Genomic DNA, 72,089 nt, shown 5'->3' with positions numbered 1-72,089 from the left:
GAAGCGCATTATCCTCCCATTTATGGGTTGAGGAGGGGTATGAGTAGTTCTAGGCTTTGTGTGAAAAAGAACAGATATGATCAGAACCTATAATATATTATTTTTAAGATCCGTACATTTTTTTTTACTTTTATTGTACCTTAATTGGTATGTCTCGATATCAAATTTAAAAGAAAATTTTGATACTAATTAAAAAAAAAAAAGAAGAAGAAAAAGAAGACTTGTTTCGATTTACTTTTCTAGAATGAAGCCCAAATAATATAAAAGTGAAGTTGTCATTAAACCTTAATCGTATAGTGAGGGGTTAGTCCACATTTCACAACTCAACTAACCTTAATTTGATGTCTTCTAAGAGTCTACAAATTTTGATTATTGGAGTTGACTTGAAATATAGACCCTTTACCATCTATAAATACAATTTGCATTTCAATATTTCCCCCTAAATCCGAGCCCTCCTTTTGCGACAGGAACCAACCAGAAGCCGACCGACGCTGATCTAATCAAAGATGGGGAAAGTCTGCTGCTCGAAAGTAAAAGAAGGGGACATTTTGGGCTCCCTTTTGGACTCCCTCGAGTTCCTCGTGATGCTGGTTATTGCTTTCATCCTCATAGTCATCTTCTTACCACCACCACCACCGCGGCGAGCTGTACGCATGGAGCGGCGTCTTGGCTGAGAAGTAATCAGGATCCTTCATCTTCCATTGTCACTTGCTTGAGTTAGTTCGATGATGTTTGTTTTTGTATTGTAATCGTATCACAGTCGTTTGTTTAACGTACTCTATATTTATTATAAATTTTGGCATGCTATACTTTATATTATATATCAATTTTGACATATTCATGATTTTGGTGAATTATTTGGGTAATGCTTTAATAAATTTTCATATTATATTCATTTTGCTCAATCGTATTATGTTAAAAATTATTGTGTAAGTTTTAGTAATGAAAGGCTATATAATCTTGACTTTTAATAATGGACATTGATTATTTAAGTTGAGCTCGAGCTGAATGGACTTAGCAAAGAGTGATAAAATCTTTGAGGCCACTGTTTCTACTCTGGGATGGAGTATTAGATTTTGATTCCTAATCTTTGCTTAATAATTTTTAAGCCCCTTTCTTTAAAATGAAATTTTTGTAATTTCGTTACAATTTTTAGAGCGTTTTTATTTTGAGTCACCTAAGCGTTAAATCTCTAACGACTGTTAACTATGCATGTCACGTCATGTTTATGTTTTTATTTTAGTCACCTAAAAAATATTTTTTTAAGCAATGATTGGTGTAAAAAAGGATAAAGGATCAAAGTGAAAAGGCGGTAGAAGTTAAAATAATACACAAAAATTATCAAATTGTATTTGTTTATCCCATTGTCAAAAATTTTAAATTTTTTAATATTTCAATTTTAAAATTCAAAAATAAAATAAATTAAATAAGTTATTGAAAATTGTTTATCCATTGATAATGTCAACCGATTTATTACTATAATATTGAAATTAATTAAATTAATCTCCGAAGTTTAAATTTTTATTTTTCGTTTTAAATTATCCTTAACGGAATTAACTCAAATAATTAATTATAAAGATTTTTCTTTGTTTTTAGCTTAGCATAGAAGATTTAAGTTCATATAATCAAAAGAAATTTGTGTTTCATCGACAATTATTAAGGATGAGTTATTTGAGTTTATTTTAATTTGGAAACATAAAATAAAATTTAAAATTTTAGAAAGAGATTATTTTAATTAATTTTAATATTATAGTAACAAATCAACTGACACTATCAAGGGATACAATTTTTCAATAATTTATTTTTCAATGATAGTAGTAGTAGTAGTAGTAGTAGTAGTAGTAGTAGTAGTAGGGTTTAAGGATTTAAGCTTTAATTTGGTAAGTCAATCAAGCCCTTTTCTTTTAATTTTGATGTTTTAAAAGCTTTAGAACAAAATTTTGTTGAAATTAAGTTGAGGTTTTGGAGATTTTAGGTTTTTGAATATAGTTTATGTTGAACAAAAGATGAATTAGGGATTTAATTGAATGAATTTCAATTTAGAATTGATAAAAGGATTAAATTGTGAACTAAGCTATAAGTTTTATGTTTTAGGGACTAAAATTGAGGAAAATTCGAAATTAGGAAAATATGCTGAAAATTTATTAGTTAAATATGAATTTGGATGAAATTTGAATAGAAATAGAGTGTGAATTGAATTAGAAAAGTAAGTAAACTTAGTTAGGATTAAATTGAGAATAAGGTAGGAATCGATTAGAAATTCAATTATTTATTATAATTAATGCTATAATTAATAGTGTAAATTATTATTATTTTCGTAACTAACAAAGAATCAGAGGCATCGGCATCGGCATCGGCATCGGCATCGAAAGGAAAGGAGAAAACTATCGAGGACTAAAACGGGAGATTTACAGTTTGTATTACTATAATTCAAATAACTTATTATTAAATGCTATATTTAAATTTATATGTATGGTAAGTGAAATATAAGGTAAATATTATTATTAAGTTGAAAGAAATTCAATTGAATGATGAATATATGTGTGGAATTGAATTGAATATATTGACTTGAAAAATGGAAAAGTGAATTTTGAATTGAATTGTGATTGAAAGTGAAAGGGTGGAATTGAATTGAAATGTGAATTTAGAGACCCTATTAGCTAGTCGGGCTGAGTCGGATATAGTTGGCATGCCATAGGATTAGAAGAGTTCAGGGATACTTCGACCTCGAGTCGATGAGACACTAGGTGTCACTATATTTCTTCGAATAGATTCGATGAGGTACTGGGTACCAACTTTCTTCGGCTTTGCCGATGAGACACTGGGTGTCAACTATTGCTTCGAACTATACGATGAGGCACTGGGTGCCATACTGGAGTGTTTGGTTGGATCCGTGTATCCGCCAAAGTCTGAGTTTTGTTAATAGGGTAAATAATGAAATGATAAACCGAATGAGTTGATCAATCAGCTACTGAAATGAGATGAAAAAGTTAAATTGTGAATTGAAATGTCATACGAAATTGGGGAATGAACCTAATGTTCATGATGTGTCCAAGTTTAAATTGTGGATATATGATATTAATTAATGAATTGTTATTGTTAAAATATGAAATTTGAATTTAAATTTGTATGTATGATTTATGCTTTACATGTTTATTACTGTTATAATTTGAATTATGGTAATACCACTGAGTATGAAATACTCAGTGTACGGTTGTTTCCGTGCGCAGGTCGATAGAAGTCAAAAGTCCCGGTTCAGTATCCAGATCAATCCCAACTTCAGCATAACTTTGGTGATGTATTTTTCCTTTGGTAAATGTGGCATGTACTTCAGTTTTATTAAAGAGTCTTGTAAGTTTTGGTTGTAAAGAATTGGCCTATAATATATGAATGATAAATGAAACGTTAAGTTATAAAATGGTATGTTTGGTACTAAAACTGAAATAGAATGAATGAAGTTTATTTATTTAAACAATATATGCGAATATTTATTTAGTAAATTACTAAGTTAATGTTTAAGATATGTTTAGGTTATTTGAATATGAAATTGTATGAATTGTGAATTGGTTGCGCTTTGAAATTGCAGGAAGGTTAACTAATTATAAAAGGGTTATATTGAGTTTTTTTTATAAAAAAAATCACATAAAATAAAATAATGAAGTCAATTAGTAAAATAAATATTTTTATGAATTTAAGATTATATTATAATATGTTTGTTATTTATTTAAGAAATTATTTGTAGATTGTCTGATATGTCCGGTAATGTCTCATAACCCTGTTTCGGCGATGGATTAGGGTTAGGGGGTGTTACAGGTTTAGTCCTTAAAATTATCTTTAAATAATTAATTAAATTATTAAAATAGTATAATCAAGTTTTTTTAATTAATTAATCTAAAACGAAACTTGATTACGAGATTTAATTTGAAAATAGTGTGTTTTAGTTGAGTTAGGACCTAATTGGAAAATGGGCAAAATAAATTAAAATATTAATAATGAGACTTGTTTATGAGTATTAATTGTTGACACCATTTTTTTGTATAAAAACGGGGTCAACTTGAATTTTGAAAACGAAAGCGAAAAAACGGGAGTCACCACCAATCTTTTTGATAATGTGTGATTGGATCACCTTGAAAAATGATTGTTTTTAATAAACAGTTTAATTTTATTAAAACAAAGGGTTTGCTCCACGAAATTCAAAAAAATAGGTTCGGGAGTCGGTTACGTACGAGGAAGGATTAGCACCCTCGTAACACCCAAAATTGGTACCTAGTTGATTAGCTAATGTCTTGATGTCGAAAATTGAAAACTTTGAAAAATTTTAAAAATACGATCCTTGTATTAAAATATTGAAAATTTTTTAGAAAAGAAACATATTTCACGTTATTCGAGAAAGAGAATCATATCCAGTAAGTTAGGGCACAATGTCTCGAATTTCCGATACGTAAAAATGCTCATTTAAAAGATATTTAGTTATCTCGGATTTAAAAAAGGGATCACGACCAGTAAGTTAGGATACGATCTTTTTAATTCCCGAGATCGTTTAAAACTTGAGTTTGAAAGGATTCACGTATTTAGATTTATTGTGAAAATCGAAACCCAGTAAGTTAGGGCACGACTCCCTCAAAAATCTAAACATTGAATATTGCATTTATTATTTTAGAAAAATTTTCGTCCCGGGAAAACAACATGTCATATCCAATGCGTTAGGACACGACGTATTGAATTCCCGATAACGATTTTATTTTTTGAAAGAATAATCTCGATTGTTTGGATTCAACGAAGAAAATCGGAACCCAATACGTTGTGACTCGATTCTTTCGAAGATCCCAAATACCGATTATTACTTATATTTTTTTTAAAAATTCTTTTTTGAAATCTAAATAATGAAAATGTAAATGAAGAAATAAACAAAGAAAATGTATAAAACTATAAAATATAAAAGATATATATATATGTGTGTTATAAAATATGAAAATATAAGTATTTACATATATATGAGTAGATTATAAAATATAAGTATCTACATTATAAGAACGTGTATATGTACATAAATATAAAAATTCTAAGATAAAACAATGTGCATATATATATATACTTATACAAATTAAAAAAGTATGTACGTACATATATTATAAAACTTATTCACATATACATACATACTTGAAATTGTAAAATAATAACAAGAATATGTATATATAAGCATATGTGAAACAGGAGATGTACGCATGTATGTATATAGATACGGATGGTAGAAACATAGGCATATAAATATAAATACTTAAAATGTGTATATAAATACATACATATATAAATTATAAAATAGATAATATAATCATGTATATATATTATTAGATATTAGACATATATACGTGTATATATATATAGTAATATTTGAAGTAAAAAAGGCAATAAAAAAAACAATATCACATTCAAATGACAAAATAACCAAAAATAAAGAAAAAGGATTAAAATGCAATTTAAACTAAATTGACAGGATAAATTAAAGAAAAAATAAACCAAACGTAGGGACTAATTTCAAATGCGCGAAAGAAGTGAAGGATTAATTGGGGAAATATCCCGCACCAACCAGTCGGCGCCGTTCCAAGGAAGTGCATGTACATGGTCTGGGGATTAAATTAAAACAAAAGGAAATTTTGCGGCCGAAATTGCAAATAATAAAGGAATCGCATTGAAAATGCCATAAAGGTAGAGGGGCTTATTGCGCAAATATCCCCTCAAGCCTAAACACGCGGATCCCTGTGCTGGAGCAGGTCGAATTTTCGGGCCAGGAGCTAAACGACGTCGTTTTGGCGTTTTAAAGGGCTGAGCAAAACGACGCCGTTTTGCTTCCCTATTTAAACCAATTTTTTTTCAAAAACTTCCCTTTTTCTTTCGTCAAAAAAAAATCCCCAAAAATCCTCTCAACTCTCCCCTTTTCTCTCCGAGCGCCGGCCAAGGGTCCGGCCGAGAGCCACCGCACCGGCACGGGTTGCTTGCCGCCGCCATGCACAGTGGTAGGAGACCAAAGTTTCCTTTTCTCTCGATGACTCTCCTCGGCCTCTGGCGCTCGGTGATGACAAAAAAAAGGTAAAAGGCTTCTCATTTTTTTTTGTTTTTTATATGTTTGTGTTAAAAAAGAAAAAAATAAACTTGTAAAAAAATGATAATAGTAACAGTAAGTAAAAAAGAAAAAAGAAAACTGAGCAGAAACGGTGATGCTCAACCTTTTTTTTTTATTTCTGATCTTTGTAAAAATAGGGCTCCTCCCCTCTACAATGGCTTTTTTCAATCGGTTTTATACCGAAAATAATACCCCCTCCCTCCTTTACTTGTTTGTTTTCTGTTTATTGTTTGCAGGTAAGTGATGTTGATGGAGCAAGTGGGCGACGGTGACAAGCGGCGGCAGTGTCAGAGGGCAGGTAGCTGCGGCACTAGGGTTTCAGAAAAGCTGAAACCCTAGTTTGACTTTGGGTTTGCTGGGCTAGGATATTGGGCTTCGGGTTTGGGCCATTGGGTAGGTTTTTAGGTTAAAATTTGTAATTCGGCCCTGGGTCAAAAATTGGGTCCTACATTAATTATTATATATAAACTAAAGTGGAATGTGTTAAAAACTATAAAATTAAATAAGTTAATAAAAAATGAGTAAATGTGTAAGCTAATAAAGAATATGTAAGTTGAGCCCGAAATAAATATATTTAATTGACTAAAATAAACAAGAAATAAGACATAGGTTGCATGGTTAAGTAATAGTGCATCCATCTTAGAAGTCATAAGTTTAAACCTCAATCTTTCCATTTTTCTTCCTTTTTTTTTCAACAACCTTTAGGATAAAAACCATACTCGAGTATCCTTTTAAATTCGGCCAAAAATAGGGGTATTTGCAAATTGTCACCCTTTGCTTCCAATTCTTTCTTAACTAGAATTCATATATTGTCTTTCTTTAGAATTATAATCACTGTTAAATATCAATAGCCTAAACATCATAGTTGATCTTAAGTCTCAAAAAGTAACAGTAACCACAACCTAATACAATTAATTGTATTACTATATGCAATTTCTGTATCAAATTTTAATATTTTAAATCTGATTATAGAAGTTATACTTTATTCCAAGATACAATAATTTTACTTTTTTAAAAAATTAATAATTTACCATTTCTAATAATTTTATAACTTTTCAAGTTTTTAAATATATTTTACACTTTTTAAACAATTATATATATAATTTTATTCATATTCCTTTTGTAATTTTTTTATATTTTAAAAGATCTATTAGTTTTTTTCGAATGATGGTGTCATTATGACATCAATGTATGCCACATGGAAATTTATGATTAGCTAGATATTCCTACCGGTTTTTTTAACATCCAAAAGATTGAATGAGGAAGGTCTGATAACATTTTGGGATTGAATTGTGAATGTTGAATAATGTTAAGGACTGACGTAAGCCAGAAAAAAACTTTAAAGATCAAAGCGAGAAAAGCAATATACTTTATGGCTAAAGTGTACATTAAACTTAATAAAAATAATTCATAACATCAAATGGAGTGTGGTAAAACAGGATGATTATGAATATATCCAACGGAGTAAGCGCTAATAATGAATGTGGCAATATGTTTATCGAGACTGTAATAAAATCGCGATGCTCTAGCTAAGCATGCGTTAGCAATTCCTATTGGACTCTACTGTATTTATCCACTTGATGAGGTGTTGCCCTTACTTGCTTCTTCTTCTTTTTTTTTTTAATTAAGATATTTTTTATATCCGTTTTACTATATATAAAAATTTATAGCTGCCATTTTCAATAATATACTTCTATGATTTAAACTCGAGTTCTGTTATTAAGAATGTAATGCATTTACTAGTAAAATTCTATTTAATTTTACCACTTCATAATAATCTTCAATAGAAATAAAAAGTCATAAAAGAACTTTCATTTGATCTTACCGCTACATATTAATCTCTCGATGAAAAGCCATATAGGAACCAAGTTACGGCACATGGTGTTGACAATGTAATCCACACTCTTTCTTCTTATAGCCAACCTCTGAAATTCAAACATAAAATGGAAATGATTAGATGATTAAAAATAAACAATTATACTAAGTGGAGCAGCATAGACACAAAGTGAGAAGACGGCACAAATCCATCCCACCATCTTTAAAATTAAATGGGAGGATAAACACGTTTCAATGCACTTGAACTTACATTTTCTAACACTGACAACCGTACCGATGTCAATTGAACTAAAACTCAGTCGATAAAAAATAACATTTATATTATTATTTCTTTAATCTATAAAAAAATAGAAATTATTAAAAGTGTGCTTGGATTAAAATTTGTCTAAGTTATTATGTACGTGATTACTAAAATAAATTCTTATATATATTTTTAAAATTTAAACATGTTTTATTATTTTAGAACACGTGTCATTATTCTATTGGTTGTTAGTTCAAAATCTAATAATTTAGTCAAGTACCAAGAAAAAGGGCTTAATTCATGATTTGGTCCCTAAAGTAATTACATAATAATCATAATTAGCAAGTTTTGTACTTTTTTTTTAATTTAGTCCTTTTTAACCAATTAGACATGTAATCAGTAAAATTTCTTAACGAAATTTTCATGCGAAATTCCTATTATACCATAGACCACAAAATAATATTAATAAATTTTCTTTGTGGTCCCGAAATCACTGTTCTAATTTCACTGAAAACGATCTGTTACATTAACACCATGTTTGGTTGGGTGTATTGGCATAGCCAATACACCCCTAATCAGTGGGCCCCACTTAAGCCCCCTTTATTTCATTGTTTGGTTCATGGTAATGCTATTACGGGTGTAATCCATTACTGCCCTAATCGGTGAAATTCACTGATTTCTAATCCGTCCCTTTTGCTCAGTTTAGGTGCTGCTTCACTTTACCCTCCCTGTTTTACCCTCTGCCTATTCTTTTCCCCTTTACCGTCAGGAAGGAGATTCAAGATGAGACGGATAGAGAAACTGGCCGAACCAAGCAAATCTTCAGTGTTCCAATTCATCTTAGGCGTTATCATGTTCTGATTCATGTTTCCTTTGACTTAGATATTGAAAGGCAAATCTTATCAGCTGAAATTCCCTTGGGTTGGTGTCGTGAATCGCTCACAAGCAGATATTAACAAGAATGTTGATATGATTGCTACTCGACGTAGAGAGCGTGAGTATTTTTCTACTACGCCTGAATATAGGCATCTTGCTCATAGAATGGGTTCTGAGCATCTTACTAAGATGCTTTCAAAGGTAGTCTATAAGGCATTTATTTCTTTTTTCCTTTTTTTTGTACTTTTTATCCTATACTTTCTTGTAAAGGACAAGATGATACTGGGTTTAGTGCTATCTTTTCTTAAGTTGTATTAACTTTGTCATCTTGGTTAATGTCTCAAAGATTTGGAAACCTGTTATCAAGTCTAGAATCCACGGCATTCAGTCCCTTATTAATAAAACAATTCTTGAACTTGAAACCTAATTGAGTCACCTTGGAAAGCCTATTGCGGTGATGTGGGTGTAAGTGTGCTCTTGTGTGTGGATTTTGGAATTCTTTGGCTATTCCACTTGCAGTTGATTATTAGTTATAAGCTCTTTAGGAATTCTTGATGATCGAGATGCTTATCTGAGGAAGTTGTACACAATTATGGAGATTTGCCGTCTTTTTATCAAAATTTCGAGAACATTTGGATGGGGTGTATGTATCACGTCTTGTTTTACCTTCCTTAATACACTGTCTTTAACATCATTCAATTTTGCTAAATTTGTTAGAGATTTTGTCTTGACTTTCAATGTTGTTCACAGCGTCTTGGTGGTGATAAGGTTTACAATGTTTTCGACAACCAACTTTCTGCTGCTTTGAAAAGGTTGCAATTTGACAGCAACTATCAATGGAGAATATTAGGAAGCTCATTCTCAAGTCGATGGAAGTGATGGCTATCAACCACATTTAATAGCTCTGAACAAGGATACCGTCGTTTGATTGAATCTACTTTAGTTACTATCGAGGTCCAACCGAGGTTCTTTGTTGATGCGGTATGAAAGTAAATTTTAGAAAAATGCTATATCTGTCATATTCAATTTGGCATGCCAAGATCATCTGGTTTTCTTTTTCTTTCAAAGATCGATTCGGTTTTGATTCTTAAAAACATTTTTTTCTTTCAAGTATCAAGATTCTTGATATCCTCTACTATTTAGTTGTCTTACATGAAAAATGTTGATAATTTTAAGCGATATTAAGGTCTCGGTTTACTAGGGATCATGTTGGTCATAGTCGATGCTTCAAATTGGATTGATTTCATTTGTTACATTTTTCGAGTCATTCAATTCAAGGATCTGGTTCACAAGGCTATGAGTGAAACTCCGGTATGTTCCCATCTTTGCTTATATTGTTCATGTACCAAAGAGATTTTGCCTGCTATTTTCTATCTTTTGACATTGAGTTTAGTATTCTTCAAGGTTTATAAGAGTCAACATGGTTTGGTTTTCGGAGTTAAAGCAATATCCCGCACTTTCGAGTAGAGGTGGGAAATGCTACGATCGAGTCTCTTGAAAGAATGAGGATCGAGCAAAAAGCAACACTTCAATTGGTTGATATGGAATGTTGTTACCTTACAGTTGAGTTCTTCCAAAGCTTCCTCAAGATGTGGATAAGGGTGGCGATGCTACGCAATCAATATTTGACCGATACAATGACTCCTACCGAGGAGAATTGGTAGGTTCATATACACAAAAGTTGAGGATGGATCTCAATTGTTTGAAACTTAATCGAAGGATACTATTATTCAATGTATTTTATTTCGATAATGGGTTTCTAACAATGTATGAGCAGGAAGTACAGTTTTGTCTTACGTAAATATGGTCTGCGCTACTTTGCGCCATTCGATTCAAAAGTCCATTGTTTATTGTCAAGTCCGTGAAGCTAAAAGAAGCACGCTTGACTTTTCTACACGAATTGGGTAAACCGGAGGTGAGAAATGTCCTCTCTTAACCAACTTCATCGTGTTTACTTATTTTGGTGAAACAGATGATCGATGAATGATTTCGGAAATTTCTTTTGTAGCAAAAACGATTATCGGCATTAATGAATGAGGATCCAGCAATCATGGAATGCCGATCCGCTCTTGCGAAGAGACTGGAATTATATAGGAGTGCACAAGCTAAAATCGATACGGTCGCTTGGTCGAAGTAAGAGTGGGTAAATTTAGATCCATGGGGCATGGTATTGGGATCTGTTTTGTTGCATTTTCGTTAAAGCAATATATTTTTTACCATATTTTAGAATGCAAACATCATTTGTTGTGTATTCGAGTTTCTTTAAAGTCAGATATTATGCAAATGTTTTGCCACTTTATCGCTTATGTGATTTTTCATTCATTAATTTAAGCATCCAAACACATTTTGAAAATAGCTTGAGTCGACCCAAATACCTCTCGATTTTTTCTTTTTTCTTTTGCAATTTATTAATTTAAGCATTTTTAGATAAATTTTAAAATTACTAGATAAATCCTCTTCCCATGCTTCGGAAAATTAGTCGTATTTTGACTAAGATATTTATATTGGAATATAATGATTTGATTCTAAATTAGTCATATTTTGAATAAGATATATAAATATATAATAATTTGACTCAAGAAAATTAACTTGGAAGGTTTTTCGATATAATGTTCGAATCACTCAACTTCTAAATACAATAATACAAACATGCAATAAATTAATACATGATATAAAAATAATATCAAAAATAATATGAAAAATAAATTAATACATGCAATAAATTAAAGCATATAAGCGATGCATAATTCAATTTTAACCAATTCAAACAATGTATTCATGATTCATATGCTAATTTCATTCACTATCTCATTTAGCAATTCAATAAAAACATGACATTTCTTTATCGAATCTACTGATTCGCTAAGTTTCCATATCGACCCTCCAAGCTTTTATAAACTGATTCGCATGGTCTTTTACATGCTACTGATAATCACATATCACATACATGCATTAGTAGCACTATTTCATATTATCAAATCAATTCAAATATCATTTAATCGATTCAAATTTTATTATTTTAAATTATATTTTATAGTATTATATATTATGATTTTAGTAAATTCATATAATAATATTTAATATTAATAATTTTATTAAATTATTTATTTTATTAAATTATATTTAAAAATAATTAATTTAATTTATATTTTATAGTATCATATATTATGATTTGAGTAAATTCATATAAGAATATTAATTATTTAGAATTTTATTAAATTATATATTTTAATTATAATCTATTTAACAATAATTATGTTAATTTATATTTTATAGTATCATATATTATGATTTGAGTAAATTCATATAAGAATATTAATTATTAAGAATTTTATTAAATTATATATTTTAATTATAATATATTTAATAATAATTATGTTAATTTATATTTTATAGTATCATATATTATGATTTCAAGAATTCATATAAGAATATAATTTATTAAGAATTTTAATAAATTATATATTTTAATTATAATATATTTAATAATTATTATGTTTAAATATGATTAAATTATTTATTATTGATATTAATAATCTTATTAAAATTTAAATAACAATAACAATAATCATTTACCAAAACAAATTTATGCTAAGGGTATTCTAGTCATTTTAGTTTTTTCCATTATGCTATTACACCTCTATTCCATTCAACCAAACACAATAATACTATTACGCCTCTATTCCATTACATTCAACCAAACCATTGATTTGCTATTACACCTCTAATCCATTACACCTCTATTCTATTACGCCTCTATTCCAATACAGCGAACCAAACGTGCCGTAATAATCTACAAACACTAGTGGTTCATCCAAAACTAACTAGCAGTTTATTTGCAAACTTTTTATTTGAAAATATTGGTGGTTACCCACAATTTTTACTAGCAGTTCATTTGCAATTACTAGTGGTTTGTCCATAATATAGACTATAGGAATGGATGAGTATTGTGGAACTCTTGCTGTGAAGTGTAGCAAAGTATGAGTAGAAACTTGTTCTATTAAATATGAATTACATTGACATACATAAGCATACTCAAATAAACTGTTAAATTATGTTTTGTTACACAATTGTGATTGATCTGAGAATTGTTATTTTGTATGCTTGGTCTACTATTTTGCATTGGTTTTCTTGTAATTGGACTCAAATTGAGCTTCTTAACCCTCTTAATTTTCATCTTTTCAGATAACCCACAATTTTAAGACACAAATTCGACATTCAAAGGGCTCGTCTCGGTTTGTTTTTTTATAAAAGTATTTTAGGCTTATTATTTAGGAACTGTAATGTTTTATTTAAATAGTGGCATGAGATTTTTAATTTAGGGTTTATTTGGTATGCATGTCATTTAAATTGATTTTAGGATGTCGAAACATGGAATTTGAGTTAATTTTGAATGCAAACCAGATTTTTAATTAAAACTATGTTGAATTTCACTTTTCCGTTGCATTATTATGTAAATGAGATTTGAAAAACATATAAAATTAGAAATCAACTTTTACAAAGTAATCATTAAAATTAACCAGTTTTTGAAAGAAATTATACATTTTGGAAACACACTTAAGTTTTTCTACTAAGGTAAGCAAATGCTTTAAAAAGATTGTTCTATAAACTCCAATAGTTTTACTAGGCCATTTCGGTGGCTTATGTAACCTTCAGAATCTGACCGTAACGTCTAGGTCGGGTTAGAGAGGTTACAAATAATATGTCATGAATCCTGAACTTAATAAAAGAACTTTTAGCATTAAGGTGTATGCAATTTTATTTACATGAATTTTAGGAAGAATGAAAAAGAGGGATGTATTTATAATGGGTGTAAACAAAAATGACCATTTAACTCAATAAAACCTACATATACACAGAAAATACTAGCCCCTAATGACCATTTAATGAGGCATTTATTTATATTAACAGATAATATTTATACATAACAATTAAATATGTGTTATTATAAACCTTTTAAAACATAAGAAATATTTTAATGTGAGGTTGATAATGTTTTTATATTTAATTTTAAATAATGTATAATTATCGCATGGGTTTCATTAATAAATCCTTAACATTATTAAATATTAATAATGTGCATATAAAATAATTTTAATATATTAAAATATTAGATAATTGATGTGAGGAGATCATTCTTATTTTAAAATTATTTCAGTTTTGTTTATTTTATATTACAAAAGTTGTTTTAAAAGATAAAAGAATTATTTTATTTTAAAATTATTTTTGTTGGGATAATTATTAAGATAACTTATTATATTTTATTTAAAAATATGTGCAATAAGTGAAATGAAATAATGTTTTTTCATTTTACTTATTAATAATATGTGGTAAGCCCATTGAAAAGAAATATTAAAATGATTTTATTTATCTTATAGAAAATATTTTTTCCATTTTAATCTAATATTTTTTCATTATTTTCAATATAATGTTTTAATTTATTGAATGAAGAAATAATTATAATCAACCGAATAAACAACGATTTATGGATAAAATTAAAATTAAAAATAAATATTTACAATTTTAATATAACAAATATATAAGAAATAACCTATGGGAAATTATTGATAATATTATTTAAATGATAATATATTAATATTCGATGAATTTTTATATTATTTTAATACTAATATTTTAAAATTAATTAACATTAATATAATTATTCTAAATCAAATTAAATATCTTTAAAAATATTTTATAATTATATTAAAATTTGAATATACACAATTAACCTGTACGTCACATTCAAATATAAATTAGTTTCACAGTATACAACTTAAAAGGTTTGGAGGAAAAATCCAAGCCGCCACTATGCCTAATATGAAATATAACAGATAAAGTAGATAAATTTTAATGAAATGTCGTTATTACTTATTAGAGGACAAAGAAAATACTCTCTTAATTCCAATAAGTGATGGATATGATAATATAAAAATAAATAGTTAGAAAATTTTAATTTATGTTAAATTTGTCATGCATAATTTATTCAATAAGATATAAAAAAATAACGGTTAAATTACTAAAATCTTAACCGTATAAAAACATGAAATAATATAAAATTACCTTAATTTAATATAAAGGAGGGTGGAGAAAGTTACTCTAGCCATATGTTTGTACCAAACTTATCTTTTAATAATTCCAAAGATGCTAATTCAAGTTGTAAAATTAGAGTTAGACTTAATCTCTGCCCCGTTATTAGTTTTTTTGGGCCCCAGATAAAACAATAACATAGAGTTTTAGGCTCTTTAAATGTTAAAGAAAAAAATTTTAGGTCCCTTAAAAGTTAGTAAAAGAAAATTTTTGAATCCTTAAAAGCCAAAAAGAAAAATTTTTGGGCCCTTTAAAAGTTGGTAAAAACTTTTTTTCTTTTACCTTTAAAAGTTCCAAAAAAAAAGTTTAGGCCCCTTAAAAAAACTAGAAAACAATATTTTGAACCCCTTAAACCCTGAGTGGCCGCACCTCCAAACGACCTACAGGGCCGAGTCGTCTTAGTCTTAATCTTAATCTTAATTTATTTAGATTCATGCCAATTGAATTTTAATTTTATTGATATGAGCATTATTGTCAATACAGGAGAACATGAGTTCGAGTGTGCTGAAGCGCATTATCCTCCTATTTATGGGTTGAGGAGGGATATGAGTAGTTCTAGGTTTTGTATAAAAAAGAACAGATGTGATCAGAATTTATAATATATTATTTTTAAGATCCGTACATTTTTTTTACTTTTATTGTACATTAATTGGTAATTTGGTATGCCTCAGATATCAAATTTAAAAGAAATTTTTGATAGTAATTAAAAAAGAAGAAGAAGAAAAAGAAGACTTGTTTTGTCTTACTTTCCTGGAATGAAGCCCAAATAATATAAAAGTGAAGTTGTCATTAAACCTTAATCGTATGGTGGGGGTTAGTCCACATTTCACAGCTCACCTAACCTTAATTTGAAAGAGTCTACAAATTTTGATTATCGGAGTTGACTTGAAATATAGACCCATTACCATCTATAAATACAATATGCATTTCAATATTTCCCCCTAACTCCGAGCCCTCCTTTTGATACAGGAACCAACCAGAAGCCGACCGACGCTGATCTAATCGAAGATGGGGAAAGTAAATGAATGGGGCATTTTGGACTTCCTCGTGTTCCTCATGTTGCTGGTTATTATTTTCACCGTCCTGGCCATCGTCTTAACAAACACGAAGCGGCCACCACCACCGCAGCGACCTGCGGGCGTGGAGCGGCCACCACCACGGCAGCGAGCTGCACGCGCGGCGCAGTGAGCTGGCTGAGAAGTAATCAAGGTCCTTCATCTTCCCTTGTCACTTGCTTGATGATATTTGTTTTTGTATTGTAATCGTACCACTCTATATTTATTACAAACTATTGTGTAAGTTTTAGTAATGAAAGACCATATAATCTTGACTTTAAATAATGGACATGGATTATTTAAGAGTGATAAAATCTTTGAGGCGACTGTTTCTACTCAGGGATGGAGTATTAGATTTTGATTCCTAATCTTTGCTTAATAATTTTTAAGCCCCTTTCTTCAAAATGAAAATTTTGTAATTTTGTTACAATTTTTAGATTGTTTTTATTTTGAGTCACCTAAGCGTTAAATCTCTAATGACTGTTAACCATGCACGTCACATCATGTTTATATTTTTATTTTAGTCACCCAAAAAATATTTTTTAAAACAATGATTGGGGTAAAAAAAAGATAAAGGATCAAAGTGAAAAAGCAGTAAAAGTTAAAATAATACACAAAATTTTCAAATTGTATTTGCTTATCCCATTGTCAAAATTTTTTTTTAATATTTCAATTGTATTTGCTTATCCATTGGTAATGTCAACTGATTTGTTGCTATAATATTGAAATTAATTAAATTAATCTCTTGAAGTTTAAATTTTTATTTTTGTTTTAAATTATCCTTAAAATTAACTCAAATAATTAATTAAATTAATTAATTATAAAGATTTTTCTTTGTTTTTAGCTTAGCATAGAAGATTTAAGTTCATATAATCAAAAGAAATTTGTGTTTCATCAACAATTATTAAGGATGAGTTATTTGAGTTTATTTTAATTTGGAAACATAAAATAAAATTTAAAATTTTAGAAAGAGATTATTTTAATTAATTTTAATATTATAGTAACAAATCAAACAATTTTCAATAATTTATTTTGATATTTTGAAATTTAAAATTCTAGTATTGAAAAAAAAGAAAGAAATTTAGAATTTTTCGTAATGGGGTAAACAAATACAATTTAACAATTTCTGTCACATCCTAAAAATTGGGTTAGAAGAATTGGGTTTGTGATTGATGGATTGAATTTAACCCTGAATACGCGTGATTGTTAAAATGTGTTAATATATGTTTTAATATAACTAAGCATGATTTGAATGATCTATGTATGATGTACGACATGTTAGAATAGGAAAATTGGCATGAAAACACGAAATAGTATGTATAGGTGTCAATATGTCATATGTAAGTTGGGCATGTTTTATTATCTTTGCAATTGAGTCCTAATTTTTATGCTATGCAATTGAAGCCCTTAAATGCTATGAAATGACTTGAAAATTTGCATGATTAAGTCTTATTTGGATAATTCCATAATTTTACTCTTGATTTTACCAAAAAGGTTTTACTAAAATATTTTACTAAAATTATGATTTAGCCCTTAAACTTTGCTTTAAATAATTAATTAAAATATTAAAATAATATAATCAAGTTTTGTTTTATTAATTAATCTAAAACGAAACTTGATTACGAGATTTAATTTGAAAATAGTGTGTTTTAGTTGAGTTAGGACCTAATTGGAAAATGGGTAAAATAAATTAAAATATTAATAATAAGACCTGATTATGAGTATTAATTATTATATATAAACTAAAGTGAAATGTGTTAAAAACTATAAAATTAAATAAGTTAATAAAAATTGAGTAAATGTATAAGCTAATAAAGAATATGTAAGTTGAGCCCGAAATAAATATATATAATTAAGTGACTAAAATAAATAAGAAATAAGACATAGGTTGAATGGTTAAGTAATAGTGTATCCATCTTAGAAGTCATAGGTTTAAACCGTTTTAGTTCAATTGACATCGGTACTGTTGTCAGTGTTAAAAAATGTGAGTTCAAGCGCATTGAAACGAGTTTATTCTCCTATTTAAAGGTCGGGGAAGGATTATATTTAATTTTAAACATATATAAAAAAGATTATTTTCTAAAATTAAATCCACGTATTTTAGGGAAAAAAGTATAAAACAAAGGTAATGCCTATGCAGTAATATCGAAACCACCTTAACAAACATTAATAAAAGCAAAATAAATTAATTTGTGGTAAAGTAATTAATAAATTCAAAAATAAAATAGATTAGATTATCAAATAATTTCAAGAAAAATTTAATAATAATTCTTTTTATATTTTACTTTAATATTCACTAATATAATATTAAAATAAATAAAATGATTATTTTATAAAAGTAAACTTATCTTTTCTTTTATGATATATGTATTTTTATTTTTCAAGATTATTTCATTAACTAGAAATTGTAATTTAATTTATTAATTTTAATATTTATAAGTTAAATTATTGTTAACTATTCTAATAAAATATTTGATATAATTTTTTATTAATTGTTTTTACAAATCATTAAAATTAATATGTTTTAAAGTGATAAAATTTAATTTAAAAATAAAATTGTTTCAAAATTTAATAAAATTTAAAGCTTAGTAATAAAATTAAATCACATTAGAGTTTGAATAAAAATTTACTCATGTTTTTAAAATATAATGGTAAATATCCACGAAAGTAAAGTATAGCGACAAATTTTAATATTCATCACCTATGATGGTAAATTTACACTTTAACCATAAAAATTTATATATGAAATATAAAATTAATAAATAAATAACTAAAACTTGCAATTTAAAACTAAAGTAATATCATTTTTTCCTTTAAAATTTTCAGTCAATTGAAACATGATAATTTAAATACAAAGTAATTTAATATCAAATTTATTATTTATTATATAAATTCATTTAATAAAATTAATCATAATTTTTATTTATAAGTACATAAATCTTTTTATCAAGTAATCTTTTAACCAATTATTTTAGTAAAAATAAAATTATTATTTATAAATGTGATAAATCTTAGAAAAACAAAAAAAAAGTATATTTAAAAATGATATTTACTAGTCAATTGATTTTTAGCTGGATTGGCATCAATATTGTTACCAATGTAGGAGGACGTGGGTTCAACTACGTAGAACCACATTATCCTCCTATCTAAGAGTTGACGAGGGACTATGAATAATTCTAGGTATTATATAAAAAAAAGAGATATGATCGAATCTAATATGAGAAAAGGTATTTACTAATATAACGAGGAATAAAAGCTATATTGATATGTACAAAAATTCTCAAAACTACTTTTATACAGATTATAGACATTTAAAACTTTTTTTATCAAACAAAATATTATTTAAAATTATTAAATTACATTATTATTTAAAATCTTATTTTAAAAATATCATTATTAAATATTTTTTATACTTAAATATCAAAACATATATTTATGTGATATTTATATGTTATAAAAAATTTATATTAAAATTTATATTCAAATAATCATACTCTTTCATATTCATCCTCCAAATATATATATAAATTTGTAACACCCCAAATTTTGAATGTTTATTTGTAAGATTTTACAATAATTAAGTTTCTGTATCTATGGTTAAATGTTTTGCTTATGTGTTCGTGGTCAGGAATTCAAGTCGTATTTTAGAAGTTTTGCTAGTTAACTATCAATCATTGCTCTTAAATCGTTAACTTAAATTTAACTCTGTGTAACTCTATGACAAGAATGACCATGTTGGTTCAATGGTTAAGCTTCTGTATTCTGTTTAGCTCTGTGTTCGGGTTTTAGCGTATACATTAAGAAATATTTTTGCTAACTGTCGGAAAACTTATTGGAGGTTAAAACAAATTTTAAAACGTTCTTCTTCTTTACTACTCTAAGTTCTTTCTTTTTCTTTATCTTCTTCATTTTTTTTATATCTCTTGGGCGTTTCTGTTATCGATTGCTGGACTTCTTCTTCTGATCTGATGTTCGGGTCGAGTAAGTACGTTTCTGTGATATCAACTGAAAGTTAACTGTGTAATTCTGTTAGAAGTTCTAAGAAACGACGAGTTCGTGTCGTTGAGATAGTTTTGCGCTAATAGATCAATTCTCTTAGTTAAATTTTTTTGGTTTCCTTATTTTAGAAGTAGGTGTTGGAAGTAGCGAATCTCGGCAAGTCAATTCGAGTAATTGTTGTTGATCTTTCGGTAAGTGTTGAATTCGTTGAAGGTTGTGTCAAAACTTTCGACATAAGTGTTCTACATCTAATTGTGCATTATTGTCAATAAATTTGGTTGATTGAGTTATTGGATGATCGTTTTAGGCTTCGGAGATCCTTTACGTTGTTCCTACTACAAAACCACTTCAAGTGCGTACCAAAAACCTAAGTTTTTGTGAATTTCAAATGTCAAAAAATATGAATGTCGATGCCACACGGCGTGTGACAGGCCGTGTGTTCGGTCATGTAACACACTGTTCACCAAATATGAGCCACACGGGCAAGGGACACGGGTGTGTGTCCAGGCCATGTGTAGTCATGTTAGTGCAGAGTTCACACGAGCCAAAGACATGGGCGTGTGTCTAGGCCATGTTACTCACTGAGTACAACATAATGAACACACGAGTTAGGGACAAAGGCGTGTGCCCAGGTCGTGTAACCTACTATCGTTTTTGGATACCACATGAACTAGAGACACAGGCGTGTTCAAGTAGTGTGACTCATTATTTACGACTTAGGACCACATGAGAAGATGACACAGGCATGTACCGAGCCGTGTGAGACACACGAGTGGGCACACTGGCGTGTGTCGATTCGTGTAAGACGCACGAGTGGGCACACGAGCAAGTGTCAGGCTGTGTGGTCTGTGGAGAAAACTCTAAATCTTGTCTCTGAGGCCGTAAGCGCTGTCTAACACGAACATTGGCCTTCCACAATGTATTTATGATCTGAATTAGATTGTATGAGTGTTATTTGATGTTTTGAGACAGAGGTGTTGATTATATATGTATGCGTATTGTGAAGATTGTCAATGATATTGATCTGTATCACTTAATTATGAATTGAGTCTGAATAACTGAGCATATGTTCTTGATATCTGTAACTTGCATTGCATGGGATGGGAATTTTGTAAAGGAGGAAGTGATCTGTTCTGATTCGATGGCTAAAGCCACGATTATACGTGAATTTGGTATTTTATCACATTTTGATCTGACAGCTAGTCTGCACCTCATTAAACGTGTCAGATTGACACTTCCGATATGTAGAGTTTGATGGGTATTAAATGCCTTTAATGGTGTGTTTGGACGATCGAAAATGGTGTGTAGCTGTGGGGGTAGGAATAATTGCATCTGTTCCTAATTTGTATCGTATATGAACCGGAATTGTTCTAATGCATAACTGATACATTGAATTTGCACTGACTATCCTCTGATTCTAATTGACATATGAGATTCAACAATTTACTATTGTGATTGTGCTTTTAGATGAACCTATTACGATTATATGCTAAGTTTTCAACTCATTTTGTTATTGACTGAATTTCAGGTAACTCGCAGTCTTGATCTGGTCAGAATGGCGGGAGCTCAATCAACTCGCTTTATCACCCTTTATTATTATTATCAGTAATTATAGCATTCTCTAGTAATATGACTTTAAGGTTATTGGGCTATTGGCTAACCTTTACAGCCATTATAATTTGTCGAATGGTTTCTTTGATTGTGTTATAAAAATGGGTTTCTCTAGTAATGTCAATATAACTCTTCGGACTTGGTCTGAATGTTCAGGTTGAGTTTGGGGTGTTACAAAGCTTATACTGTCATTCAAGAATATTTATAACAAATAAAAAGTAGGGTAAACTACTTAGTTGATCACCAACTTTTTGAGCACTTTCATTTTGGTTATTCAAATAAAAATACTTGCAAGTTGATCATTGTCATTAGAGAATTTTTTCCATTTGTCACTCAAACGTTAAATCCCTAAAGGTGCCCAACTATACACACATCATTTTTTACCATTTTTTTAACCCCACTTCCACTCTTCATCATCTTCTTCCCCTCCACACCACCCATGCTGCTGCCATTCTTCTTCTTTCTTTGCTCTTTGCTTCCAGCCACCGCACCATCTATTTTTTTTTTTTTTAAATCTATCTTTTATGGTTCTTGTTACGTTGTGTCGAAATTCAGAGACTGCCCTGTGTTGTCATTGTTGACCTTGATCCTCTCTTTTGAAGTTCAGTTGTAATATCATACTTTTTTTCCATATATCCAATGGGAAAAAGAAGTCATTGGTTTTTGGTGTTTGTGATCTGAATTTTTCTAGGTCTGTTTATTTTTCTTTTTTTAACATATAGTTTGATTTTGGATCAATTGTTGGTTTTCTTCATATTAATGGATAAACAACAGCTGAGCTCTTTTTTAGCAATTAAAGTGAAGTCTTGGTTTTTTGGATAAAGAACGTTCATTAGTATTGTTGTTGAATATTTTTGCTGATTTGGGTTGCCTTGTTTTTGATACTGGGTTTTTTATTTAATTTCCATATCTTACTACAATCCTTAGAAATTGGATTTTTTTTTCTCTTTATTGAACAAGTTGGAAACTTTAAAGCAAAGGAAAAATAAGAAGGGTGAAAGTAGGGGTAGTGTGGTGTGGAGGGAAAGAAGATAAACAGTATTATGGGATAAAAAAATGGTCAAAAATGATGTGACGCGATGCAATTATAGATTTAACAATTAAGTGACTAAAATAAAAGCTTTTCTAACGATAATGATCAAATTGCAAATATTTTTATTTGGGTGACCATAATAAAAGGGCCCAAAAATTTGGGTCACCAACTAAAAAAGTACAATGACAAAAAGAATCTTTGCTGTTTAGTATCATCTCCTTAGCATGCAAGGATATATATACATGTATCCAACAAAGGTGTGCTCATTTCTTTTCAAATTTTCCCATTATTTTGAAAGGTCCTTTAAGAATCATGCCCCATAATTATGTCCGGATATACATCAGATACCATCGTTAGACATGAGCATCTGATATGAATGCTGGACATGAGCAATGCAAAAAAACAGAAACTAAGAGTCTAAAAAACATAGAAAAAATGCTTTATTAACGTATCAAATTTTATATAAAACATATAATACCAAAAACTCGATTGTAACACAGGAAAGTGACACAAGGACGACACACGGCACAAATGCATAAATTGCTAATTCTGCCTAAACAGAAATAAGCAGCAGGGAAATCTGTAATATCAAGTGATAAAAAGGCATGGAGAAGATTTAAGACATACAGGGAAGTGGAAATCATTCTTCAATTCCTCATTGCAAATGAACAAAGTATATAAAACATCAAGTTGAAAGTACAGTCAGAGGCTAACCTGATATAACGGCTCTCTGCTTCGATTTATTTGGAAGAGAGCGGTAGATAGGAGTTCATACACTGTTTGCTACAAAAGCTTATTCCAGATTATATTTGACAGTAAATAAAGACAAGAGAGGCATAAAATAGTGGTCCGATTGTGTGGTAAGGCAGATTTGTTGACAACCCTTGCTTCTGAGAAATATAACTTTGCACAATTGACTATAATATACTGAGATCTATCAACAGAAAATATATCAAGGATGGTGAAATCACATCGGCAAGAAAATGAAAAATGGCTCTAGCATTTTGCATCGATTTGAGTGACAAACCTCACAATCCTGTCTCGTGCTTGAAAGCTGAAAATCTGAAAGGGGAACAGGATAGGCCAATGTAGCCAGTAAAGACCCAATAGAACACGGAGCAACTGGTGTATCAATGAGAAACGCCGCTATGGACTAAATCTCATTGTTCCCACCGGATGATCAAATTTGCATGTGGACCCAAACTTGCAGTGCCCGTTCTGCAAGTAGAAAGCACAAGGCTGCACCCCCTGTTTACAGGAAATAAAAAAAATCAAATTAAAATATTTTCTAAAAAAATGAGAAAAGTTGCAAGGGACAAAAACCTGGATGCAATTTAAGAAGCAAAATGTAATGTGTCAAAAACATCATTCCCAGTATTATAGAGTAGAGTTACTAAAGCACAAGATGGTACATAATTGCTATTATAGTAGAATAACAAGATATATGATCACTAAAGTCTTGATCGATCTGAAATTCAAGGGATGCAATAGCTATAACCAGAACTAGCAAATGTTAATGCAGAATAGCATTGTTATTGCTTTACATCCATTAAAACGCTACAATTTGACTCAATAAGTATATAATCATGCTAGAATTGTTTTCAGGAAAATAGCATAACTCAAGAAGAGCTATAAACATAAAACGTCTTTCAGGACTAGATAACAAACATCACCTGCAAAAGTGAATGACCGAAGCATATGTTACTAAAACTATAAATTACAAGTTGATGAATTACTATCACTCCATAGTCCATACTTGATCAGCCCTAGCTAACCAAGACTCACATTACGAGCATTGTAAATGAAAAAGTGGGTAAAAACCATTTAACCACACCCTCACATAGCATAATGTGTCTCATCATGACAAGTTGAAGAGAGTGGTTGTGAGGGTGCCCAATCAAAGGCAGCACTAGATTAGGAAGCATTGGATTAAGAACCTTAGTATGTAAAGCTAAGGCAGCTATTAACTCAACCGCAAGTCTATCTAGCCAAAAACATGAGTGGAATTAAAAATAAGAGTAATAAAACCTTAACTATGTGTAGTTTAAAGCATAGGGAACCTTGATGGTGTTAAGTTGCCTAGCTTCTCCAATTGAAAAAAAAAAAAAAGAATGCTATTCTCCACCATAAATTGGTGGAATCTTCCTAATCATCTCTTCTGACAACAAGAATATTAGAAACCCTGAGACTATATTACTCAGACTCTGGGATGAGTGTCAGATATGGCTATGCGTCTAGCATGGATATGCTCAATATTTTTCCAATATATTTGGAGGATTTTATCCCTTTACAATATCCAACTATGTGTAGGAAATGAGTGTTGGACACAACACTTCAAGGAAAATGAATAGTCAAATTAACATAGCCTTGAGAATCCCTAACAAAAATGCTCCATCATAGACCTTCTCTAGAGACCAAATATAATATCATCAATCATCAAACTTACCAACAATTGTAAATAATAGTCATTTCTCCTACTACACTGCTCTGAACACGATATTCATTATGAAGCTTTGACCAACCTAAACCATCTAGAAAGAAATAATTTGATTCCTAAGTTTTGAGGCCAGCATAAACCTTCAACAATAGATTATTGACAGGATGTAAGAAATATAGAAGTCGATAGTGCATGAAGAAATCTCAAATCCATTAAAGATGACCATTACTGAAGCCTCTCAATCCTACACTAAATGAAGCACACCTAGTCTATATTTTAGTGGGGTAGAAGTTCCTCTTAAAGAAAATTGTAAAATTAATTAAGAGGGGCTAGGGCTGAAGGGCCGTCTCTTTATTTCCTCCCCAAGGAACAAAAACTTCTAACTGCATAGCAGATAATAGGGAAGTTTGGACTAACAGGACAATCAAAGATAATACAGGTACTTAAAACATATTAGCCTAACCAAACCCAATTTATGACGCAAGATCTTTAAGTCATGATCTCTTAAAAGCCCACTCTAAATGAGTAATTATCATAACAGAAGAAAACAATATAATAAGAAGTAATGAGAATGTTCATACTGGACGTAAAGGAAGTCCCATTGGGCTGAGGACGCAATTTGTTTGTGGCACAACCCTGTCTCTAGGATGATGATACCTACAAGATGATCCAAATTTACAGTCCCCAGTCCTCAAATAGTATTGGCATTCAGGTTCACCAGGTCTCTCTGGAAATGTATGTTCCTTCTGGTTACTGCTTGAAAGGCCAGTAGAAGAGGGCAATGAGGAATAAGGACCTGCAAGTGAAGGTGTTGAAGAAGATAGGTGCGTTAGTCCATAGAGAGAAGTTGCTCCAACAGCAGGTTGTGCACCAGGAGAGAGCACTGGGCTTACAGGTGCCTGCACCAAGTAAGCCAAAAAAGATTCAGGAATCGCATATAGTCTTGATATATCTTTTAATGCAACTGTGCTGATCACCCTACCAAGTAGTGACTCCAACCCGGAATAGGAACCACTCCTGGGGAAAACAGTACAGGACCATAAGCCCCCCCTTGAACGTATGAACCAGGTAAAGGTGGAGGCCTTGCCACTCTCACATTGGTAGATGCCCCCCCATACTGTTCAGGTACAGGGACTGAAGGAGACTGCACCGGCTGATAAAATTGAGGTGCAGATGCTGACATTGATGTTCCAGATGGTTGAGGATGATGGAATTTACAAGTAATACCAAATTTGCACTGCCCCGTTTTCAAATAGTAGGAGCATTCTTTCTCACCCTGATAATGTATGTGCATCAAATTGATGCCTAGTTGTTTTAAGAATCCTAAAAACATATGAATAACAGCTGAGGAAAAAGCAAGAAAAGAGTATACAAACCGGCCGTAATGGGTATCCATGCATGTTCAATGAAACATGGCTAAAGGATCCACCTCCATCTTTTGGATGATGGAACTTACAGGATGCACCAAATTTACAGGTTCCGGTTTTTAAATAAAACTGCACGTGCAAAAAGAGAAAAAGGAAAAGAAACAAGTTAAAAAGAGAGGTGTTTGCAGCTTTAATTAGCAGAGTTGACTCACAGGAAAACAATTTTGCATTTTTCAATAAACTAATTTACTCTTCTACCTGACATACAGGTTCCCCTGGTCGTTCAGGGTACTCCCCTGTTGCTCTTACTGCAGCCTCAACCTAAATGGCATTAGAACCAAATAAAAATAAGGGGTTCAACTCTTGAAAAAAACTTAAAGCTGAAAACGAGGTAATTCCTGCCTCAGTTTAAAACAACAGGCTAGATGACCAAAGTAAATTCTCTTACATAGTCCAATTCTATCAAGAACTATCCTCAATTCATTTTTAACTATATATGAAGGTAGCAAATAACTTATTTGAATCATGTTATTCTATTTCCTTTGCAATAAACAAAGAACACGTGAGTTTCAACTTTTAATTTGAGGTAGGTCCAAGAAAAACAATTCCAAGGTAGACTTTACTTGCTTCTCTTACCACATAATAAAAAAAGAAATCTTTTGCTCAAAATATACTGAAATAACATCTACCAACTTGCTTGGCATCTGATAGTTTGGTATGAAATAGAGTGTAAGACATGAGCCAACAGAATGACCAGTGTTAGGGAAGTCGGTAAAGAAACACAGACTTAAGTTGCAAGTCACTCATCATTTAAACTCGGAACAGAGGATGTCAAGCATAACTTCTAAATTGTAGTTTCCTGTTTCTATTTAAAGGGAAACAATGCATTAAAAAAGGCATTTGCATAAAAGCCCCTTCACATGATAAGCAACAAATATATATTATATAAATGAAATTATCAGGAAAACATAATCAGTAATGATTGTTATACCCATAAGGACTCTAAGGATATTTTAGTAACTACCTGCTACTTATATGCCTTCTGTACAAGGTGATAGCCTCCATAAAGGCAAGCAAGGGTGACTCTCTACATTTTCCTCTTGTTTTATGTACATGCTCCCTCAAATTATGGAGTAATGACCGATTTGAGCTCCATACTACGTGCCAGAGCACCAACTCCAGCACACCCCGACCATTTTAGTTTTGCAGGTTTCCTCACCAAAAGATTACAACCAATTTGGTCATGACAATAATAACTACCATATAAGAGTTTTCTTTCGATGTTGCTTCAGTTATGCACTATTATTATCAAAATGTACCATGATTAAACCACATTGTTCACTTCCATTGTTCTTAATACTAAGTTCATTTAGTTACACCCCATTGTCACCAGTGAAAGTAAAATTCTCAGACAATTATTCAATAACATTTCAATGCTGAACCAAAAATTGCATACAAAACTAAATAAACTAATGATTGAAAATTTTACCGCGGCACGGTTGCGGGGATGATTGTAACGGCAACTATTACCGTAACCACAAAACCCCGTTCGCATGTAGTAAACACAATCAGTCACCCCGAGCCGTTCCGGGTACGATTCGACGCCCCTCACCGACAATTGCCACCTCGATTCTGTACCACAACAAAGAAACATGAATAAAACCCTAATTCACTCTCCGCATTATTAATCGAAAAAAACCCTAAAACAAGCTTTACCAGAGAAACATCATCACAATGCGAGTAGAAAGAGGAAAAGAAAAAATCCATACACATTGAAATGAACGGAAAAAAAATACCTTCCAGTCCTGTTTCGGGCCCAGCGGGGCTCCATTCGGGTTGATAACCGGATTGAGACCCATTACGAGTCGGGTTACGACCGTACAACTCCATCGAAACGGGATTTGATTGTGTGGGTGGGGGGCGAGGGTGGTCCGTAGAACAATAATAACCTTACCGACTTCGCCGGAAAAAAAATCAAACAAAAAAAGAAAATGGAAGGTTCAACGGAGATAAATGGAATGTTCTAGAAAGATCGAAAAGAGCTCAATCGAGAGCTGAAATTTGCTAAGAAGAAGAAGAAGAAGAAGAAAGAAAAGAGATTCCTTTTCACTATGTGTGAGCTTTGCTTCTTTCGCTCTCTAAAAATACCGTACGGTTTGATTTTCGGAGGGTTTTTTTTTTTTTAATTTTAGCCTTGTTTGATTATTTTATTTATATATTATTTATTATTTATTTCGTACCCGCCAAATAAAGCGCACCTGCAAAAATTGGTAAACATTTTCGGAACAGTGGCTCGGACATTTAAAAACAAAAAGGTAAATTCCCATGAATGGTCCCTGATTTATATTAATCTTTCTACTATAATTTTATCATTTCTAAATGTTTTGTTGTTCAAAATGTAGTTTTTGTGTGAATTCCTTCTAGTAATTTGACATTGGATCAATTTTTTCTTAAATATATCATGATTCAACATATAGACCAACTTTTTTTCGTATAATTTGACAATTATTATATTTTTTAAATGTGCAAAAATTTGTTCAACTATATAAAATTGCTAAGTATATGTATTACGTCATCACATGTTTAAAAAACATATCAATTCATCTAACATAATTAAGGAAAAAAATTAACCTCAATATTGAAAATACATATTTCAAAAAAATAAATGAATTAAAAAGGATCAAATTATAATAATGAGACTAAATCTGCTCAGATGCGCATAGTACAGGGACTTCGCATGAAATTTGGCCAAGCAAAAGCAGGTAACCGACACTTGTAGTAACTGAAATTACCTTGTAACCCTTAGATTTTGTTCGAGTCTTGTTCAACTTCTGGCTGGATAGTGATGACGTCAGTCCTGCTTCGTTACATTTCATTAACTTGTTACATCATCCTTTTTTTTAATGATAATTATTATTTAATTTATTTAATCTCGCACTTACGGATTTAAAATGTGGATATTTATATCAAAATAACAATTGATCATAATAACACATGTTGACTTAAATAGAGCAGCGATTAAAACTCTTGTTAGACACTCATTTGGCACGAAATTGAACCGTGTTACTCCTATTCCCTACACCTAATATTGTATAAAAAAAATTAATCATATAAACACATCAGATAAATAATACTAAATGCACTACAATTGTGCATGTTGTTATAATCAATTATGAGTTAGTGTCGAGTTGACTAACAACATATATGCAATATGTACGTAATTAAAATAAAAAAAATGAACTTATGAATAAAAGATATTTTAAATAGGTAATGCACTCCAATTATTTATCATAGTATTGATATTTTTCTATAACAAGTTAAAAGTTATCAAGTTAGTGAAAGAAAATTCAATATTAAAATTTTATTTTTAAAATTAAATATCAGTTGACTTATTATACCAACGCAATTAGTGACATTATTTATACACATGTATGTCCACATGAGAGAAAACATTTTGTGTTAAAATTTAATATTTTTTAAAAATTTACTTTAGAATTATTATTAGTGTAGTGATAAAATAATTTATTTATAAATCCATTAAACGCATATTCAATTCTTAAACATATTAATTTTAGTTTTTATTTAAAACTATATAAATGTATGAAATAACAAATAGGTCATCAAAATAGTAATAGTAGTCATTTAATAAATGAGTACATTAGTCATTTTAAACAATTGGTACTGATTAACTTTGTGACATTAACTCGCACAATATTTTTATTAATAATATAAATAAATAGATTATGGCGCGCGAGTGAAAAACAAATAATGTTTTTAAAAAAAATTGTAAAATAATTAGAATTTGGTTAAAATAATAAAGTTCAAATTTCGTGGTGCAATTTCCATTATATGTTAGTTTTTGGTAATTTATCACAAAGGTTTTTATATTAGGAATCAGATTGTATTTTACCCTTTTTACGAAAAATTGGGCAAATTAACCCTTGCACATTAGATCAAAGTGCAAGTTGGTCATTCTATTAAAAACTTTATCAATTTCAACTGTTAAAAATCGATTCATGTGCATCAACATGATGTACACGTGGCACGTTAAATGTAACTTTCTTGTTATTCCGTCAACTACATCAAATTTTAAGAACAGAAATGAATGAAATTTTTAATAGAAAGAACCAGTTTATTCTTTAACTTAACGTATAAAGATTAATTTACCATTTTTTGAATAAATGGGTCAAAATGCAATCTAACTCCTAATACAATGACCTCTATGATACTTTTACTATTAGTTTTTATGGGATAATATCATATTTGATATTCGGGCTTTGTCAAATCTTCTAATGCAGTACCTAAACTTTCAAAAAATTAATTTTGGTACCGAACTTTACTGTCATTTGTTAATTATTGACTTGTATCAAGACACATAACCCTATCATACGTGTCATTTTTGTCAATAATTTTTATTTTAATTAATGCTCCAAGGACCTGAGGTTAAATAGCCAAAAAGGATTTTTTTTTTTTTTATCTTCACCTTTTTATCTTTTTTATCTTCAAAATTAATTATTTTTAATTAAAATAATTTTAAAATTAAAATTTTAAAAGTTACAACCAATGAGGGTTAAGGTCATAAAAACCAACAAACGCCTTTGAAGCACATGTAGCCCATCGTTTGGTTCTTCAGGATAAATGGTTATTGTCCATTGGCTCATATTGTATGTGGACGAATTGGAGGAGATGCTGATGTCACCAAACGCTGCTTGGAGCTTCCTTTCTACTTTTGTATGCCCACGTATGATATTCGACCATTTTTTGTCACCTCCGAGAAACCTATAGAAATATTATGATAGAATGGGGAGTGAGAAGTCCGACCTGGTTTTTGCAAGCAATTTTGTGGCTTTGAGTGGATAGAAACTAAGAGAATTTATGGTGATCTAATGGCAACTCTGTCAGTCAAGCTATTTCACCTGCAATAGATTAGGAGTGTGTATTCGGCCAGTTCATTTTTTTTATCTCAAAAATCGAATAAATTAAATTATCCATGTAATCCGAATAAACCAAACCGACTTAGGAAGTAAAATCAAATGAATCGAGCCAAAAATTCAGTTCGATTTTTTAGTTTTTAGATAGATCAAATTCTAATTGAAGTAGTTATAATTTTATTTCCTTTAATTTTTTCACATAATTGTCTTTTTTCTTTAATTTAGTATATCGTATTACTTTTAATTTTATTTTTATTTCAAATTCATTATAAAAATATTAAAAATTAAATCAAATAAATTTTAATGAACTCAAACATTGTTTATTTTCTCACACGACCAACATGCAATTTCATGTCTTCTACTATTCTTAACTTGTATATATAAATTTTGGTTTTTTTATATATATTAAATGATAAAAATTAAAATGAATATCATAAAAAATTTTAAGTTATCAATCTGGGTTTTAAATATTAATGAAATTAGACTTTTAAGATTATTAAGTTTTAATGGATATTTGGGCTTAAGGTTTGAAATTGGGTTTGGGCATGTAATGGGTTATGGGCTTATGGCCTTAATTGATTTATTCAGTTTAAAATGTCAAAGCCGAAAATTGACCAAACAAACTAATTAAACCGAACATGAAAACAGATTAAACCGAAAAGCTGAATAAACTAAATTTTTTGGTTTTCTGGGTTTGGTTCATTTTGGCTTTTTCGTGTTTTTTTTTTTACACTCCTCTGCAATGGACAATGCAAAGAGAGAGAGTTCATTTGGAAAGGGGATTTTCAAAAGGTTTCGATCTTTGAATTCTTGACTGATGCCTTTGCAAATTTTCAAAGGGGAAGGCATTCATTATAGAATTATGGAAATTTTGTTTCCTTATGATTAGTCTTATTGTAGAAGGATCGGCCATTTTGAAGATGAGTTCATTTATTGAATTCCAAATTATCCAGAGGGTGAAAGCCATACAAGTTTAAAATATCCTTGAATCAAGAGAGTGAATGTTGTTTGAGTTGAGCCACTAATGAAATCATGATGACAAGGAAGAAATACGAAGAGAGTTAGACCGGAGGAAAAGAAAAGAACCAAACTAGACAACCCGAGCGAAACTACATTCAATGAAAAGGTGTTCAATGGACTCCTTGCTTTCTTTGCAAAAAGAACAGTGGTTATCATCGTTGGAAAGGCGCCTTGAGAGAAGCTCCTTGGTTGGGAGGCAACTTGTGCAAGAGTTTAAGCTTCCATAGATTAGTCCATGCTTTGTGCAATGGTGCAAGTGCGGTTGCATCTGATGGGCATAGGCACTCTTCATGGAGAAGCAACCATTAATATCATATTTCCATACAATTTTGTCTTTCTCCCCCTAGATTGAAAGGGTCCTATTGAGAAGGTCATAGGCCCGATCATGATTAAGAAAGTTTAGAGATTTCTTTTGGTCCCAAATGTTGATGTGTAGGAGTGTGCAAGAATGAACATTAATGGCTGAGGCAGGTGGTTTAATAGTGTCAACAAGAGGGAGGTTGGGGTTCATCTTTGAGTTCATATTGATCCTTGCATGTAAATGTTTCTTCCTCTAAGAAGGTCTTTTCAAACCCAAGAGTCTATGGCTTAAGTTTAACTAATTCAAAGGTGATGGATGCATTATTTAGCTTTTAAAGAATTTGCGAGAAAACAGTTATGATCAATCATTATGCGTCACACGGTTTTTGAGAAAAAGGCATCCTAATATATTTTACTAACATTATTTTCTATTTTTCTTGTTCCAGTATTTATTATTTATTATTAAAATAGTCTCTTCATCGGCTTCTTAATATGTTTATATTTTTAGAGTATTTTAGAATAATAAATGATTTAACGAGTCGGTTTGGACCTGTGTTATCTTAAGTTTTATATATTATTTTGTTTGTTTTCCATTGTTTAATAAGTCTTCATTTTTGAAATTTTTTGTCTTGTCTTTTTACAAGTTTTTAAATCTTGTTTATGCATGTAATCTTACTTGTGCAAGCAATTTTAGGGAGGGTTTTCTTGCCATCCTCTCCAGTTTGATGCATGTTCGGTTCTTTTAGGAGTTAGATTACTTTTCTCCCCATTTATTAAAAAAATTGACAAATTAGTCATTGTACATTAGATTAAAGAGCAAATTGGTCATTTCTGTTAAAGTTTCATTAGTTTCTACGGTTAAAAACCTGCGTGGCCGACAGAACAACCAAACAATTACACATGGCGTGCCATATTCACCTCAGGTAGGAATCTCTAAAAAAAAGATTAAAATTTGGTATCCTTGAGTATCGAGTTTAGGGCTTTACATTAGGGTTAGGATTTTAGATTAGGTTTCTCTTTCTAAGGTTTAAGGTTTTCGTTCTAAACTTGACACCCACAGGTGTTGAGATATTTGACGTTCTAAGATATTCCTAATAAGTGCACTAATGGATGATAAGAATAAGTGATGATTTAAAAAATAGACCTCGACACTCATAGGTGTTGAGTTACTTGAATATTTTGTTAGGATTCGTTTAATTAGGAATACTATGAACATGTGACTTACCACTTCTTCCTCTCTTACGCAACAAAAATATCTAAACTCAAAATCTTAACAAATTTTCTTAATCCTTAAATATAAATTTAAGCATTAATATATAAGATTTAAGGTTAAATTTACATATTTCTCCCATGAAAATACCCAAATAAAAAATACACACCATTCTTCCACTTAAAATTTGAAGTTTAGAAAGATGGGTTCATTTTTTTATGATTTAGGAAAAATAGGATATTTCCTATAACACAGTTCTCATCTAGTGTTATTAACTTGACATCTATTAGCTTGATAAATCCCTTCATTTGGTGATGTCAATTTAGTATCTTAATTAGCTGAAAGACACAAATGTTGCCAACACCTAGAAAAATTTAGCAATGGATGATGTTTGCCACATCCACCATTTGTTTTGGTTTAACTCAAAGTCCATTTTAGAGTTTTGGTAACTTCAAAGTTAGTAATATATTTAAATTGGAGATTCGTTAGATGGAAGGGTGCCCAATTGTCATGTACCTCTTCAGTTTTGACATGAAATTGATGGTATGAGTGTTCTTAATGTCAAAGTGAATGAGCTTCATCTACGGATTGTAATAAAGGCACAAATTGCAAATTATTTGAGGTTTAGGGAAATTGGTTTAAGGTTCCACTTCCATCAAGTGTTACTAAATCGGCATAAAACATTTGATAAATTCATTGTTGCATGGTTGATTTTAAATTAGTAACGAGCTTGATGCATTAAAGTCCAAGAGAAGGTTTTTAAAAGAATGTTGCATACCATTACACCTTTCTACACCCAACACTTATAGAACATGTCGCAAGAGATTATGCATGCTATAAGCTACATATGTTACATGAATTAAGAAGATTATCACAGTAAAATTGCTTAAATTGTTGTATATAAAATGTGTTGTAAGAAATATAAACGTGACACTAAGAAACCACGTGAATTCTTATCTCTTGAACCTTTTTTTTAAATAATAATGGATAAATATAGCATTGTAATTAGTGGTCGAAAATTATAGCTCACTAATTTGATAACTAAATAAGTAAACCCAAAAATAAATGCAACAAAATTAACATTACATCAATGGATTCAAAATAACACAGTGACGTTGTTGTGGTGAAAGAGTTCTATATACCAGTAGTTTTTGGTTCCAGGATGGATTCCACTGCATTGGTGCCTAGATCGGAGTATCATTGTCATCACCATGATTCATTTATTGCATCGATAAGAAGATATTAAATTGCACACCTGATTAGCTTATTAAAGAATAATAATGCGATATACGAAGGAGTTGAAGTGTGTAGGGACTCGTTGGATCGAAAAGTTGCGTAAATTCTAAACTTATAAGTATATTTTCCATCACTAGTGTCATAAATGATGAAGGAAGAGTGTTAGTATGATTGGATCCCTCATCAAAATGAAATGAATACCCAATTACATAAAATATCAAAAGGGCTGACGGGGCCGCAATGCCCTGAAAGGTAGATTTGACATATGGCTCCAGCTCAAATTGTTGTATGGTGGCTCTAGCTTTGGCTAGAGAAGTTGCGCTAGTCGACCAAAACCTCATATAATCGCAATAGACCCATTTTCACAAACCATTGCACATACCTTATTGGGATGGAAATTAATATCCTGGATAATGTTCCTATAAATGAAATACCGAGTTCACTGGCCCTAAAGCACAACATACTATGAATGCTCTGTGCATCGATGCTTCCTACCCCTCAAATCTATCTTATGAAGCTAATCGAGGTTTTCTTGATCATTCAAATTTCTTGCACTAACTCAAACTTTCATTTTACCAGGTCAAGGTGCTACCACTCCTTATTGTTGGAACAAGTAATGGGCACTCGCAACTTTCACAATGTAGAGTAAGCATATGTTGTCCTTTGTAGAATGGTAATAAGTGCATTGTTTAGGTACAATCTCTAAAGAAATTGCAAACATTTCCAATAAATATAATTATATCAATTCATAGAAATAATCTCTTATATTGAATATGAATATAACATCACATACATTTTGATCGAGTAGTTGATCAATTTCCTATCACATTCAAGTAAGGTCCTTTCTATAATTGGTATGATTTAAGTGACCCTTAAATATGTTTAAATGTTAAATGCAATGAGAAATTATAAATATTGATCATTTGATACATTTTAAGATATTCAATACGATTTTATTTTTACATTTGAATAATAAGGAATTCCCATGACTAAGAAATGATGAAAGCTAACCACGATGTTCGTATCCAGCCCTAGTTTGTAGAACTATACAACAATTGCTTACTTTTATCTATCTTATGTTGAGTCACCCTACAAAGTGCCCTATATAAATATGATAGAGTTATTGACCCATAGTTGAATGTATTGGTTATATTGAAAGATTCTAGTAGAGGAATGCATGGCATGGACCTTGTTGCTAGACTTATCTGGAAATAGCATTCCTCTTATCATCTAAAGCAAGGTTGCTAGTACTGTACCAGTGGACGTACCATTTTTCTACTAGTATTAATATGTACAAGTGTCAATATATTTCAATGTATTGTTTCAGATTTATCACTATTTTTTAAAAATAATTTATATATATGTACAAAACATATGTACAAATAAATAATGAGATTAAATAAATATTAAATATAAAATACTCATGAATTACATGAAAATATTCTTTAATAAGCTTCACAAATACAATCCACCATTAAACAAACTAAAATAAATAAGCTAAAAAAATTATTGCATAAATTAAACAATAAGATCATCCTATACCATGCATATTGCAAAATCCACAATTCATTTAATTCAAAATAAATAATAAATAATTTTAATTTTAAAATTATATTTTATTTTTTTGTACCAATCGGTACACCATATTTCGACATGTATGTAGTGATATGGTCAGTACCGATGGGAGTTTGCACGGGAGTGGAACCTAGAGTTAATTGTTCTGATTTACTACTAGAATGGAATTGATTATCTTGGTCTAAAGCATTCAAACTCTAACATATCGATCAATCTACTCTATATTTGCATATAATGCAGGACCAATTTGACAAGTCGGTCTAAGAATGTACATTTCACCCAATTCTCGTCTAATTTTTCTCATTCTAAGATGATGCAACATCCAACAAATCAGTAACACTTGACTTTGCATCCATATTACTATCTCTAATTATCACCTGCCCGTTGATTGGAAGACTAGTTATTAAAATGACATCTTCTGATGTTATAATTAATTCCTCACATGAAAAAAATGTATGTGTTCTTGGCTTCCATCTTTCAAACAAAATGACAAGTAATTTCGGTATCATTTTAAACTATATTGTCGTAGATGCCTTAAATTATTCGGGATATATCCATCTAACTTTATGAAGTTTAAATTATTCGGGATAAACAACCCAATCTCTTTGTTGTTAAGACTATAAAATTAATATTTAATTTCATAAATCTTAAAAAAGTCCATAATAATAATTTTTTTGAATAAGTTAACATATCCACGGGTGAAACCTTAAAACAATCATTTTATGAGAAAAGAAATTTAAATAAGTTTAAGATTTTTTTGTTAAGTGGGAGAATTCGTATTAACCGAATTAATACTACATATAATTTGTATTATTAATTATTAAGTTCGGTTAATTTGGTTAATTACCCGATTTCGAACAACTTTCAAACAATCATTAATCGACCTCCGACCAAATTAGATCGATTAACCGAATTAAGTCGATTCGATTAGTTAATTTAGTTTTAACCAAAATTTGAATACTCCTAATGTATTGACTTGTGACAAAACCTATTTTAAAAGTTATCTTATAAATATATATTTTTTGAGATAAAATCAAAATGCATTTAAAGAGGATATGTGGTACACTTATCAAAAATAAATACTCAATAGCTGTCCTAACAACTGTCATGAAATTACTGGTAATCGGGGTGGTGCCTTGGGTTTTCCTAAAAAATAAAAAGAGAAAAGAAATTGAAAGGCCACAGATAAGATCCTAAGCAAGTAAAACCTAAAAGAAAAACTGAAGAAACATAAAACCTACCGTCTATCAAAAATCACATTTCCTCTTCTTTGCATCTTTAGACGTTTTAATGGAGTATACTGGCAATTCCTTTCCATCACTGTAGATGATCCCATTGAAGCGCCATGCCAGATTTCTCCTAAATCTGAGTTCATCAGGGGGTAGTAAGGACAGTCATTTTTGCATTGCATCCCCGGGCTCAAACAGAAATGACCCTTTTCTACCGGTTCAAAAATCTTATTTGGTCATTGGCTGTGATGGGTTCAACCTCCATCGGTACCTCGTCAATCCAATAGGATGGGCTAGTCAGATTGTACCCTCAAGTTACAAGGGCGTGCGCTGCTGCATTTGTCTTTTGAAGGGTAAACTCAAAAGATAAGTTAACGAAACTGAATCTTTTTCTTTGGATTTCATTAATAATGTTGCCAATCGCTGATCTATTCGCTGAGTCTGATTTAAGTTTTTTAATGACTGTAAGAGCAACCAAATCTCGAAAGCCCATTTATTCCCTAAATATGACGGCTTGAAGGCACGCCTTCGCTTCTGCAGTGATCGGAACCCCTGTTCTCCCTAGAGGGTAAGTACATGCTCCCATTACAAGATTTTCATGATTTCTTATAAAGATTCCCGCTGTTGCTGTCATGTCTTATTGTGAAAATGCTGCGTCAAAATTGGCTTTAACTTGTTCTGCTTTGGGGGGTCTCCAGAAATCCTCTCTTGGTTTAATTCTGGTTTCTGTTAAAGAGTTAACTTGTTCTAATTCCCGTAAATAAGCTCTAATAAAACCCATAACCTCTTGTACCCTTCCCTTTTTTCTTTCATGGTAAAGTCTATTTCTGTTATACTAGGTTACCCAAATAGAAATTGCCATAGTTGCACATACTTTAATGTTATTCATGTAAAGAAAGAGGTTGACCATTGTTTCCATGTGTGATTTATATTTATGTGTGAGATGTCCAAACCAACTTCCTACAGGACCTGTTTTGTGAATTCACAATCTTAAAAAAAATGTTCCACAGTTTCTTCTCCAACTGAGCAAATTGGACATGTAGCATCGTTCCTGAGTCTTCGAAGCTTAAGGTTACTGAGCGTCGGAAGAAAATTGTTCGAAACTCTCCACATATGTATTTTTATTTTACTTGGGAGCGGGAGATTCCAAAGCTTTATAAAATAATCTTTTTTGTCGATTTGGTCTGTAACATAATCCTGTAGTTGTAGAGTATTAGTCATTAGCCATTTAAAGCCATTCTAAACTGTGTACTCGCCTGATTTGTCCCCTCGCCATACTATAACATCCGGTTGAGTCCTACTTGCCAATGGAATAGATAGAACTGCCTCAGTTTGATCCCTTTCCAGTAAGTTCCAGATTACCTTGTAGTTCTATGAAAACAAATCTTTATTAATTAGATATGCTACTTTGGAATTGTTGATATTTATGTGTTGATTCTTTACTCTTCTATCATCCAGGGTGGGTAGCTAAAATCATTCTAGATGTTTGTTGATTCACCATTTCCTATCCTCCAGCCTGTTTTTTCCTCTAATAAGCTTCGTGCATTGCAAATGCTGCACCAGGTAAAAGAGGGGTAAGCTCCTAACCTTGCATTCAAAAACTTATCACGCGGATAATATTTTAACTTCATAACGTACGCAAACAAACAAGCAGGTTGGGTGATTAGTCTCCATCCCAGTTTAGCCAACAGGGCCGTATTGAACATTGCTAAATCCCTAAACCCCATACCCCCAAACGCTTTTGGACTACACATCGCAAACCAATTACACCAGTGAATGCCTTTATTAGTCTTTAAATTGTGCCACCAAAATTTACTGATCAGATTTTCTAATTCTTTACAAAACAATACTAGTAATTTAAAACATTGCATGACGTAGATCGGAAGTGCTTGTAAAATTTATTTAATAAAAACTTCTTTACCACCAAAGGAAAAATTATAGATACTCTAATTCTTCGATTTTTGAATAACTCTTTCTTTTAGTTCTAGGAATGCACCCTTCTTTCTCCTCCCTACCATTGTTGGTAAACCCAGATATTTTTCTGGATTATTTGAATTCGGACCCCCAAACCCCCCTATTTGCTCTTTAAGGTCGTCTTGTACATTTTTCCTGAAGTAAATCAATGATTTCTCGAAATTCACCAGTTGTCCAGAAATACTCTCGTATTCATTAACTACTGATTTCATTGAAGTTGCGCCTTTCATTGTTACTTTCCCAAATAATATGCTGTCATCAGCAAAGAAAAGATGGGTGATAGCTAGCTCACCTCTGCCCACTCTAGCCCCTTCAAATTTTCCTTCCCTATTAGCCTTATTTAGGAGCTTAGAGAAGCCTTCTGCACATATGATAAATAAGTATGGGATTAGTTAGAGGTGCTCATGAGCCGGGTTGGACCGAGTTCAACTAAAAATTTAGGCCCATTTACTAGGCACGGGATTGGCCCGACCCAAAAAATAGGCCTAAAATTTTGCTCAAGCTCGACTTGGATAAAAATACTAAAACCCGGGCCCAACCCGACCCTCCTGTATTAATTTTTTATATTATTTTTATATAATTTTTAAATATATATAATACATAAAAATACTAAAAACATCAAAATAAATATTTCCCAACAAATTGAAAATAAATTTTAAAAAATATGAAGACTTAAATAACACTAAGATAAATTCAACTTAATAAGCAAATGCCTCTAAAATAATAACAAAATTAACAATAAACTAAGTTTTATACAATATCCAAACAATAACAACAAAATAATAGCAACATAATAGTAAAATGGTAGCAAAATAGGGAGAAAACAACAATAAAATAATATTTAAAAATGAAAACAAAAAAAGCATATTTTTTTGTCCTTTAGTGAATTCAGGTTGGGCCAGGCCTGGGCAAAAAATGCCTTACCCAAGGCTTGACCCATTTTTAAATGGGCCTTATTTTTTTATCCAATCCCATTTTTCGGGCCTATATTTTTTCCCAAACCCTCCCACATTTTGGGCGGGCCTTCGGGCCAAGCCAGGTGGCTCGACTAATGATCAAGTCTAGGCTTAATGGGTCTCTTTGTCTTATTCCTCTTGTTGGTTTGAATTCTGTCCCTTGAATCCCATTAAGTACTACCGAGTATGACATTGTTCTTACGCACCTCATTATAAGATCTATCCAACTGTTGCAAAAGCCTAACATTTTCATCATATTTTCAATATAATTCCATTCCATTTGTCATAGGCTTTACTCATGTCCAATTTTAAGGAAAAATATCCTGTGCCTCATCTTTTCTTTTTTCTTTTTGAAGGAATGTAAAATTTCATAAGTTATTAGAATGTTATCAGTTATTTATCTTCCTGGGACAAATGCACTTTGCGTTTCTTCGATACATAAGTGTAGCATCCTTCGGAATCTATTAACCACCACTTTTAAGATTAATTTGTAGATGACATTACAAAAACTTATGGGTCTGAACCGTCCCAAATTCGTAGGGGCTTGTACCTTAGGGATAAGCACAATATTAGTTTTGTTAATTTCCTCAAAATTCTTCCTATTATTCAACACTTGGAGGCAATAATTAACAACGTCATTTCCTATAATATGTCTGAATTTTTGGTAGAAAAAACGTTGGGTATCCATCTTTTCCAGATGCTTTGAGAGGTGCCATACTTTTTAAAGCTTCCACCACCTCTTCTTCTTTAAATTCTTTAACGAGTTCCTCATTTAAATATTCTGTAATGCACAGTTTTATTTTGCTTCTAAGCCTTTCACCACTTTGTAATGGTTTGGAAGAGAATAGTTTTTGAAAGAAATCAGTCGCAAGTTCAATAATGGCGTTGTCACCCTCCACCCATCCATCCCTTCCATCCTCCAGAATCTTTATTGCATGTCTTCTTTTGCATTGGGTTACAAAATTATGGAAGAAAGTGGTGTTTCGATCCCCTATTCGTAACCAATTAGCTCTTGCCCGTTGTTCCCAAAATAATTCTTCCTTGTCAGCTTTCATATTTAGTACTAGTTTAACTTCTGTTAATTCAGCCAAGGTGTCTTCATCTGGATCTTCTTTATTTAAATTGTTAAGTCACAAATTTAATTCTTCCCTGGTCTTTCATCTGGATCTGCTACTAGATTTATCCCAAGATTTCAATTTCAATTTCAGATCTTCTAATTTCTCTGGCAGATCATTTTCTCTCAAATCCCACCATTGACTGATTAACTTTTCAAAATCGTTTTTCAGTACCCAGTTAGCATTGAATTGCACTGGCCTTTTACTATTCGCAAATCTCCCTCTTCCATGTGTCATTATATTAATAATTATAGGACAATTATCAGAAATGCTATGACACTTATGTTGGACTGAGAAATTCGGAAACTTTTCCCACCATAATGGATTTGTCACCCCTCTATCAAGTCTTTCACGAATGTTATTGTTTGGAAGTCTATCTCGTTCCTACGTAAACCATTGACCTGAAAAGCCTAAATCATTCAGCTCATAATCTTCCAAAGCCTCTCTGAATGCCAACATTTGTCTTTTCTCCCTTAACCTACCCTATCTTTTTTCAAACGAGAAAAGTATTTCATTAAAATCTCCCATAACAAGCCATGGCATTTGGTTGCTTCTTTTTAACTATATAAGGCGGCTCCATGAATCCTTCCTTTTGTGCTTAATTGGCGAACCATAAAAACCTGTAAAGCGCCAATACTCTTCTCCACTATTTTCCATAACTTCAATGTCAATATGAGATCTAGAATAGCTTATCAGTTTAACAATTATTCATTCCTTCCAGCCAAGAGAAAGTCCCCCTTTCGATCCGTTCGCACAAACATCAATTCCGTTTGCATAGCCACACATTTTCCTTATTGCTTCCATTCTTATTGAATTGACTTTTGTCTCAATTAAAAACAAAATTTGAGGCTAAAGTTGTCTCAAGCTATTTTTGAGACGTTTAACTGTTCGCGGTTGCCCCAAGCCACGAACATTCTAACTTAAGATTTTCATTGCGACCGGTCGGCCTGCTTATTAGCAGTCGCAGATATTTCATTATTGATCGTAGAACTTGATCGGTTATTTTGATGAACCCCTTCTATTTGTTGAATCCTCTATCTTTTCTTTCCATTAATAGGTCCGATTGGCGTTTCTTTAAGTACCTCATTTGCTTCTATTATCATATTATGCTTTGCCTCGTTTTCACACCTTCGATTTACAGATTCATTAACTTGATAAATCCTATAAAATCTTCTGTTTAATTCATTTTCCACGCATTTTCCTCTCACATTATTAAATTCCTCCTCTCCTTGAGATCACATCTAATTCATTTTACGAATTTCTTCCATGTCCATGTCGCTATTGATCACCTCTTTTGGTTCCTTTCGATGCCACTTACTTACAGTTTTTGATTCCCTCATTGGTGCCGCTTTTAAAGAAATATCCCAACCAAATTCAACTTATTGAGATCTCAATGAAATACGGAGAGGACAGAAGCTTTCGTCGTGCCCTAGATGGCCACACAGAAAACAAAATAGAGAAAGTCTTTTTATATTGAAAAGTAGCGTAAGTTGACTTATCTTTGCCATACACTATTCGTTTCTTTCTTTTTAAGGGGCTTCGGACATCCAAACATACTTTGATGTGCATGATCTTCCGTAAACCCTTTATTAGAATCTTTGTATCATAATCCAAAAATTCCCCAATAAAGTTGCCCAATTGTCTTGCCATGCCTTCCGACATTGAACCCAATGGTAAATCATGTATTTGCACCCAAAAATTTGTGTAATGTAAGGGGAACAAGTAACGGATCCTCCCCTCTCATTAATTTATGAAATATTATTAGGTGTCGATTAAAGAACCAATGAATACCATCGATCAACCTTTTTAAATAAACTTTATTGTAGAATCGAAATAGAATCCGTTTTTCCTCAATCTCTGATATGGTAACCCCTTCAATAGGATGCCACAATTCAGACAGAACATTCCTTAAGGATGGGAAGTGGATTGAACTATCTGTTAGCACTAGAGGTGCTCATGGTAAAATGCGGCTGACCTACAACCGCTTCGAAATATGGGAGGGTTTGGTTAAAAATATAAGCCCGAAATATGGGCTTGGGCAAAAAAAGAGGCCCGTTTAGAAAAAGGGTCGGGCCTCGGGCACCACTTTTTTGGCAATAAATATATTTATTTTTTAAATTTTAAAATACTTTTTTATTATTTTTTAATTTTAAAATATTTTTAAAATATTTTTAAATTTTTTTAAAATTTTAAAATATTTTTAAAATACTTTTTTTAATTTTTAAAATAAATTTCTGGTATTTACTAAAAAATAGGCCGGGCCGGGCTGGGCCCGGGCTTATGATTTTTTCCCGGGCCGGGCATGGGTAAAATTTCAGGCCCATATTTCGAGCCGGGTCGGGCCCAGGCCCGGGCCTAGGACCCGGGCCAAATTTTTTTTATGGGCCCAGCCCATGAGCACCTCTAATTAGCACCTTGCCTACTAAGCAGAGCCTGAAGTCATCGTCTCCTTCGTCAATCTCCTCTTATCCTGAAATAGGGTCGTCTTCCAAATCCTCTAAATTTAGATTAACAAAGAAAACCTAATCCAAAGAAAGGCTAACTTATGTTAATTGCAAATAATTAATAACTTACAAATATATTTAATGTTTTAACAATTGAAGCAATGATTTAGATTTTCTTTTTACAACTTTTAAATAGTTGGTTCAAATTTTTTTGTTTAAATAATTATATTGATCCGTTTTTAATCCAATTAACCAATTTAATCGGATTTCAAGATCAACCACCACAATATTTTTTTAATATTCAAATAAAAAACCTAAAATATACAACTTGAAAAATAAAAATACTTAGAAATGATCAAAACAAAAAACGACGAAGAAGGAGAGAAGAGAAATAAAAATAAATAAACAAGCAAATAAAAGGCGGCTGCTTTGACACCAAAACCAGAGAGAGTTTCTCTTTCTCTCTCTCATTTTCTTATGTGCTAATTGATTCCAGCTAAAAGAGATCGCATCGAAAAAAAGAAACCAAAAAATTTCCCTACGAAACAATAAAATTCGAGGAGATCCTTGAGTTTAAATCGCTTTAATATTCTTCTCGGAAATTGAACCATTCTAAAATTTTGATTAGGTGTTTGAATTTGTGATCGAGTTTTTTGTTTTTATTTTTTATGGAAATTAGGGTAGAAGAGCCCCTTTCCTCATGGTGGGTTTTAGGGAGTTGTTCAAAATGGTAGGGAAAAAGACTCGTGGGATTCGAATAATAGAAAACTACGTTTGAGAATTTGATAATTCAGGTCAGATTAACTACGTTTGAGAATTTGATAATTCAGGTCAGATTTACTCTCCTTTTTTCTTAAAAAAAATGTTTTCTCTCTTTTTTGAATGATTTCGTTAGGGTGTAACGATACGAGGAAGGGGCTAGGATTAGGTTTTGGTGCAAGAGAAATGGAAGAGACTGAGCTTGAAGAAGGAGAGGCCTGTTCAAATAATGACAATGACGATGCTTATGATGACACATTCGGCCCCAAGAATGATCTATCTTCTCTCTCTTACATTGTAAGCAAACTTGGTGCTTCTTATTTCCTCTGATCTGCAAAAAGCTGGCTTTCATTTTTTTTTAAAAAATTTCAATGTTCATTTATATTGTTTTGACTCGTTTTTATTTCTTCATTTATATTATAATTTCAGTTTAAATGTTTTTACCGTTTTTGTTACTTTCTTTATAACTTATGATTGGCTTTTAATTTTTTATTCCAATATTGCTAGTTTTGTGTGGTTTATGATGTACGTAGCTAAAGAATTTAGCTTTTAAGAGGTTTAATTAGGTGAATAGAATTGTTTTCTACTACATGTGTAACGTGGTCATAAATGAAGGGTTTTGTTTAGTGTGTATGTAGTGGTGTATTCATAATTTTATGGTTTTCGAGTTGTTAGATGCGAGTTAGACACATGTTTACCGGAGAAGGCAATGCACACATATATATATTTTTTGTTACAACTCACACACCTTTTGCAGGAGCAAACACTGGGTTCAATGCTCATAACTTTGCTTCCTTGTATAATTATGGTAATCTTGAATGTAACATTCATAATTGGAAGTTAGCTAAGTGAGATTCAAGTGACATTCTTTTCACTTTTGTTTTGATGTAAGGTTGGTGATGTTTTATTGTGGTAATGTTGAATATAACCTTGGGGATTTTGTAATTGGAAGTTAGAGAGTAAGATTCATGTGCATTAGTTACCTTATATAGTCTCCTTGTCTTATTAATTCTTTTAGATGATAATCATAATAAAGCATCTAATTAAGGGAAGATAATTTTTTTGTGCAATGTGTCTAGCATGATCATAAATAATTCTTTTTGTTTTTGGTAGTGGTGTATGAATGGTTTTAGGGTTTTTGAATTGTTGGATGTGAGTTGGACACATGTTTAATGGGGAAGGAATTGATTGTAACTTTTTTCCATGTAAGGTTGGTGATGCTTAATTATGGTAATTTTGAAATTAACATTCGTAATTGGAAGTTAGCAGCTCTATAGCTCAGACTCACCAAAATGGGAGTCACACATGTGTTGGCATGACACCACATGGCACTGGCAGATCTTGCCACTAAGTTTTGGGGGATTAATTGAGAATTTTCAAAAATTTTGACGAGCATAATTAAAACTTTCAAAATTTTAGAGGCTTAATGAGAATTTACAAAAAAAAAAAAAAAACTGAAGGGGTCTAATTAAAATTTTTAGAACTTTTGGAAGGCTTAATTAGAACTTTTAAATAATTTTGGGGCCTAATTAAAATTTTCAAAAAATTTTGGCCCCCCTGGCTCCTATGACCATCCGCACCTACAACATGGACAAGGGTGTGGGATATGTGTCCAATTCTTTAATCATTAAGGTTAAGGCTAAGGCTCAATTAAAAATAAATGGCTCAAACAAGAATATTAGTCTAACCAGTTTTCCCTTACAACAATCATACCTAAAAAAATAGACAAGATATCAATATGGTCTTCATCCATTATAATATTCACCTAAATTGAAATTAACTATCAAAATGAAACAAATAATTCATGCAAATTATATTTGTGTAAATGTATATATTATATTAAAGTAAATGTAAAACGACTCCTCACATGGTGAATCAAGTGTCTTAAGCTTTAAGGCAATTGACGAGTCTGAGCAACATAGGTTAGCAGAGTAAAATTCAAGTGGCATTTCTTGAATGTTCGCTTCAATGTAAGGTTGGTGATGTTTTATTATGGTAAATTATGGGAATTTCTTAATTGGAAGTTAGGAGAGTAAGATTCAAGCTCATTAGTTAGCTTGTAGATCTCATTGCAGTATAAATGCTTTTAGAGGATTAGCTTCTAAGAGCTAGTGTAATGGTGTAGGATTATATGTATATAGGCCTCTCTCTTATAACTTTTCTGATGTTTGTTCTTAGTTTCTCTCCATGTGTTTATGATCTTTTTAGTGATGTGTGGCTCCTGTAATGTTTTTTAAGGATGAGAAAATTCAACATATTCTTGGACATTTTCAAAAGGATTTTGAAGGTGGAGTATCTGCAGAAAACCTGGGTAAGCTGGAAGAAAAAGAGAACCGTTGTTCTTTATGTCAAGAGTCAATATGTTGGAATTCATAGTTTGTAATTGATGAATTCCGGATTTTGATTCTTGGCATTTGTACAGGGGCAAAATTTGGTGGGTATGGATCATTCTTACCTACTTATCAACGTTCTCCTGGCCGGTCTCATCCGACGAGTTCACCGAAAGTTCAGAATTGCAATGCACCTAGATTTCCTAACACGATACAATTGGAGGTAAAAGTTTCTTTATTTCTCTTTTCCTCACTTGAAAGTATGGTTCAATTTGTATAAGGGAGGAATCTTTTGCAGGATGTTGGTTGATTTGAGAAGTCCAAGTTAAAGTGAGCACTTTGTTTGTTTTGTTATATAGGATGGTCGTCATCCTACAAATTTTGGAACCTTCCATGCTTTAAAGGCATCATATGCGAATGATTCAATTAAGCAAGAGGTCAGCTTAACATCTCCTCATGCTCATGAGCTTGCCACCAGGTGTGAATATGCGGACAAGAAAGTTTCCAATCTGCCAGACCAGAAAACATTGAAGCTACGAATCAAAATGGGTTCAGACAACTTTTTGACACAAAAAAATGCTGCAATCTACAGTGGTCTTGGCCTTGATGTCTCACCATCTTCCTCCTTAGATGAGAGCCCTTCTGAAAGTGAAGGGATGTATGGGGGCACTCAAGAGCCCTTATTTGAATCTCCAACCAGTATTCTTCAGGTAAATCCTCCATTTAATGTTTATTATTCTTCTCATTAAAGGAATGTTTTTCTTTATCTTTGATCTTATATTTTCTTACATTTGATATACCTAAAGTGATTGAAATATTTTCTTTTATTCTGAATGTATTTGAGCAGTTGATGACTTCCTTCCCGGTACCTGGGGAAGCACTATTGTCTCCTCTCTCTGATCATCTACTTAACTTGATTGTGAAGGAAAAAATCTTAAAAGAGAATATATCGAATTCTGGAAAGGGTGATGAAATATTATTAGGAGATGAGAAAGCAAATTCAGACTCAGTGGAGAAAAAGGATTTTCTGGTGGAAAGGAACGGTGGCAGTAAAAGGGAAATAAAGAATGGCAATGGTATCATGTCAAAGAAGGAAGTAGATATTGACGCATTGCCTTGTGAGGATCTTGTTTCAAAAACATTAGAGCTTCCTCTTTTATCTAATCCATATTCTGCTGTTGGCAAGGTAAAAGATAATAGTATAGCAAGAAATAAAGGTGTACATCATGTAGCTGTGGAGGAGTCACTGGAGCCTATACTTACCCAAGATATTGGCTGGGAGAATCCAAGGGTTAATTCAGCTCAAAAGGTTCTGGAGGAACAAAAGACAAGTGTTCTAGATGATAATTCAGGTTGCACGAGAAAATATGAGTATATTAAAGCAGAAAACACTTATAATTTTGTTAAAGCTGAGTCTAATGTTCCAAAAGGTAGCAAAGCTCTAAATAGTGAAGCGGTAGATCCTCTTAGGAAGAAGAGCAACCTGAAAGCTACATTGCAGGAACAAAACAATCTGAAGTTGCCTTCTGCCAAGGAGCAAACCTTCTCTGGTGGAAAAAATAAATCAAAAAGCAGTCATGGTCAAGGCAGTCTAGCTGCCGAGGTACCAAAAGATAGCTTGAGGGTTGGTTCTTCTTTGATGCTGAAAAATAAGCAGACTGCTCATGTGAACAATAATACAAACAAAAAGGACTTGGGAGACCAAAAATTAGAAAGACCTTTTCAAAAGGCTGAAGATAGGGATAGAGATTTTTTTGGAGATGTTGGAGAATCAGAACATGAAGAGAACCTAACAAGTTCTTTAGAAATTCGTTCTAAAGATCGACTGAAGGAAGATGATATGATTGGAAAAAACACATTAGCCATTAATAGTTCACATAATGGCAGACGAAGTGGTAAGAAAAGAGAGGATTTACTGGCAAGCAAATCATTCGCTGGAGCAACATTGGATATTGCTTCTAACTCTGGCTGTGTGAACACAGTTGGAGCTTCCCTTGGAACTGCGGCTCCTGTATTGATAAATGAAAATTGGGTTTCTTGTGACAAGTGCCTGAAGTGGCGCCTTCTTCCAATAGGCTTAAATCCTTCTGATTTACCTGAGAAGTGGGTATGCAGCATGCTTAACTGGCTGTAAGTTCTTTATCACCCCTCTAAATTTTTATAAATATAATGGTTCAGAGTTTAGACTCCTAGTTTTTTCATACATATGTATTGTTAATATGGTGTTGGAGTGAACATGAAATGGTTTTGGTGGTTAACTTTGTGATGGATTCTCTCTCTAATATTGTTTGTGTTGTAATTGTTTAGGCCTGCAATGAACCACTGCAGTGTTGATGAGGAGGAAACTACAAAAGCTGTTTTGACATCGCATCAAGTTCCTGCTGTAGTGAGTCAAACTAATTTGCAAAATAATCTTGACAGTACTATGTCCAGACTAAAATCAGCTGATACCTTACAGCCTGAACAAAGCCAACAATGTTCTGGTTCACATGCCATGCCCCCTTCTGGAAGGAAGAAACATGGTTTAAAAGAAATATCAAATGCAATGGACAAGGATGGGCCAACTCCTATGAAGAAGAACATCCAGGCATCAGTTCTATCCGGGAGTTCAACTGATATAACTAAATCTCTCGTGGTAAGTGGATCAAGTTTATGTGATCCTAGAAAATGCGGCGTGCCTGTCAAGAAACACAAAAGTAAGCAGAAAAAGAAGCATAAAGTGTCAGAACATGGATCTGGTGGAGGTATTCTTTCTAAATAGATATTTATTGTAAAGTTAGAGCTACTTTTCTAAATTATATAACATGTTTTTATAAAATGCATGCGATTAGGTGATGCCAAAACTTCAAAGATGAAAGGAAAAAGGATCTCTGATCAAGATTCTTTGAGGGCGTCCAAGAAAATTAAGTCTAAAAGTTTGCATCTTGTTGATGAAAATTCAATGTATGAGCATGCTGGTAAGGGGGATCTTAGCACGAGTAATGATCTGCCAACCGCATCTACAGGAAAGGATCAACCTAAACCCAGTCAACTTTCTTCTTATAATGCTCCAAAGTTGGATACGGAGGACAGACAACAGGTCTCTGGTAAAAGACCAAAGGACAAAGTTCAGGTTTCCTTGGCTGATGGATCAGTGGATCTGGTAAATTTTGATGGTGGGGAAGTTTCAAGGAAGAGAAAAGCTGATGAATGTATTAATAATCAATTATATTCAGGTTCCTATCAAATTATGGGGAACCACCTCCAGGATGGAACGGTGTGTGCCAAAGAAGAGTTCAGCAAAAATAAGTACAGGCAGGAAAAGAAGGTCAGGTTATCTACGACTGGGGGGAAGGATACCTCTTCAAGTAAAAACAATGGTAAGCTGGAGAAAAAAAAAATACATTCAAAGAATCACCATAGTGGGCAAGAACTAGATAGCACTCTGTCCCAACGTCGCTTATGTGGTACAGAAGATAAGAATGGTGGTCAGTTAGGTGGCAGTAGAGCTAAGGCTTCGATTGAATCTTCTCCTAATATCAGAAAAGTGCAATTTATGAATGGTAGTGTTGATTATTTAGGCCAAGAGGTTAAATATGACATTGAATTAACAACTGCTGATGAACACCTTGATGAAGAAAATCAGAATGACAAACATGGTGATGACAATGTCTCTCAGCCAAGAAAGTCGGGCAAGGGGTCCTCATGGTCAAAGGATAGAAGTCAGAAATTTAAATCTGATTATGTGGATGAAATGCAAGGTCGTACGCCTTTATGTAAGGTAAAACCTAAGAATGGCAGAAATAATTTTCAGGAGAGGCTTGGAGTTAAGTCTAATGGAAGTGAGAATAGATCTGTTGATGATAACAAAGAATCTATGGGAAAACTATCCAGTGAGAGTAGTAAAAGAGAAAATCAAAGAAATGTTGGTCAGTCAGATGCTAAACCTGATGAAACTGGAGGTCAAGATGTAATGTGCACTGTGAAGAAGAGTATCATGCAGGATGGCAATGTTAAAAAATATATGAAAAGATTCCATTCTGACAAATCTGATCGTGCGGAAATTGCTTCTGGGAGAGGGAACTCACCATCATTACCACCCTCCGGAGGAACTCAAAATGAGATACTGACTCATTGCCCCCACCCTAATGGGTCCCAAAAGGGAAATAGAGCTGATGGATCTCAAAGTGATGATGCTTTGAAGGTACAAAAACAAATAAAGGAGGCTGATCGTCAAAATGGGGCTCAGCACTGTAGTTCAAGGCATACTGGACATAGGATCAGGGGCATTAATGCCCCTAGTCCAATGAGAAAGGATTCCCCAAACCAGGCAGCTACCAATGCTTTGAAGGAGGCTACAGATTTAAAGCATATGGCTGACCGTGTCAAGGTTTTACCTTGTTTCCTTGTAAATAATTTGTTGCATTTTTATTTTGGCCTAGCATCTATCAAGCTTGATTTTATCCTTTCTGATTTTTGAAAATTCTCTTAGAACTCTGGATCAATTGTGGAGAGCATCGGACTTTACTTCCAGGCAGCATTGAAGTTTCTTTATAGTGCTTCTCTACTCGAATCTTGCAATAATGAGGGTACTAAGCATGGAGAGATGATTCAGTCTATGCAAATATATAGTAGCACTGCAAAACTCTTCGAGTAAGTTAAAATTTAGGTGTTATAGTCCATTTTCTCTTTCTTTTAACACTTCGTTGGAACTTGGTCTTGTTTTAGCTAAAAAAGTTTCTTGCAACGTGGAATCTTCTGTTATTGCATTTGGTTTTGGGATGATTTATTTTTTGTGGCACCTTCTTTTACTTTTGTGTGGTTACTAATTGATATTTCAGGTTTTGTGCCCATGAATATGAGAGATTAAACAAAATGGCTGCTGCTTCTTTGGCCTACAAGTGTACAGAGGTGGCATATATGAGAGTCATCTATACTTCTCATGCCAATGCAAGTAGAGATCGACATGAGTTGCAGACAGCTTTACAAATGGTTCCTCCTGGTAATTCAAAGAACCCAGTGATTGTACTGGCTGCATTCCTTGATGCTTCTCTGTCTAGCCCATAAACTTGTAATTGTTGTTTCTGGCTCTTCTGCACTTAGTGATCAAGGAGCAGCAGCCTCGCATATTTATTCTGGAATCTTGTTGTTTAATTTATGAAAATACCTCAACCTGAGAAGGTTATGTTTTAGTAGCAAGGCAGAAATTGATTGCTCTGCATAAATGTTTAGTTTACTTGCTTACTTCCCATGAATTTCGTTTTTTTTTGGGGGGGGGGGGGGTAGTTCGAAGAGAGAATGTCTAGTTGCTATTTGACATTTAAGATGTTATTACGAATTTGCTTTTGGAACTAAGTTTAGGCTGGCCCTGTCGGAATATATACATATGAAAAGATATTTTCAATTCTGCTCATCGTACTTCTATCTCCCTAGACCCTTTTCACCTTTTTTTTTCCCTTCTGTATGTTAATTTATGGACATTAAATTTATTTGTAAATGTTAAAGTTTCACTGAATGAGACAAATTGAGAGCTAATTTAACTTCTTTTCTTGATATTGATGGATGTTTCGATATCAGGCGAGTCTCCTTCTTCTTCTGCCTCCGATGTTGATAATTTAAACCACCCAACAACAGCAGACAAGGTTGCTTTTTCAAAAGGTGTTAGCCCTCCCCAGGTTGCTGCAAATCATGTTATTTCTGCTCGAAACCGTCCTATCTTTGTGCGGTTCCTCAATTTTGTAAGTGTAGTTTTGCTTGTATGTGATTTTGAAAGTGCAACTCATGCGTTTATAATGGTATGCACTTGAAAGCATTACTGAACATTCCCTCCCCAACAAATGCAAACCTTTTCCCCATAATAGTTCTTCCTTTTGGTCTAATGCCCGAAAGCTTTTGTCACATTCTTACGAACCCTTTCTTCCCCTATAACCTTGAACCAAAGACTACCGGTTTATGTATGTTGAAATTGGACATGTGTTTTAAAACTTTGAGCACAAAAGATTCTTTAATGAATTGTCTTTTGTCTCTCTCTAATGATCATAGATTGTCATTTTATTCTTTTTTGGCTTGTATATCTTATATGAGGGTTCCATCATGACCAAAATCAAATGTGATATGAGTTGCAGGCACAGGATGTAAATTATGCCATGGAAGCTTCGAGGAAATCACGAATTACTTTTGCACATTCTAAATCAAGTTTGTCAGGGGATGAAAAGGGTGAGGTTATATATTCTGTGAAAAAGGCTCTTGATTTTAACTTCCAAGACATAGAGGGGATGCTACGTTTGGTACGCCTTGCAATGGAAGCCGTTATCCACTAAGAAAGAGAAAGTGGTTAATGAGCATGATTTATACTAGGAAGGAATTTTCCTTTTTATGGTTTATCCTTGGTGACGAAGTCCTTGAGGAGAAAAGAAATGGAATGGTCAGTTTCTGCTGCAATGCATAACAATTATATTGAGAAGCTGACCAGTGCCTGCTTTCTAACACCCCTTTTACACGTACGTGATGCAAGATAAATCTGGGATTTTTTTGTATATTCTTTCACAAGCTTCAATTGCATTTTGACATGGAACATGCTTTATTAACTTTCTTCTCAAGATGGTATTGAAGATGTGATTTGTAGGGCTTATATTTGATATCCTTCCAAGTTGTATAAATAGGTGACCACACTCCAAAAGAATTGTGGTTGAATAAATTTTTTTATAGAGAAATCCCACTATAGGTTGAAGCATAGATCGGTAGAATTCTAATAGTAGAGTTCGCCATTGTTTTGGCATTAATGTTCCTCGGAGGGAGTTTTGGGTCACCTTACTAATTACTTTGTTAATACAATTTTACTTAGAGAAAAATACTAGGATATGCAGCAGCAATTGCTTACCCTTTTGCCACAAGGACTTCTATTTTATCAGTTCAAGCATCATAAAGCAGAACACTGTAGTTCACAATCTCAGGTTTGCCTCTCGTGTCTGCTTTAAAAACAAAATTGCAACATTGAGGCAATATTCTTTCCCCTTCTTTCCCTTGCCCTTTATGTTAGTCGAACTCTGTTACATGTCGGATACGGGTATGCTTCTGTTATATTTGCATACCCATTAGACAATGGTGTCATATTTGCATACCAATGTCTGAATATTTGTTAAACATGGCATTGGATATGGGTACTTCAAGAAAGATTAAGAGTCGGAGGAACATAGCTTGCCCTAATCCATTCTGATTTTGTAATCTTTCAGTTTTACATCTTTTATTTCTATTGGTGCAGGTAAACCACCATAGTACCTGTCATGGTATGCACATATGATTAATCAAGATGAGTTGAAACAATATATGAAAAAGATTGGTGCCAAATTCTATGGTAGAGGTCCAAATGAGTTTACCGGAATAAAATTTCTTTTTCTTTTTTCCCTCTAGAGGTTGGCGCACTCTTTGTTGTTTATTTGATTACCTTCATTTTCTGCTCTGGTATACCACGTTTGCTTCTAACCATTCTTATTTTTTATTGCAGTCAGATATTTATGTACCGTAAACATGTCTTTCTAATGGTTCTAAAATTCAGAATGTGGCAAGTGCTGTTGTTTGTGGGAGACATCATTCTATTATCTTCAAGTTGGCCATCTTGATGCTGATAGGTAAAAACACTTCCACTGGCCATTGTTGTTCTATTGAATGGATTGTTTTCTTCTAAGGCTTTGTTTCTCATTGCTTTTTGAAAGTGTTTTTGGAGCCATAAGCAATGCTCAACAGACAACTTTTGAAGTCAAAAGTGCAATTTTTTTTAGCTTTTGCTTTTGGAAAAGCAGTTTTGGAGCCAATATGACATTTTATCCCTTATTTATAATCTAATATATTTTATTTAATATTTATATTGGGTATATAATTATTTTCCTATTGAAATTTATTTCAAATACATAACATTATATATTTAAATTTATAATGGTTATATTTTAATCGTTTTTAACATATAGATTATATATTCAAATTAAACATCACAAATAATTAATATTCATTGCTTACAAATATTTAAAATTTATATTCCATATATTAAAATATTAATGAGTTACAATAAATTATTTTTTTATATTCTTACTAAAATATCATAATATTAACAAAATTGAACATTATGTGAAGCATATTTTTACTTCACAATATATGTCTAAAATGGATATTTTATTTCTCAAAAGCATTTTTTGACTGTAATATTATACACTTAAATTTTAAACCACACTTTTCATAAGCACTTTTTCACAACACTTTTCAAAAATACTTTCCAAAAGCAATGAGGAACTAGCCCTAAATGTCTCGGCAAATTGCGTCCAAGACATGTAGTTGGACTTGGGAGGCATTGTAGTTTCAATAGTTCTTAGGGTAACTAATTTAACCGACCGAAACAATTATAATTTGGTTTGATTGAGCTGGTTTCGAATTGAAAATCAGTTTATTAGGTTAGTTTGGTCCTATGTTGCTTGGACTTGGGTACGGGTGTCAGGTGCTGGTATGTGTGTAGGCGTTTGACTTGGGAGGGCTTATAGTTTCAGTAATTCTTAGGGTGAACATTAATCAGTTTAAACTAATTTAACCGACCGAAACCATTTATAATTCGGTTTGGTTTAGCTGGTTTCGAATTGAAAATCAGTTTATTGGGTTAGTTTGGTCCTATGTTGCTTGGACTTGGGTACGTGTGTCAGGTGCTGGTATGTGTGTAATAGAATTTGACAACCTCAATGACCAAGCCTGATTCTGGGTATTCTTCGGACCGAGTTCTAATAGTTTACATACACACGTCTGGTTTACACTCTCAAGTGGGAAAAGCTAGTAATCCGAGTATGAAGCATGCCACTACTGTTGGAATGTTCATGTTTGTAACTTTATGCTCTGGATCTATATGTTAGTCTCTGTTAAATTACGCGGTATCCGTTGATTTCATTTCAGGTTGAATAATATGGGCAGTTGCATTCATCGGGAAGCTGCCTATGGATCGATGGCTATGGTGCTCTGATTTTTCATTTTTATTAGAGTATCCATGTCTGGCACGACACCTTTTATGTGATGCAACTTCAAATGAGCATGGAGATATGATCTTCCAAATAAAACCCAACGTACTGGTGTTGGCGTCCATGTTTTCCAACTTTTTCACCTAAAAATATCCTCCATGTGACATTTAGAGGACAAATTTTGGACTGACGTTTTTTAAAAAAATCTCATTACTAGGCAATGACTCTTATTTTAATCAAGTTTTTCTACAAAATTGGACCCAAATCTGATTGCTGTTATATATCATGTCCTTGTTCAATTGTGTTTTCCTCTTTTTTTATCTCCTTTTAAGGATTGATCATTTCTCTAAGGATCCATGGATGATAATCCAGACCGGATCGGGTTGGTCCGGCAGTGTAATCAGTAAAATGCTAAAAGAATTGGTAGAATTAGATTTGTTATTCTACTCAAATTTAATTTTTAAACAAAAAATTTCATTTTAGTTTTTTTACGAATAATTTCTCCATTTTTTTGAAATTTTCCAAGTAAATTTTTCATAAATATCTTTAAAAAAGTAATTTTAAATAAATAAAAGCAATCAATTATTCTTATATAATTTCTTTTGAAAATAGCTATTTTTATGATATTTTAAGTTATTTTACTAATTTAAATATAAAATATTTATTTTTACATCATAAAAATTAAATAAAAATAATAGATTTTTGTTCCCAAAATCTTTTATATTTTCAAAATGGATCGAACATCACAGTTCAAATTTACATGCTAATGATGATTAGTGTATCCAAAGTACAATTTTTGTATTATATATGTATTTTGTCACAATACTTAGAATTTTTATAATTTTTCTCATCTCATAAATAGATAGATAATGTTATTCTATATTGATAACAGTACTCATGCTAATCACAATCAACAAAAATAAAATAAGGTTAAATATTGCTAATGTGATTTTGCTTTAATGGCAAACTCGAGGTTTTGAGATTTTAATTATAATGTGTATAAATTAACTACTTAATTTAAGTTTAATTGATTTATTCAATTCAAATAAATGGAATCTTTTTAAGATTATGTGATGTTTTAGGATTCACCATCAACTTTACAAAATTAATCTAATGAATTGCCATGCCACAACTGCAATTAATTAAATTTTTTATTTTTAAAAATTGCTTTAGAAACAAAATTATTTATTTTAAAAAATTAATAAAAAATGAAATATTAAAATGATTTTTTTTCTTTTTGTAAATTAGAGTGCCAAACTTTAGATTACACTAGAATAAATGATGTTAAAAGATGCATTGGATTTTAAGCAATGACTTGATCAAAATAAATTAAATAATGATTCTAATTTCAGTTATTAAAAAGAAAGAATTCCAAAATTTGGTATCCCTGATTCTGAAATTTAGGGATAAACCAAAACTCAATCTCTAGTATTACTTAAAAAAAAATATGATTTCTTATGAACTAAAGAAAAGTTGATGGGAAAATAAAGAGAAAAGGGAGCCAAAAATGATCAGATAATTGTAGTCTGACTTTTTAGTCAACATTTATGTTTTTTTCAGAACCAAAATATCATCATCTCAATCTCCACTTTAACTAATCAATAATATGAGAGAAGGCTCAGAAGGATCCATTGGTGATTTTTAATCACAAAAAAAATGGCTAAATAACCATTCATAAAATAGGTAGTTTTCAACATCATCGCCTTCAATAATGAGAGAGGAAGAAATCAAAGGTCAGAAGAAAAAAAAAAGATCAAAACTATGAAATTGGCGAATCGAAAGATTCGAGCAAAGAAAAAAGCGAATTCATGGCGTCGGCTTTTGGCTGCGGGGTTGGACTTAGCGGAGGCGTGTATAAATAGACAATTCTTTAAATTAGGGTTAGGGTTTTTACCTGTTGGAGAGAGACGGATAAGAAGGGGCAAGCTTTATCACGATTTTACCCCTGTTCATCGGATTTGGGCTTTCAAGGAATTCTCTTTCATTACTATTACCCTCAGGCCTCATCTAATTATAAAAATTTATAAATATCATAATCAATTATTTAATTTTATTTTTTATCTCTAAAATAAAAATGAAAATACTCAAATTCAAAATAATTAGGAAATCAGAAAAAAAATTATGTATATATTTTGTAAGTTTTTATAGTTAAATTGCCAATATATATAATTTGATAATTATTTTATAAATTTTATAATCAAATATAGAAAAAAAAACATAATTGACAAACTATTAATATAATTTATTCTAAAATTAAAAAGTACTTGTAAAATCCTAAAATGTTGGTCTGGTTGGACTGGATGAAAGCTTGATTTTAAAATTTCCATTAAGTCGAAACTTGATTTATCAAAATTTATTGTTTCAAAAAATGATAAACTGTCAAAGTAGTCATTTTTGTTTGTTTCATGTTATATTTTAATCATTTACGTTATCGCATTGTAATATTTTAGTCACTGAGCTGTTAATTGTCGTTAACGATGTAACGATAAGCTGACGTGGCACGCTAAAGCATCATTTCAAACTAAAATTTTAGGCTAAATTCTATAATTGGTCTTCTTTTCTTTTAAAGTGTTTTTTTAAAAATATTTTTCATTTGTTAAAATTAATACACAAGCTCGCCTAACTCAAAAAAATTAAATTGTTTTTAAAAATAAAAGTATAGAGACAGAGAGTAGCTTTAACAAATGAAAAACATAGAAAACTACATTAAAAAAATGGAGAAAGGAAGAAAATAAAAGGAGAAGTAAAAGAAAATAAAAATAAAGAAAAACAGTTAAAAGAATATAAAAGAAAAATTAAATTGCTCAAAACGAAAAAAAAGAAGAAAAAGAATCGATTGTATAAATTAACATAATTTTTTTGTTTGAAATGATGATTTAACGTGCTATATCAACTTACCATTATACTGTTAACGATAATTAATGAATTAGTGAATAAAATGTTACAACGCAAAAGTGTAAATAATTAAAATATAACTTGAGATAAACAAAAATAATTATTTTGATAGTTTACCTTTTAAAAAATAATAATAATTATTATATTTAAATTTAATTATAAAAATATAACTTCATAATATCAACAGTCTTCATGTTACTTCCTCTATTGCTGCTTATGTAAAAGGCAGCTGATTTCTCTCCATGTATTGTGCTCGGATTCGAGATTGGACCGGCGCGGGGCGGAGATAAGAATTTTGGATTTTGAGTTAATTTTAAAAAAAAAAAATTATAAAAAATCATATGAACCGATGTTAAACATTTAGAACAAATACATCTAATCCGCTTGAATAAAGCCAACAACTATTTTTCAAACATAAGATTTACAATAATCACACGGCAACAACAACCATTTTTAAATAAAATGCTAAATTTATAATCAATCCTAATTTTAAAGGATTTTTATTAATAAACCTCTTAAAGTTATTACTTGCGATGTTAGAAATCTCATACAAAATCAATAATCCCAAAATCATTCAATAAATTTAAAAAAAAAATTAATCTATCATAAGAAAAACTACAATCCTAATTTTCTAAGGATTAATCAATAAAGCATGAACAGAAAAGAAGAGTTGTTACCAAATTGAAAGACCAACCGGCTATTCTTTTCCCACTGCACCATTTCTGAAAATGGCACTCACAACAGGCCTACTGCGAACACTTTCCGAGCTATTCTGTGGAGTCTCCACCGCCTTTCGCTTCCTAAAAGTGGTATTCCCAACCGGCCTACTGCGAATTCTTTGTGAGTTAATCTCTGGAGTCTCCGCTGCCGTTCGCTTCCTCTTGGGACTGAAGAACCCACATTCAAGAGCCTCTAATGCTTTAGTGGTTAATGGTCGGTTCCTGGTACTTTGCCTTCGATTGTGCACTACTGGCTGCTGATTCACCTCAGCAACTTTATCAGGTTGCATGGTAACTTCGGACTGATTGAACGATGTATGTGCAAACAAATTCTCACTATTTTGCGTGGTCTCTGTGACGAAGGGGCCCTCCGTTTCGAAATCCATTGAAACTTGACCAACATTCAAGTCTATCAATGTATGCAACTGAGATTTCGTTGGAGATTCTTCTCTATGCAAGCAGTTTTCAGCGACAATGCCTTCCTTTCGATTATCAGGACTGCCTTTGGACAAAGAACCGGCAGGAGACAAGTTTACTGATCCCGTTTGAAAAACCATATTTTCGGAATCATCGAGTGAGTTAGACCGATAGTGCAAATTGTCTTCATTTAACATCCTGTTAGCAGAAACATTTTCAACACTACAACTCGATTCTCCATTGGCGTAATCGGTTAAACCTTGCTCTTTCGTAACCATTTTCCAGTCGTCATCAAGCAGACTTGCATGGTGGCTTTCATGGTTTTTCACTGATACAATGCTCATATCAGAGGTAAGGGGAATTGCAATATTCGAATTACTATTTACACAGTCTGATATTTCCGCACATTCTCCCTCATCAGCCGTGGCCTCTGCAGCATGAGAAACGCTATTTTCTTCGGATACATCTTCCGAGTCATCAGATGTATCCTCCTCAGAATCACTGTATAGACTAGAGGGGGTGGATAAGTTGGCAGCAACTTCGGGAAGTAAGCTTCTCAGCTCTCTAACCTTGGACCGTTCAGTCCCTCGGACCAAACTAGTATCTACAATCGTAAACTTCATTAGATCTCGATTGCAACCAGGATTTCGTGGTTTGAGGTAACGACCATGTTTGTTCGATATAAAGCCAGGATCTTGTTTTATTGCAGGCTCCCACTTATTTTCGTTTTCCTCTCTGCCGTCTTTAGGCAGCTCAATTTCAAGCTCAAGAAGCCCTGGTTCTGATGCAACTTTATTAAGAACATCACTGACGGAATCAAAATAGTGGTTGCCTTTCACTAGTCTCCTTGAAAACTTCTTAACACCAGGCATAAGAAACACCAGAGAATTCTTTGAACCAGAAAAAACCTGATCCTTAGGCTGTTCAGAATGCCAACCTCGAGCTAAAAGGCGAGGCCAAACAGCTTCCCAGAAAAGATCGCTACATCTAGCTTTGCTCAACCTGAAATCTCCGGTTAGAAAGTTGATAATGTCCACAGATGTAAGAGTAGAACATGCTTTGCCAACTGGTATTTCAGGACGAAAAGAAACTACGTGATTGGGTTTTATGGGTTCCATGGCATTGCCAGTGAGATCTTGCTTTCCTTTACCAATACCTACAGCTTCTACGAGCATAGTAATACCAACTGTGTTCTTTATAGTGAATACGTATTCTTTGAAGGATACTTTTCCCTCGCCAAATGTCTTAGAAACCTACAATAATCATAGTTCATAAAACATCATGCGCAAACATTTCTCTCACAAATATAGACCAAATATAACTGCAAAATTAGGTGCAATAGTTCCGCAATGAACTGAGAGTTTGAACTATAAGTAGACTCGATAACAAAAACCGGAGCTCAAACGAAAACCGATAGAGGTTCTTGAAAGTTAGACAAGAATACCAACATAAATAAATGTCTAATTATTTAGAAAGATCAAATGATTGTGTAAAAAAAGTCAGAAATGCACCTCAAGCAACATATCTCGACATTCTTCTGAAACGTGAGAAGACAATCGTGACAATAATTCCTGTTGCCTCCATCCAGTGAACAGCTTTTGTCCATGAACACACCGCCTGCCTCTTAATTTTCGGCAGTCTGACCATCTACAATATCCATCCGACTTGTAGAATTTTCCATAATAGAAAGACAATATCTCTCCCATCCCTTTACTCTCAACAAAGTTTTTCACAAGGATAAGATTTTTCCCGAAGATGTATAACCCGAGAAGAAAACTGTTGAGTTCGATATCCTTCCACACTTCACTAGAAGAGCCTGGAAGCGGATAGAGATCACCATCCACCTGATTTGGCTTAGATTTTGGCTCCATTGGAGAGAGTAAATCAACAACCATCTTAGTTTTGGTTGTAGGTTTATGCTTTAAATACTCTCTCGTGTCGTTCCCATTACCCGACACGGAACCTAAACTTTCGACTTTATATTCTGCACACCAATGGCTTAATGTAATGTGGCTCTCTCCACCGTTTTCAAAGTCAACCGCACCATTTATGCTTTCAGCTTTAGTCTTTGTCCAGATAAGAGGGATAGGCAACCCCATTGGGAAAGGGTTTGGCACACTCGTAACGACTTTTGTGTCAATTGGTTCCTTTACAACCTGTAAACTGCGACATTCTCCAACTAGAGGTGGAATTTCTGCTTGGTATTGATCTCCAACACGAGGAATCACCTGTGGATCTCCGAAAATTTCATCCAAAAAGGAACATGAAGCATGTAATTGTTCAGCAGATTCATCTTTAATGCCCACTATGTCGTTATCCGAAACAGTAGTATCCATCTGCACAATAAGCGAGCAAAAACAATGAAACTGGAAAGAAAAAAAACTAAAATGGAGTTAAGACTGCATAAAACTGGCTTCTTAGCCGTAATATGCTTCAAGATGGTCCTAAATATAAAACATAGGTACACCACCCTTATATAAATGGAATAAAAAGAAATACTATCATTGTGTATGAGAACTGTTCAATATTTCGAAATAGAATTATAGAAAGCATCAGTTTCTACTGCTAGTCCTACATGCAACTGCTAAATACAATTTCCTCAAACTTAAAGGCTTAAGCACAATTTCTCAAAAGTATCCACTGCAATTCAAGATAAAGAATGAACAGAAGAAAACGGAGGAACCCTTTTGCACATGAAAATTCGTAATTACCAGCATTCAATGTGCGGAAAATTCTACCATTTTTCTTAAATTCGAGATCTATCTGTGACCCCCAAGAATTCAACTGCACACTAGGCACTAGAACCATTATATAGCCTAATGTGCTTGTGATTGTTCAGCATGGCATCCTTAGGGTCCCGTGTTGGTTACTGGATACTAAAAAATTGAGAAATGGAGTTCGATATAGTCCCATTTTTCAACTAAACGTAGAACTAATAAAAAAAAAGTTTCAACCAGGCAGGTTTTTAAGCCAGTCTCGCAAAAAGAGTGCCTAAACACAGAAGGTAATATGTTTGACTCGATATGCATTTCCCGAAAGGGTCTAAGATGATTTTGTTGTCCAGCCTAACACGAAACTGGTCGAAAAACTTCATGAATTCAATCGACAAAGATAAGCACTCATCAAAAGGAAACAAACACGCACAAGCGCGCGCACATGTACAAACTAAGGCCATCACCAATGTAAATATATCAAAAGCTATACAATGGTTAAATCTATCATAAGAAAATCAAATTCCAGCATATTTTTTTCATTTACTATAATTAAGACAGATAAATACCAACAACAAGAACCTAAAAAAAACCTTGTGGTTAACGCCATGATGATAAGGCACATGTTAACGTGCCAATTGAACAGTGAAAAAAACACATAAAACCAGAATCTAAACTACGACAATGAAACATAGTTTGTCAATACATAAACATGTCAAACAATTTCTACAGTAAAATGGAATCAACCACCATTGTACAGTGAAAATTAACATGTAACTCAGTTTGACCAAACATATAATCAACCCTCCCCCCCCCCCAAAAAAAAAAAGAAAAGAAAGGCAAATAGGACATTGAAGTAAATAAGCAAGCAATAGAGCGTTTTTTATTTTTATTTTGGTTAAAGAGAAAACATATGGCTAACCTTTTATGGATGAACTTGAAACCTTTATGGATGAACTTGAACGTTAAAACCCACGTCCCAAAATCAACCTGGAAAAATGGGTTTTTATTGTTAACATCTATATACCTCGATTGTCAACCTTTTTTTTTTTCCTAATTTACCAAAAAAAAACATTACTTTTTTTTCTCACTTCACTGTTTTCCAGTTACCGTAAATAAAAAGCAAAGCTAAAAACCACTAGAAAAAAGACATGGAAATGGGTGAAGATTAAGAGAAGATTTTAGTTACCTTGTACAAGAGAGAACTTGGTTCTCATGAATACGAGAAAGCTGAATTGTTGAAGGAAAAAAAAGGAAGGAAATTTTCTCTTTAATTTTGCTGTTAAAAAAGGGGGAAAAAAGGAGATTAAAGCTTGTGTTTTGTTGGGTTTGATTTAAGAGAGTTGAGAGACCAAAGGCGGGTTTCGATTGACCGAAAATGAACATTGTTAATCTATGTTCCATTTTACGTTGGCTTTCGACCCTCGTATTTTAGTAATGGGTTATTTTTCCTTTTAGTCCTTAAACTTTTCAATTAGGTCTATTTTAGTTCCGGATTTCATCAAATTCTGATGTCGTCAGCCTTTTATATTTTTGACCAATATGGGGTCTACTTGTCAAATTCAGGTTTAAAGTGCACCAAAAGAAAATACAAAAATCAAAATGAATCTAATTGATAAGTTTAAGGACTGAAAGTTATATTAACCCTTTAATAATTTTAGGAGATTGTTTTTGGTACAAATGTTAAATGCTAATAGATTGAATCCCTCGGTAGCTAAGAATTTTTCTGAATTTTTAAAAATTGAGTTATTTTATTTGATTATTTCGTCAATAACAAATATTAATAATATTATATATTTTATAATTAAATTTATTTTTATTAGTAAGATAGTAATTCAGGTCAACAATCTAACACATAATTTTGATTTAATTTAATTATATATTTAAAATTTGATTTTCATTCAATAATATGTGATAAAATTTAATTTAACGTGGCTTCCTTCGAGTAAAATGGTACCAATCGAGATCGATTCAATTCTTTTAAAAAATTATTTTAATTAAATATTAGTCATTTAAAATTTAAATTAATACAATTATTTACCTTTGGATTAGATATAATTATTTCTCACTTTATTGATTGTGAAAAATTTACTAAAAAGTATTAGGTATACAATTGCACGAATTAAAGTATCATATTTTACGTTAAATTAAAATTGATGCAGATTTATATATACTTAAAACCTACGTAAATGAACAATCGTATCTAACTTTTTCTTTTCCTTTCTAGAACATTTTATTCACATAAATTCTTAATTAAAGTTGAAATTTTAGCACTCAAATTCAAATATCACCGTGTGTGAATTCTCAATATATATATATATATCTTTATTTTAATTTAAGTCTCGTTACGTGAATCCTATTTATATTTATTTTAATTTAGACTGATTATAATTATGATTGTAATAACAACTTAAAAAATTAAGGCTAAATATTGACACCCAAAAGAAAAAAGAATAAAAAAAGATGATACTGATTATAACCAACATGAAGAGGAAGGGGCTCTTCAAATGTCTCTTTTTGAAGTCCATGAAACCCATATGTTAGTTAGAGGAGTTGAGCCTAAAATTATAACAATGGCCCAAGCTATCCAAGGCTTGGGTGTTAAGCCATTAACCATTACCCATTATCTCACTCTAAGCCCTAATTCTTACATCTTAAGATTTATTCGCGGGTCGGACTATTTGTTTAATCTGTTTAGAACAATGTTTGAATAAAATTATTTTCGATATGAATCAGTTTAAAATGTTATTTTGATAATAAAATCATATTTAAATTTGAACGGTTCATCTTTATAAGTTGGAATCGGAGATGTGGAGGAGAAAATATGTAGGGTTCTCAGGGTGAAAAAACAAGTCAAGAGATGCCTTTGATGACCGAGAAGTAAAAGAGAAGAAAAACCCTAAAAATCTAATTTTGTCTTGATACTAAGAAATATATATATGGAGCTCCTTGTAGAGACCCATATTGTACCCAAAATATTTATTTATAACAAAATTTAATTATAAGAAGATATAAATATAAATACTTTTTTAAATATTGTTATCAAAGAATAGAAGGAATTAAGCCCAAACCCCATTTTAAATATTGTGTAATTCATTATTTGTTGAACTTCATCAAGCCCATATATATTTATAATAAAGGGGCAAACTATTTAGAGGGTTTAGGTGTGAAACCATTAACCATGCATTCCTTTAGCTCAAGGATAAGATTGAAGTTTTGAGAATTCCCAAAATTTTATATTTGAATTCTACTCTAAAAAACATATATAAGTTTTTTTTAGATTTATTTTAATTAATAAATTAGTTAATCAGAATTAATTAATTATCTAATTCAATACTTAATTGATTTTATTGAAACTATTATAATTAGGAAAAAAAAACTATCATACACCAATTATAATTAGAACTGCTCATGGGATGGGTCGGACCGCCCGCTTGAAAAGTAGGAGGGTTTGGGTAAAAATATAAGCCCGTAAAATAGGCTTGGACAAAAAAATGACCCGTTTAGAAAACGGGTCGGGCCTTGGGCAAAGCTTTTTTGGCCCAAGCTTGACTCGACCCGAATATGCAAAAAAAACTAATTTTTTTTTGCTATTTTGCTACCATTTTGCTATAATATTGCTACTATTTTGTTGTTATTGTATAACTCTTGTTTTATTGTTAATTTTGTTACTATTTTAGAGGCATTTACTTGTTAAGTTGCACTTATCTTTAAAATTTATTTTCAATTTGTTGGGAAATATATATTTTAATGTTTTTAGTATTTTTGATGTATTATATATTTTTTAAATTTTATATAAAAAATTATATAAAAACTTAATACAGGTTGAGCCCAAATTTTAACATTTTTACTTGGGCCAAATTTAGAAAAAAAATCTTAGGTCCATTTTTCAAGCTGGGTCCAGGCCTAACAAATGGAATTAAAATTTTGATTAGGCTTGACCTGTCCTATGAGCGCCTAATTCAGATTTGGCTAATAGGTAGCTACTTTTTTTCCCATTATTAGAATATTATCTGCCTCTTTCTTAAGCTATATAATCACACCTTTCAAAGTTACTTAGTAAGCTAATAAGTAATTAGGCAATACAAGAAATACATTACTTTTCTTATTTTTTAAGCATTACTATAGATAGTTTGTAACCATACAATGATAAACTACCAAAACAATACAAAGAATAGAGCTTGGAACACTAAAACATTATAAGTGAGATGTAATTTTGGATTTTGGATTTTTTATATTTAAAATAAAAAGGGTTAATATATCAGAGATACTTAAATTTGATAATTTGTATTTACTTGATATCTGAATTTTTTACCTAATGGTACTTTAATTTGGAAAACCGACGACCAACAATATAAAGATATATGACAACCTCACATTTAAAGTGATATTAGATAAATATATTATAATAAAAAAATATTCTGGATCAATATGATAAATATATTAAATTAAATCGAAAATTTATAAACATGATGAATTAATGGTTAGATATTAAAATATATATAAAGTTATTTTAAACTATTAATGTTAAAATATATTTATATATACATGTATAAAAGAAAGTGAATGATGACTATTGGTTGATAAGAAGTTGGATCTTGACTGTTAGTTGGTTTTGTTGAATTCCAGAAATAGAAGAAGTAGGTTCTAGGGATGGTTTGCATTACATATTAATTGAATTAATTTATAAATATTGAAGATTTTATTTATTTTACAATAATTAAAATCATAAAATATCAGTTAAACAATAAACACTAATATTAAGTTTAAAAATTATAAATTTTAAAGTTTGGATGGAATGCAAAATCAAAAATCAAACCAATATTTTATTTTCCATTTTTTAGTTCACCCATTAACTTCCAAACCAAGAAAAGATTTTTCGTATAAATAAATTCAAAAATATTCCATATCCGTATTTTTATATGAATTTATAGATAAGTTATTATGATTAAGAAATAAAGCCAGGAAAATATATTTGAGTCATAATTAGACTTGTTCAGACCCGAAGGTTTGCTCAAAATTTAAGAGGGTTTGGGCAAAAATATTAGGCCTGAAAAATGGGATTGAGTAAAAACAAATTAAGTCCATTTCAAATATGGGTCGGGCTCAAACTTGAACATTCAAGGCTTAAAACCCGAGCCTGACCTGACCCAACCCATTTTTAAGTTTAAAATGGTTTATATTATGTGATTTAGAACACATTAAAAAAAATAAACTTATACTAAATTTATAATAATACTCTAATGTAAACATTAAAATAATGTTAAGATGACTATATAAAAAATTTCAATAAATAAGAAGTATATAAAATAATTAAATATTAAAATAAAACAATATAAATATTTTTTTAATAATTAAAAAATAATATAGATGGGCCTAAAATGGGCTTGGGTTAGTCTTTTGCAAAAAAGGGTGGGTTTGGGCAAAATTTTAGATCCTATTTCGAGCCAAGTCGGGCTTGGGCAAACATAAAGTATATTAATATCATACTTAAGCTCGACCCAAACTCAGCCTGACCTAGCTCATGATCATCTCTAATCATAATGTATATTCAATTTTGCTTTTATTGATTTGATTTTGGTTATGGAGGTAACAAATAACATTATTCAATTTGTTTATAGTTTGGTTTTAAAAAAATCATATTTCATATATATATATATATATATATATATTACTTTTGCGGAATACAATTGCTAGATGCAACGTTAGTTACAAATTGAGTAACATTTTGCAGGTCATTATAACTTGCTTTATTTAGTTAATATATTTTGATCGAAATTGTTTAAAATTTTAATTATGTTATTTGAAAATTTTAACAATTCATTACTGAAAACATATCTTATGAAGCCAACCATTGAGGAAGGCACAATCGACAATTAGATATTAACATTGATTGTATTTTAACAAGTCATATTAAACTTAGGAAAATTATCTCATAGCTTTGAAATAAAAAGAAAAAAACGCTGATACAAAATGGAACAAAATAGGAGTGTGAATAAACTAGAGAAAGACTGATGAATTGTTCCTGAACTTAATAAAAAAATGTAGCAAAACATAGTAAATTTATAAGTTAAAAATACTAACTAACTGCACCTAAAAAAGTCCAACTACTCAAATATTGTACCTAAAAAATGAAACTACTCAAAACAAATTCCATAAAATATGAAACTAAATTATTTGACTTTGTAAAAAAATCAACAACTCCCCCTTAGTGCATGCTTACAATCAACAACTCCAAGTGCAACTCTAAACTCTTCAAACTTAGGCTTTCCCAGTGCTTTTGTGAAAATGTCTGCCACTTGGTTATTTGTAAAGATCCCTTGTAGCAATTTCTTGATTCAACACTTTTTCTCAAATGTAGTGATGACGAACTTCTATATGTTTTGTTTGAGCATGAAAGATAGGATTAGAAGCAAGTTTAACAACACTTTCATTATCACACTGGATTTGCACACCATACTCAACTTTGCACAACATATTGCCCATCAAAATCCTTAACCACATGTATTCTTGAACAGCCATGGTTGTTGCCACATATTCAACTTTAGTGCTAGATAGAGAAATCATATTCTACTTCTTGCTACACCAAGATATCGTAGCTGAACCAGTATTGAAACAATTACTTGAAGTTGAATGTCTATCATTTGCATCTCTTGTCGAATCTGCATTAGTAAAGCCTTTTACCACAAAATTCTCACTTCTTCCATACATCAAACCATAATCAATAGAGCTTTTTACATAGTACAGGATTCTCTTTGCTGCATCTAACTAAGTATTCCTTGGACATTGCATAAATTGTGAGACTACACCAATAGAATAGACAATTTATGGTCTTGTGATAGTTAAATAAATTAAACTACCAACAAGTTTCTGAAATTTTGTAACATCTTGCAACAACTTTCCTTCATCTTTCATCAGCTTGAGATGTGGCTCCATTGGAGTTGCTTTTTTTTTTTTTGGACTAACCCATGCTAAAACGCTGCAAGAGTTTCTTTGCATAAGCTTTTGGAGAGATGAAATATCCATCATCTATTTTTTTTAATTTCTAGACTAGAAAGCGGTCAACTTCTCCCAAGATTTTCATTTCAAATCGAACAAATAAATCACTTTTCAGCTTAGAAATTTCAGCTTCGTTATCTCCAATAATTATCATATCATCCATGTACAACAAGACCAACAAGTGTAAATATGATTCTAGTTTAACAAACAAACTAGAATTTGCATTTGAAACTTTAAAACCAAAAAATATAAAGTATTGAGCCATTTTACCATACAAAGCACGTGATGCTTGCTTAAGGTCGTACAACGCCTTTTTGAGCTTGTAGACATTGTGAGGATGCTACATAGAAACATAGCCTCCAGATTATTCCATAAATACTTCACGGTTTAGGTCGTCATAAAGAAACACGTTCTTTACATCAAGCTGTCATAGTTCCTACCTCTTAAAGGTTGTAAGAGAAAAAGTGTTCTTAGTATTGTCATTTTTGCAATCAAATTGAATGTTTCCTCATAATCTAACCTGTAGCTTTGAGAAAATCTTTATGCAACAAGTTAAGCTTTGCATTTATCAATAGTTCCATCTGATTTCCTCTTTAAACGATACACCCACTTACAAGTAATAGGCTTGTAATTATTTGGATTTGGCACTAACTCCCAAGATTGATTTTTGTTTAAAACTTTAATTTCTTCTAGCATAATTGCTTGCCATTTTGGTTTATCTTTAGCTTCCTCATAACTTATTAGTTCTTCTTCATCCATTTCTCTAATAAAGAAGTATGAAGTAATTGAACAATTGTTGGTTTGCACCTCATAATCTTTCAAGTATTGTGGTTGCCTCTTATCCCTTGTGGATTTCTTTTGGGGTTCTTGTTCACCACCTTCTACATCTAAGGTATCAGATGTTAAAGGATCTTCATCATTTAGAGCTTCCATGTTGCTTTCAGGAAGTAGTTGTAAGCTACTTTTCTCATCATCATAAACAACTTTTGATAATAGGATGATACTATTGGTGATTAGAACTCGAACTTTGATGATTGATCAAGAGATTTGAAGCAGAAAAAGAGAAATGAAGTTTTAAGATAGAAAAATAATTGAAGACTAGAATGATAATTGATTTGCACCTCAACGATTTAAATACAAAAGTTCAAGACTAAAAATAGAAAAAGAGGTTCTAAAAACCTGCAAAGAATCTGGTAACAATATACCAAACAGATCACAAAACTAAGCTTCTAAAGTAAAGGAGAATTATTCAAACTTAGCAACAAAAAAAAAGTAAATGGCAGCAATCTTAAACACGTGATCTCAACACTCCTCCTTATTTAGATACTGCAAACTCCAAGTTTCTTCCTGAAGCTTTTAAACTTGCTAAGTGACAATGGTTTGGTGAAGATATCTGCAATTTGATCTGCAGATTTACAGTAACAAAGAGACACATCACTGCTTTTTTGAACTTCTCGAACAAAAAATAACTTGATATTGAAATGCTTAGTCTTTCCATGAAAGACTGGATTGTTAGAGATTGTAATGGCAGCTTGGTTATCAACTAGAATCTCTGTGCTTTACTTCTGCTCCATGTTTAGATCAACAAAAATCTTCCTTAACCAGAGAGCTTGGTTAACTGTTGCTGTTGCATC

The 72,089-nt window shown here is 31.8% G+C and overlaps 2 protein-coding genes, 2 long non-coding RNA genes, 2 other non-coding genes and 2 pseudogenes across 10 annotated transcripts; 4 read left to right on the top strand and 4 right to left on the bottom strand.

Annotated features, from left to right (window-relative positions):
- LOC105793084 (dynamin-related protein 12A-like) overlaps positions 1-11,315 on the top strand; it is an 11,360-nt pseudogene extending 45 nt beyond the window's left edge.
- Positions 11,316-15,954: 4,639 nt separating this feature from the next.
- On the top strand, positions 15,955-22,076 carry LOC128043090 (uncharacterized). The gene is made up of 2 exons (XR_008198745.1): positions 15,955-16,373; positions 21,747-22,076. It is a non-coding gene; the product is annotated as an uncharacterized LOC128043090 (long non-coding RNA).
- A 1,416-nt stretch (positions 22,077-23,492) lies between these two features.
- Positions 23,493-28,852, bottom strand: LOC105790452 (zinc finger CCCH domain-containing protein 32-like; annotated as a pseudogene).
- Positions 28,853-38,167: 9,315 nt separating this feature from the next.
- On the top strand, positions 38,168-39,588 carry LOC105790450 (uncharacterized). Its single transcript, XR_001132480.2, has 2 exons — positions 38,168-38,735; positions 39,134-39,588. It is a non-coding gene; the product is annotated as an uncharacterized LOC105790450 (long non-coding RNA).
- Positions 39,589-45,061: 5,473 nt separating this feature from the next.
- On the top strand, positions 45,062-57,013 carry LOC105790447 (cysteine-tryptophan domain-containing zinc finger protein 3). Of its 5 annotated transcripts, none has more exons than XM_052634194.1 (15): positions 45,068-45,712; positions 47,654-47,726; positions 47,838-47,968; positions 48,105-48,455; positions 48,593-49,875; positions 50,053-50,131; positions 50,204-50,489; positions 50,577-52,114; positions 52,217-52,377; positions 52,566-52,726; positions 53,302-53,462; positions 53,850-54,224; positions 54,986-55,136; positions 55,229-55,352; positions 56,653-57,013. In XM_052634194.1, the coding sequence occupies exons 1-12, from the start codon at positions 45,539-45,541 to the stop codon at positions 54,042-54,044; spliced, it is 4,593 nt and encodes a 1,530-aa protein (XP_052490154.1). In that variant the 5' UTR covers positions 45,068-45,538; the 3' UTR covers positions 54,045-54,224; positions 54,986-55,136; positions 55,229-55,352; positions 56,653-57,013. The 5 variants fall into 5 exon arrangements, with proteins under 5 accessions (XP_052490155.1, XP_052490154.1, XP_052490152.1 ...); XM_052634192.1 differs by having other exon boundaries at positions 45,069-45,450; positions 45,552-45,712; positions 50,053-50,489; XM_052634193.1 differs by having other exon boundaries at positions 45,069-45,486; positions 45,552-45,712; positions 50,053-50,489.
- A 1,206-nt stretch (positions 57,014-58,219) lies between these two features.
- On the bottom strand, positions 58,220-58,298 carry LOC128032311 (small nucleolar RNA Z155). Its single transcript, XR_008188438.1, has one exon. It is a non-coding gene; the product is annotated as a small nucleolar RNA Z155 (small nucleolar RNA).
- A 27-nt stretch (positions 58,299-58,325) lies between these two features.
- Positions 58,326-58,423, bottom strand: LOC128032308 (small nucleolar RNA R41). Its single transcript, XR_008188435.1, has one exon. It is a non-coding gene; the product is annotated as a small nucleolar RNA R41 (small nucleolar RNA).
- A 1,656-nt stretch (positions 58,424-60,079) lies between these two features.
- LOC105790448 (uncharacterized) lies at positions 60,080-64,819 on the bottom strand. The gene is made up of 4 exons (XM_012618047.2): positions 64,646-64,819; positions 64,379-64,446; positions 62,257-63,081; positions 60,080-61,998 (listed from the first exon to the last, which is right to left on the bottom strand). The coding sequence occupies exons 3-4, from the start codon at positions 63,079-63,081 to the stop codon at positions 60,307-60,309; spliced, it is 2,517 nt and encodes an 838-aa protein (XP_012473501.1). The 5' UTR covers positions 64,379-64,446; positions 64,646-64,819; the 3' UTR covers positions 60,080-60,306.
- Between the last annotated feature and the right edge of the window lie 7,270 nt (positions 64,820-72,089).

Source organism: Gossypium raimondii, chromosome 8, assembly GCF_025698545.1.
Source record: "Gossypium raimondii isolate GPD5lz chromosome 8, ASM2569854v1, whole genome shotgun sequence".
NCBI classification, from domain to species: Eukaryota; Viridiplantae; Streptophyta; class Magnoliopsida; order Malvales; family Malvaceae; genus Gossypium; species Gossypium raimondii.
The sequence above is the reverse complement of the archived record's forward strand: the minus strand, read 5'-3'. Positions and strand labels throughout refer to the sequence as shown.

What these genes read in the sequence shown, in the direction of transcription:
- LOC105790447 (XM_052634191.1), top strand. Translation starts at nt 45,539, where the DNA reads ATGATTTCGTTAGGGTGTAACGATACGAGGAAGGGGCTAGGATTAGGT. An exon ending in TATCTTCTCTCTCTTACATT is followed by an intron (nt 45,713 to 47,653) that starts GTAAGCAAACTT and finishes ATGTTTTTTAAG; the next exon opens with GATGAGAAAATTCAACATAT. An exon ending in AGCACTGCAAAACTCTTCGA is followed by an intron (nt 52,378 to 52,565) that starts GTAAGTTAAAAT and finishes TTGATATTTCAG; the next exon opens with GTTTTGTGCCCATGAATATG.
- LOC105790448 (XM_012618047.2), bottom strand. Translation starts at nt 63,081, where the DNA reads ATGGATACTACTGTTTCGGATAACGACATAGTGGGCATTAAAGATGAA. An exon ending in GTCGAGATATGTTGCTTGAG is followed by an intron (nt 61,999 to 62,256) that starts GTGCATTTCTGA and finishes TGATTATTGTAG; the next exon opens with GTTTCTAAGACATTTGGCGA.